The sequence below is a fragment of the Wolffia australiana genome, chromosome 1 (genome assembly GCF_029677425.1).
Source record: "Wolffia australiana isolate 7733 chromosome 1, ASM2967742v1".
In the NCBI taxonomy this organism is placed as follows: domain Eukaryota; kingdom Viridiplantae; phylum Streptophyta; class Magnoliopsida; order Alismatales; family Araceae; genus Wolffia; species Wolffia australiana.
This window is the reverse complement of record NC_135835.1, coordinates 21930962-22001585: the sequence shown is the minus strand read 5'-3', so window position 1 is coordinate 22001585 and position 70624 is coordinate 21930962. Positions and strand designations below refer to the sequence as shown.

The 70624-nt window shown below is 39.3% G+C and overlaps 7 protein-coding genes across 12 annotated transcripts in view; 2 read left to right on the top strand and 5 right to left on the bottom strand.

The window, feature by feature from the left end:
- LOC144710876 (transcription factor SPEECHLESS-like) overlaps positions 1-138 on the top strand; it is a 3617-nt gene extending 3479 nt beyond the window's left edge. Inside the window, exon 3 of the mRNA XM_078584721.1 lies at positions 1-138. This exon is cut by the window's left edge and continues 99 nt beyond it. The gene's annotated coding sequence lies outside the window, so the exon portion shown is untranslated.
- A 23950-nt stretch (positions 139-24088) lies between these two features.
- LOC144710868 (C2 domain-containing protein) lies at positions 24089-25290 on the bottom strand. Its single transcript, XM_078584709.1, has one exon. It carries the CDS (start codon positions 25086-25088, stop codon positions 24267-24269), a length of 822 nt encoding a protein of 273 aa, XP_078440835.1. The 5' UTR covers positions 25089-25290; the 3' UTR covers positions 24089-24266.
- Positions 25291-38704: 13414 nt separating this feature from the next.
- On the bottom strand, positions 38705-41680 carry LOC144710862 (Amino acid dehydrogenase family protein). Its single transcript, XM_078584697.1, has 5 exons — positions 41307-41680; positions 41048-41231; positions 40195-40352; positions 39744-39956; positions 38705-39075 (listed from the first exon to the last, which is right to left on the bottom strand). The coding sequence occupies exons 1-5, from the start codon at positions 41409-41411 to the stop codon at positions 38845-38847; spliced, it is 891 nt and encodes a 296-aa protein (XP_078440823.1). The 5' UTR covers positions 41412-41680; the 3' UTR covers positions 38705-38844.
- Positions 41681-48158: 6478 nt separating this feature from the next.
- On the top strand, positions 48159-50092 carry LOC144710853 (dynein beta chain, ciliary protein). Its single transcript, XM_078584686.1, has 3 exons — positions 48159-48371; positions 49126-49223; positions 49758-50092. The coding sequence occupies exons 1-3, from the start codon at positions 48224-48226 to the stop codon at positions 50034-50036; spliced, it is 525 nt and encodes a 174-aa protein (XP_078440812.1). The 5' UTR covers positions 48159-48223; the 3' UTR covers positions 50037-50092.
- On the bottom strand, positions 50034-51616 carry LOC144710844 (Photosystem II reaction center PsbP family protein). Its single transcript, XM_078584675.1, has 3 exons — positions 51351-51616; positions 51033-51264; positions 50034-50374 (listed from the first exon to the last, which is right to left on the bottom strand). Exons 1-3 carry the CDS (start codon positions 51607-51609, stop codon positions 50068-50070), a joined length of 798 nt encoding a protein of 265 aa, XP_078440801.1. The 5' UTR covers positions 51610-51616; the 3' UTR covers positions 50034-50067.
- A 109-nt stretch (positions 51617-51725) lies between these two features.
- LD (Homeodomain-like superfamily protein) lies at positions 51726-59775 on the bottom strand. Of its 6 annotated transcripts, XM_078584644.1 has the most exons (18): positions 59360-59494; positions 58513-58602; positions 58217-58293; positions 57996-58135; positions 57670-57910; positions 57476-57557; positions 55888-55915; positions 55464-55594; positions 54985-55364; positions 54810-54903; positions 54096-54189; positions 53871-54000; positions 53744-53795; positions 53623-53666; positions 53436-53524; positions 52860-53345; positions 52275-52768; positions 51726-52196 (listed from the first exon to the last, which is right to left on the bottom strand). In XM_078584644.1, the coding sequence occupies exons 8-18, from the start codon at positions 55548-55550 to the stop codon at positions 51726-51728; spliced, it is 2421 nt and encodes an 806-aa protein (XP_078440770.1). In that variant the 5' UTR covers positions 55551-55594; positions 55888-55915; positions 57476-57557; positions 57670-57910; positions 57996-58135; positions 58217-58293; positions 58513-58602; positions 59360-59494. The 6 variants fall into 6 exon arrangements, with proteins under 6 accessions (XP_078440770.1, XP_078440779.1, XP_078440755.1 ...); XM_078584653.1 differs by lacking the exon at positions 57476-57557 and having other exon boundaries at positions 55830-55915; positions 57670-58135; XM_078584629.1 differs by lacking the exon at positions 57476-57557 and having other exon boundaries at positions 57670-58135.
- A 1554-nt stretch (positions 59776-61329) lies between these two features.
- LOC144710801 (JmjC domain protein JMJ24) lies at positions 61330-68696 on the bottom strand. Its single transcript, XM_078584616.1, has 13 exons — positions 68055-68696; positions 67835-67977; positions 67642-67741; positions 67429-67561; positions 67304-67358; positions 66094-66745; positions 65119-65445; positions 63781-64059; positions 63631-63703; positions 63211-63296; positions 62934-63053; positions 62091-62161; positions 61330-61638 (listed from the first exon to the last, which is right to left on the bottom strand). Exons 1-13 carry the CDS (start codon positions 68421-68423, stop codon positions 61539-61541), a joined length of 2508 nt encoding a protein of 835 aa, XP_078440742.1. The 5' UTR covers positions 68424-68696; the 3' UTR covers positions 61330-61538.
- Positions 68697-70624: the final 1928 nt, after the last annotated feature.

Below are 70624 nucleotides of genomic sequence, written 5' to 3'. Positions count from 1 at the left end.
CCTTTACTCTCTCTCTCTAACTCCACGGGTAGGCAGCTATCAATGGGGGTAGAGATAGAGAGAGAGAGACTCAGAGAGAGAGAGAAAGAGAGATGTTAACGGTCTTTTCCTTCAAAGTTTTAATTTTTTTTTATTTAATTTTTCTCTTGTCATCACCACTCATCTACGAGAGAGACGAGGGAGAAAGGCTGTGGGTCAACGCGGAGAAGAAATAAAGAACAATATTAAGAGCAGAAAGAGGGGTGATCGAATGCTAGAATCTACCGATAAGTGCTAGAATCGTATGATCGGGATCTCTGAGCAGGCGACAAAGAGAACATTTGTGAGAGGATAAACGATGGGCAGGAGAACGGTAATGGCCGCTGTACAGGACACCAGACGTGAATTTATGAAAGATAGAAACAGCTATGATACACCTGTGAGAAGAGGGAGAGAAGATGGAGAGTACACGAGCTACTTGCAGTCAATAGTTATTACTAGCATTGATAGGTTGAGACTTGAGACTTGGTAGTGCGAAGATATAAATGAACGCGCTGACCTGCTCTCAGCCTACGTCTAGCTACAGCCGAGCGGTTAGAAATTTTAAGAGTTCGGATGGGAGGGGATATTTCACCTTATCTCCTTGAAGCTCCTGGGAGAATGCAACAGAGGTTGATATTTCACCTACCTCCTGATATCCCATGTCTTTACCGACTCTCGGATTCCAATAATACGGGTAAGTTATTTGTTAAAGGTATTCCGATGTTCATATTATTGTCAGAATGAGATTGAACAGAGAATCCAGTTTTGCTTTCAACGATGGCCCACCGGCTCGCTCATATAAGATCCCCACAGATGGAGTTCAATCGTGGACTTTGAGATCAGTATGAGTACAATTGCTTTGTCGTCTCCTGTTGACTCTGATCATGGAAAGTCCAGCCTTGCCGCAAGGTTATTTTTTTTTTCACCCAAATAAAACCATAAATCAAGGATGACAGTTTCGACTGCGCGAGTTCACGGGCAACTTCAGGAGCGAAGCGACGAGGAAAAGGCGTGACTTTAGGAGGGAAGAAAAAGAATGTAGTAACTTATGACTGATCGCCTGCTTGTTATCTGTTTGATTGCCACTTGCCCTTCATGCCAAATGATGCATCGGTTGCCAGTCTCCCACTTTGTCTCCTTCATCTTTCTCGTGTCATTCATCACACTGGTGGACGGATGACTGCACGCGCTCATGTTTCTCTTGTCATTAGTAATCAGTAAGACGGTGGATTAATTGTGATGGTTAATGACGGACGGGCAACAGAGAGAGAGAGAGAGAGAGAGAGAGAGAGAGAGAGAGAGAGAGAGAGAGAGAGAGAGAGAGAGAGAGAGAGAGAGAGAGAGAGAGAGAGGGGGGGAGAGAGAGAGAGAGAGAGAGAGAGAGAGAGAGAGAGAGAGAGAGAGAGAGAGAGAGAGAGAGAGAGAGAGAGAGAGGTGGCGAGATGGGTAACAGAGGCAGCAAGAGGTGGTGACGTTGACAACATCAATGGCTAATGGAAGCTTGGTTAGAGAGGGAGAGGGAAAGAGATCAAGAGATTTTGGGAGAGAAAGGGAGGCATTTCTCTCTAGCATTCAATTCTGTCTCATAAAATTACTTAACAAGACAGATGATGGAATGGCTAAGACCATAAATTGTGGATGGAGGATAGTCTAGACAGTAAAGAATACTCTAAAAAGATGACTGAACTGCTGACCATTGAGTCCAATCCCTCGGTAATCGTCATTCATCATCTATCCTCCATCCATAGTTAGGACTCAGGAATTAGAAGATGCAGACAAGGACACTGGCACAGTAATCCCCTGCAGTCAGAATCTGGTGGGTCATAAATGCTATAAGTGAGAGCTTGCATTTTTCATAAATGATTTAACTAAGTATGAATGTAAAAAAAATCACCGCTTCTTCAAGAGAGAAACCAATCATTATTGAGGGGAAGCTTTTTAGATGAATAGAGAAATTGACATTTACGTATCCTCTTGTTGAACCTGGAGGAACTTAAAAAAATAGATACTGACATTGAAGAATAGCGACAAGTAATTGTAGGTTGGGACTTGGATTTGAGATGATACCCTCTAACACATTACCACACTATGTACCTACCTCTCTTGCTTCACTAGAGGAATGGAAGAAAATTAGATAGAGAATCCCATGAAAGCTACTCAATCCTGTAAATTCTGTGCTGAGTGAGATACCAAACCTAAAAGTTTATCTAAACTATCATTCAAGAGTACAATGTAGCCCTCATTAGGGATAAGCGGAAAATATTTGTCTTAGAATATTCGTTGTTCATCTGTTTGACATACTTACTGAAACTGCCTTACACATATACCAAGATAAATCAAAGATGAAAGATTTGCTTTGATGGGCCAGATGTAAAGTAAAAGTAAAGTACTGAGGTAGTTCATTTATTGTATTTAATATTTTATGCTCAGAGACCATTGCACCTACAGTTCATTTGCATATTTGAACCAAATAATCCAATTAATTGTAGCCACTCTACCAAGTAGCCTTGCCTTGAATAAACATAGAACTGACCTATTTAAATAAAAATGATCAAAAGAAGATTTCCAAGTATTTGGGACTGAATTGACCCATCTATTTTATGTAATATTATAGGTGTCTGAATTTATTTGTTTGAAAAGCTGAAGTCCAAATTTTTGTGTTTGTCCCATTCACTTTTTTTTCCAAATTTAACTTGATTCATACACATGCAACATACTAGGTACTTTCAGGGATGTTTTTACTATAAAAGGGTGCACTTATTCACATTATGATTTCTCAGGTTTTACGGAATCATAGTTACCTTTATTTGAAATCTCAGACTGTGCTGAATGAGTTTGTTAAGTCTACTTAAAACCTTACATATCGGCAATATGGATAATTTTTTTTATTAATTATTCAGTTAGGTCTAAGGATCATCGTTATGTTCATTTCTGGATATGATCAAAATTTTGAAGTGAATTTAGACTAAGAAGTAAACCCAACAAAGTATCTTTTAAAACAAATGAAATACATTGATGATCATATCATAATGCAAAAAGTCAAAAATGCAATCAAATGTTGCTTTAACGAAGTCTCTCCAAGCCAAAGTTTATTCACCTCAAGATGCATCCACACAATCCCCAATATGTTTAATCTTATCATTGTTTGCTTCAACAATGCCATCAGACATATGTGAAGATCATATCACCACTATAATTATGTAGATATTGAACATGCTTATAGAAGAACAGAAGAAGGAACCCTAGAAAGATTATCGTAGGTGTTTTCTCTCTAGGGGCTTTCCTTTTATTATACTTGTACATTCATTTTTCATAAGGCCCATGTAATGTACATCGTACAGTCCAAAACCTTTTTTAACGCTAAAAACTCACGTTATAGTAAGTCAAAACTTTAAAATATCAAAAAATATTAATTAAAAAATTACTTAATTAAGTATTTATATATTTATAGATTGATAAATTGATCAATTTATCCAAATCAATAGGTTGAGTTTCCAAAAGGTGAGAAGCCACACTACACCATGTGATGATACAAGGATTTTATCAACTCTTTCATGGAACTTTACTGTAACCAGTTATTATTTTTCATATGATCCTTCATCCACATGGGATTCCAAGAATAATTTGGGGTATGGTGAACTTGATGGATATTATGTGGCTATCAATCACACTTCCATGATTTGATTAAGTTCATTGAAATAAATATTTACTCATTATTATTATTGTGTGATGTTTATAATGAAGTCCCTGAATAAATATAATGATTTAATGAATTATGATGATATCATAATACGGAGATAACTAGTGTTCAATCATGTATTTTAAATATTCTTTTTCGGTAGATACTCGAGACATATATTGAGTTATGTGGATAAAATAACACTATATGCTCCTCTTTATTTAATAATTATTGTTGATCTTGTGTAGAATAGTCTGGACACACTAAGGACAGATGGTGGATGCTCTTTTGAGAAAAACATTAACCAAAGTGATCCTTATGAATCCCTTAATGGTATTATACCTAGGTGTCGATGAGGCTTATTCATGTCATGGTGGTAAAAGTGGTTTGTTAACCTAAGACACCAAGGGAATCTTGTTTATGGACATACATGTTTTTACTAATATGCAAAAGTCTCTAACCATGGGATTCAAATATTTCTAAGCTTAAACATGAAGGTGATTGAGTGGTAAAGATAGGATTGTCCACCCTCGCTATTAGAGGAGATTGAATCGAGGAAGAAGATGCAAAAGAATCTCTGGCCAGGGTATTATGGATATTGGAGAAGATGTTCTCCGATGACCGACGTTATGAATCAGTACTAACTGAATGACAGAGCAGGGTTTGACAACTAACCATATTCTAAGTCATTTGAGAGTCTTGTGATAATTCAGATTATAGACATAATTAGTGATGATTTAACTTCACTAATTAGTGTCGTTGGTTTATCCGAATTAAAACAACAAAAAGTTATAATAACCTTACTAGCGTAGGGAGAGTAAGGGTCGATCCACAGGGGACAAGGCTTTTTTCTAATGAATTTGTGCTTTAGTTATAATTTTTTTATGAATTTTAGAAGTGGGTTCACTACCTATGAAGATAAATAACTAATAAAAACATAAACAAAGAAATTTAAAATATAGTTAAAATATGTATAAAAATATTAATAAGTAGAAAATAAATTTTTGGGATTTTTAATGAATATTTTAAAGCCAAAATAAAATAAGAAATGAAACAGGCTGGCGCTCTGGACTTAGTCAAAATTTGGCTAAGTCCGAATGTTAAATGGGGAAAGTGGCTTGGTGGAGGAGAGAGAAAAATGGACTGCACTAACTTCATTCTAGAATGAGTTCTAGAATGATTTTTTGAGCATGGTTGGATGTGTTGGAACCGTCTGGATATTGCTAACTGCTTCAAGAACCAAAAGACAAAAGACGAACAGGTACCTCTTTGTCACACCCTTCGAGGCCCAAGGGACTTCTTCTTCTCCTTTCCACCAGCTTCTTCAGCCCTGGGTGCTTTCTGCTCAGCCTGGCACTCACTAAGGTGAATGGATCTACGACTCAATTGCACTTAGGCTACCAAACATTACTTTGGATTGAATCACAAGATGAATATTACAATAGGGTGAAGGGGTTTATATAGGGAGAGAGAACAAATGAGAGCCATTGGTTTTTTAATACAATGGATTGCCAGATATTATTTTCTGGGTTATGATCCACGTCCATTATGGTCCTCTAATCATCATTGAGACCTTTTAAATACCCCAGGGAAGTTCAAGACTTCTTTCCTTAATTAGCATTAAAAATGCTATATTTAAGTCTCCTCCCTTGGATGATTTATGGATTGAATGGCTGGATCTTCTTCTCTGGCTTGGATCCACGTCCAATGATGTCCTCCAATCAGCATCCAAGCACCTTAAATGCTCATAAATAATCATGACTGGACGTTCCCCTTGCCCTCCTTTCTTTGGCCCAAGATGCCTCTCATAGTGGGCTTAATGGAGCTTCCTTAGTGGGCCTTTAGACTAGAGCCAGCTGTTTTGATTTGGGCCTCCTTTCTTGGCCCAGGGTCATGGCTAGGCCTTCTCCTTTGAGCCAAATAGCTTCTACTTCATTTAATTATCCCCTTTATTCATGAAAGTTTCACCTAATTCCTGCATCTTCCACATAAACTAAGAAGAGAGTGAGATTCATTCCACTTAACTCATTGAGTTAAGTGGGGTTAGTCCCAAAAATGACGATAATTAACTCAAAATTAGAAAAAGATGATTTTATTTCATGATTTTTCACAATTTAACATAAACGTTGATAATATATGCAGATAAAGATAAAGAAGTAGATAAATTAGCTAGAATTGCACATATATAGTACTATCATTTTGGATTTATCATCTTGCATAGAAGAAAGATCATATGTATAAGGTAATAGATGATGATAAAAGTTTCATGAAAGTGTTTGAACAGTACTCTATATCAATGAAAGCACGAGGTTTAGCTTGTCACCCCACGCGCTGTAAACCGACCATGTTGATTGGGTTAAATTGATCCCTGATTAACTAAAAATTTTAATTCATGCATTTAGAACTGAAAATAAATGATTAAATAAAACTCAATCATTCATAGTTATTTTTATCTATTTGATTTTATCAAAAAAATATCCTGCTCAAATTATTTGGTAATCCCTTAGGAGTGTGGTTAGTTTGAATTAAAATTTCTATAACTCATTGAGGCTAAAGAGTAATTTGGGTCAATTATTTCAAAAATATCAATAAAATTAAAAAGGAATACCTGTTATAACAACTCAAATACATGTCGAGCAAGGACCTGTATGTCAGCCCCCTATTACCAAGGTTAGAGTTTAATAAAAATGAGAAAAGAGACCTAAATCTCTCTAGGTTTGATACTTTGAACAAGTGTGATCTTCTATATATCAATGAAAAAGTGGGATTAACAGTACTTGCCAAAAGGTCACTCTTTCATGGTCTGCTCTTAGTGTTAGGAAAATCTAGTATCATACCGTGTAGGTTAGAGTAGGGGATATGGATTCTTCTCCTTATACGTAGGCAGAGAAAAAAATTTCTAAAATGTGGACGATGAGGGTTAAAACTGCTCTAAGAATGAAGAAAAAATAAAAAAATTGATAACGCAAAAATAAGGGCTAAAGGTGGTATGTATGATGATGCTGAGGTATAAATACTACATATATGATGATGTTGAGGAAACAATTAAAAGGCAAGTGGTGGGCAGCTCATCAAGAGATGAAAAAGAAAGACTAATCAGAGAACCTTCCATAATAAATGATTTTCTAGTTTTCAAAGGTTAAATAAATTTATATACAAATAATTAGAATAAATCCTAAGTTGAACTGCCTTCGAGAACTTTGAATTAAAAGGAAGTGCATTAATAGTGAAAGAACTTCCAAATTTCATGATATTCAAAGTGCCATTAGTAATGTACATCTGAAATTTGTAATATACATTAGTAACATCACCATTGAGAAGACGAAGAGTTAAAATGGAAAAAAGGAATCCAAAATAAGAAGATATTATTTTGATACCACTATTGAAATAAGACGTATAGGCATACTTGGGAGTAAATTTTAACCATAAGCTTTAATGAAAAAATGATGAGATGGTTTCACCATATCTCCAAATCGTTTATTATAATCTCATTATGCACAAATGATTATTGATGAAAACAAATGGAGCATGCATTGACTTAGTACAATTATGGTATAATATATTTTTAATGTGTTATTATTTTTTAGGATTTTTAGATATATTTCTTTGAAAAAAGTGAAAACTAATTTAAGATGATTTATATATCACTGGAAATTATTTTATAATGCTAGAGGATTTATAAAAAAATTTCAGATTTTCTAGAATTAAATATGAAAATATTTAAAAATACTCATGGTTTTTTTTTCAGTTTATCCAATTCAGTGACTCAGTCGAGTCAACTTGGTTGAAACTAAGGCAACCCAATGTCATAATCAGTGAATTGTAGTTGCTGGTGTTGTTGCTATTTGTTCTGGGAAAACTTGGTGGCAGAAGACAAGTGGTTTAGAGCATAAAAATGAACCCGTCAAGGAAAACTTTTCAGATTGGATCATGATTAGAGGGAATCCAGGATTTTTGTTCACTGTTTTGAGCATTAAGCTGAACCTAGGAGGGAAATTAGATCAATTTTTATGAAAAAAAAATGTTGGGACCTAAGGAGACAGTACATAGTGATTTATGATTTGTATCAATTCATAAAATACTTTAATGTATTAAGTAGAAGATAAACACTAGAGACAAAGAAATTTTGAAAATTTTTGGAGCTGTAGAACTAAGCCAAGACAAGAGTATATATCCTGAAGAAGAAGCTTTCCTGCCAATAATAGGAGACCCAGCCAAACCCTCTAAAAGGAAGGCCGTATGGTGAAACGGCAAAAAAAGGAAAACTACCAAACAACACTATGGATACAAGGGAAGCATAGATCACTTAAGATATTAATGGGAACTATGTCAACGATGTTTTAATCAACCTCAAACAATACTTAAATCATACCTTTCACGGGATTAAAATGACATTAACAGGGGAAATGAAATCCACTACTCAGATTATGTATTTTTTAGATAAACAGAGAGTGTTTCCAATGGGAAATTTAGAATGTGAGTATTTATGTTTAAGTATTTCATATCCCATATGGATTTATTTCCTCACAGTGGTAAAAACTGATAAAACACCCAACCTTTATGGTAGATCTTTTCTCAAGGCTGTAAGAGCTCTCATTAACTTGGACAAAGAAGTGTGTATCCTTAGAGACAAGGTGAAACATATGTCACTCAAGAATTTTTTCCAAAATCATGATTTAATGGTTTACCGCATCCTTGAAAGACAATGTCAAGGATAATGTTGAAAATATCTGTAAAGTTTCACTGACCATTTTAACATCCAAGATGCAGGTTTCATCATTTGAACGGATCCCTGCTAGGCACATGTTTTGCGTCTCTCCATTCTTACCCTCTTAATTGGCCATACATATAATGAATATGTTAAATTAGAACCTGCAGAATGACATATAGGTACTATTTGAGTAGTATTATACTAGATAGCTAGAGAGATAGAACAAAAGCTTCAAGAATCAAGTTGATGTAGTTCTAACTATCTACGCAAGAAATAAGAACAAACCACATAGAAAATTTATATTCCTCGCATAGAGACAAGGGTCTTAGACAAGAAAGAATAAAAAATTATCAAGAAATGTACAAGCCCAAGAAAATGGAGTCTACATCTTTTGGATCATAAACTTAAAATATACAAATATGGATACACACATCCACTTTGGAATCTCACAATATGATATCATGCAAGTTTATTTGGAATTCTAATTACTTAAGAATTTCACTTCATCTCAGATGAGCACACATACATTTGGCTAAAGAGGTCAAGTCCACAAGTTTTCTGAAATGATATTTTAGTTTTTTATATATGATGGTTCTCACTTGGAAAACCATCCTTTTTATATCTCGAGGTTTTATTCAACATTAGTTTGTTTTGTGTAAGTCCTTGATCATAGGCCTAAAGATGGAGCCACTGGTGATGATACTGCAAACGAGATAACCTCAAATGAACAAATTTGTGGTCACTCACTTTCATATTTCATACAATGCATACATTATGCAGGGGATTTCATAATCTCCACTACCTAAGATATACATCAAGGAAAATGCATTGTTCTAGTAAGGGTTCACTTTTCAAAATTTAACAGAAAATTCCGTTGTATTTAATAAGGCCATCAAGTGTTTGTGATGTAGTGATGTGGAAATGATGGAATGACAGTCTAGAGTTTTGGTTTGGCTTGGGAGGAGTTAAAAACACCTAGTGGGTCTAATCAGGAATCTCCACCTATCCGTTCACCTCGTATCAATGTTAGGTTAAAAATATTTACAACAGGGTGTATTATTTGTGTCACTATTTAAGTTCCTTGAACACATTAAGGAATACCAAATCTCCTCTAAGGAACAATCTTTATGTCTACATAAGTGACACATGTCTGAAAAGTGCCATTAATACTTTTGTACAGTCTACGTTGAATACTATTTTTTGCTGATCTTATTATGATATAATAGAACAGAAATATTAATTTATGAGGCTTACAATTTATTTATTAATGTAATAGATTTTTATAAATGTATAAAGATGAAATAATAAATTTATAAAGATTCATATATATATATATATGTATGTATATGAATCTTTATATATATATATATATATATACGAGTAATAACTAGATTGATATATGTAATCGATAGGATATGCTAGGTATATTATTTTATTTTATATAATAGTCTTTTTAGATTTTGTAAGAATAAGTTAGAGGAGATAAAATATATTTTATACAATTATATATAATTATATAATTATAAGTTACGTGTTCAATATTATTTTATTCCTAAGGATATTTTTCAAATAAAATTCATCAATGTAGGTGAATAATTCTATAAAAAATGACACTATGAAATTTTTGATATGATAGGATAAAGGGATAACCTCTTCCTTAGAATAAAAATTTCAAAAAAATCATTTAAAATATATTGGGAAGTGTTAGAAATTTAAAACTTACTTGGATGTTGTTCCAGAATTGTCTATTTTTTTCAATTGAAAACTTTGGACCTTAGCTTTCCAATGAATGCAAAACTACACGCTGGTGAGGGCTTGAATTTTTCAAGATTTTAAAGAGTCATATGATGAGCACACCACTTGCTCTGGAAGATATGAAAGAGGTTATGGACTCATTCACCTAACATTTCTATCATCGGTTAATGTTAATGTATTGTCCCTCATCTTCTTGACCCTCCTAGAATGACAGAATATATTGTCAACAATCAAACCCTAATCCGTCATCCGAATTATTAGTGATGTATTCAGAAATCATCATGGAACTCTTCTTTGATATTCCACTTCCTTGACCAAGAGCTTCATATAATCATATTCCTTGTGCTAGCTCCTATTATATCAATGACAAACAATCTCATCTTAACTACTCAATCATCTTTGTGAAATTCTTCTTGTACTCAAGCTTAGATTATTTAGAATTTCATGATTAGGAACTCGCAGGTCATAGTAAAAGTACAAGTGCTCATCCACCACATGCCTTTGGATGATAGTTTGGTATAATACTATTCAGAGATTCGCACATATCAATTCAGTAAATTCTTTCTTTTAAAGAGTGGCCACTATTTGTCCTTAGTGTCTTCACGCTAATTGCAATGTGATTGGCCACACTCATCATGTGTCTGTGAATAAATAGTGCTATTATATCCACAAATATTTTGATGCCCATCTCAGTTATTCTACAAATAGGAATATTTAGATAACATGCTTAATAGGAGTGATCTCCATATTATGATCTCAACATAATTCACTAAGTCTGATCACGCATTAAATACACACATTATACGCACCACACATACACTATAATGAATATGTAGCATTAACGAACATTGAACAAGATATTGAATGTGTAATTGGCTTCCCGGCCACATTTTTCCATTAATTAGCCCAATATCACCGCATGCTATTCCTTTTAAGTCCCCTCATAAACCAACGTCCCCATAAACCCCTAAATCCTTAAAAACTAGAAATAAAGCTTAGCATCATATATTTCACCTTTAATTAATAATTTCCTTAAGAAATAGATACCACAAAATTATTTAAAATGGGAAAACCATAAAAGATCAAAATAGTTTTTGGGAAATTTTTTATTATATTTGGACTTCACTTTGATACATAATGTTATATATTTAATTATCTAAAAATGATATACAAATATCAACAAGTTCATGTACGACTTATTTAAGTGTATATAAAATGTGATAACACACATTAATTCAATTATTAAATGCATAAAATGCAGATGAATGACAAGTAAATAAATGCTATTAATAATAAAATTTCTTAGAATAAATCTTGTTAATTTCTCTATCCTTTCTTTTTGGATTGGCATAATAGCACTTGACGAGTGTTTGTGGCTCCAATTATAGATTTTCTCTTTTGATATCTGATTAGATGTTTTAATGGTTACAAATTCATATATTAGAGAAATTTTTAGAACATTATGAATGTTCATTGATCAATAGAACCAAAAAGAGTTGTCTAGAAACTCAAAAATTATAAAAACGCTCTCCTGACTCCCTTGTTCTCATTCATCAAATTATTCACTAGCTACATCATCGTCAAACTATTTCCACTGTGATATTGGCTATCTTGATATCTTAGAGAAGATTAAGACCTACTTTATACTCTCCAATGACTAATAAATTAAAATTCAGCAAAGCCTTTATTTGAACTATAAGATACATGTAAGCTTCTCTAATAAGGCACGAGTTTACAAGCATTTAGGAACAGGAGTGAAGGAACGGAGCAAAGGTTATGAAGTCAATTAAAAAAAAATTATGAAATAAATCAAGATAAAATGTTATGAAGTCACTGAGGTTACGATGAATCAACACTGCATAAAACTTCAGAACCTCCTCACTCCTAAAGTTGTGCCTTTTGTTATGTTGTACCTTCATAACCGAATTATAATTTTAGGAGCAAAATAACACACTTAGTTGGTTGACATGCAAAACTAGGGTGAGGGTCTCAGGTAATAACATACATTTTTAGTAGCTTAATATGACCATATTTTCGTGTTTATTTGCCTTCAATTGATTATATAAACTTTCTATCAAGCTTAAAATGGTTAAATTTATTTTTAGAATGATATTCTGAATTTTATGCATTTTTATGTATTTAGGGATTTTTCTGACATCAAATTATGAAATACAATAATTTTTAAGTCAGAATATTATTTTCCCAGAATTTTATTGCATTAAATTCGTAAAGATATGATGTTTCTATGTCAAAATACATATTTATTTATAATTTTGGGGCTTTTATTTAATTTAGTAGGAATTTCAGAATATTTTTAAATTTTTTATTTTCATGACAACACGTGTCACCATTCAATTCGTCCAACGGCAACCGACCACGGTTAGGTACAATGATTGATGGTAGTCAATTATTAACCAAAACTGTTATGGCATCGCAATTAACAATGCCAAAATGGTAATCAATCTTTAATGGTTTTATCTTACTTTCTCTAGCGCAGGGGGAGATGGCCCAATAAAAAATGACATATTATTTTTGCAATAAATGTGATGCGTCAACTAGGGAAAAGTTGAAATAAAAAATTATTTTTTTTTCCATTCTCTCTCTTTTGATTAGTCAAATATAGTGGTGTCACGTGATGTGTCACGCGACACATGGCACACTTGCGTTCACGTGGCGCCTATGTGGTGCTCTCTCATTGGGCAATCTAAGAGAGGACGCTGACATGACACATGCTGATGTGGTGCCACATCACACATCTTTATCTTTTTAAATAATACATTTAACTAGTATACCGTTATTCTTTCTTTTTGTCTTTTCCCTACAGTGACATGTGGCGCGTCAAGAGCCATGAATCATGGATGATGAGGAAGAATCTGAGTCAATCATTGCATTAAATGCCAGGATGAGACAAAACCCTAACCAAAAAATATGACATCACAGAGAATGATGAGGATAGAGAAATCTTTTGATTAATCAATGGCTAAGAATCATACATCTTCTAGGGTTGATATCTAATGATCCAGAACTCTAATTGAGCTGAAATTTTAAGAGTAGCTTCATCTTTTTGTCTTCTATCCATCCAAATGGTTAGATGTATAAAGTGAGTCCCGATCATTGTAAAAAAAATCTTTAAGCCCATTTTCTCCTAGAGAAACATATTGAGAGAAAGTGAAGTTTTGAAGGTCCATCGAGGGTGTCTTGGTGTCTCTAGTACTTGGAGAGGGTCAACAGAGAAGTGGGGAGCTTGATACGCATCAGGACGATGCCTTGATCCCAGAAGAAAATAGGGATGTAAGGTTATTCTCTTGCTTTACATTGATTCTTCTTCAAACACAGTTAGGTAGCTCAACTATCATCATCATCCATCTCATCCATTATCATCCCTATCTAGCATCCACTACCGTCTACATCACATATCACCGACACGGTCACAATCCCATCTCATCTTCCCTCTCTCTCATATTCTATGAAACACTAAGTTAGTAAATCCTAAAGTAATTACTTCTTATCATTAACTCTAATATCCTCTCACGTGACCATTCACATCTACCTTTATCCTCTCATCCTACTCAATGATCCACTACTAGTACTAACATGATACTCATCCCAACTTCTTAAATTACAACTACCCATTCACTATCTTTACCCATTCACAACCTCCTATCCTATGCTTAATCCTTCTCACCTTCTCGAATTCATTCGATAAACAGTACTCTTTCCCTACTATCCATTCCCTGTGGAGACAAACCTTACTCATCACTGACTCAATTATTTTATGAGTAAAGGTTTATAAGTATTATACATTAAACTCATTTTTGAGTTTATCATCAGGGAATTTATTTTACTATATACTTTGGCTTGTGTGTGTTTGTGTTAGAGAGAGGTTTCGAAGGCACGACTTCAGGTGCAAGTTTACGAGCAGGAGCTGTTAGAAAATAAATAATGTATTATATATAATTCCACATGGTACCAACAATGGGAATATTATACATATAACATATAATAATCAACCATAATGTTGGAATTAAAGATAACTTCCTAAGGAACCTCTTATTCCCGTCTTCTTATCCCTGTCCTCCAAGAATGTGACAATATCAGCACCACCCACTAATCCAAAACAAGATCCCCATTTTGGATGCCGGGGCTGGAGCCCTGGTTTTCCCACATGATGTGGTGTCCTCTTTGCTGGTCACAGCGCTCACAGAGTGGGGACTTCATCATGGACTGTGACACCAACGGCTAACTGGCAACACTCACCCATGATGATCATGTGTCGTATGGCTGAAATTTTGACACACACCTCTAATAAGTCCAAATTTTTCATCGTTTTAATTCAGACTTAACCAATAATATTTATGAAAATTTCAACTTAAATACTCTATAATTAATATAGGGCAAGTATGGGGTCCATCCACAGAGAGGCATAAAATTAATTTCAAAATTTTTCTCAAGTTTAAAATGAAGGAAATGAGTTTAAAACTGAGAAATATAATTTCTAGGATTTTTCTGTATTTTTAGTTAATTTACATAATTTGGTATGATTTAAATTGAAGTAGAAATACAAAGAAGTAGGGTAAATGAGTATTTAGAGTGAGAAAATGATGGATTTTAAGGGTAAATGGATGGATAATGATGGGGAAAATGTAAATCTAGGTTCCTAAAATGCAATGCAAATATATTGAGCCCTCAATGCTTCCTGTCAAGTCTGGATCATTATATTTTTCAAGGATCAGGTATTTTTCAATGCAAAAAAGAGATGGGATTAAGAGAAAACTTCAATGAACTTATATTAAGCAGGTTGAACAACCTGGATTCTGAACAATGCCTTGTCCTGCTGGACAGCCACTTGCTAGAGCATGTCCAGAAGGAGGGGAAATGAGGGAGAAAATTGTATTTATACATTGGGAGAGTTACTAAAATACCCCTTTGGGCATTTTCTATTCTCTTTTCTTGTCATTTTGCCTCTTTTTCTCCACTGGTTGAGAGCTTTCCCTTGTAATATTTAGCTTCTTTCTTTGTAAGGCTCTTTGAGAGCCCAATGGGCATGCCAGGTTGTGGCCCATCTCCCTCAGACCTCTCTTTTGAAGGCCCACAGTACCTTTTGCTCCTTTCAAGCTCCTTTTGAGAATCATTTCACTCTCAAAATTTCTCTAACTCTTTAAGAATTACTATCTTCTCATTCCTGTACATTTTTTCACATGTGAAAGTATAGAATATTCATCAGTACTACAATTTCTTGACTTCAAAGAAGTCAAGGATTTTATTAAAAAATTACCATAATGTGCAAAAATTAGAATTTATAGCTAGTGCATAAATATTTAGTTAATTCAAGTGACATCATGATAAATTCTAAATTAATAATACCAAAAAAATCTAAAATGTAAGTAAATATACATGCATTTCTCATGTTATCACCGCCCCATCAAAATATTACGCAATGTGTGGACCATCGTCACAAATGCCTCTGTCTTCCCACATAACTCTTCAATCCTTCTCACTTTTGTGCCTTCTCTCTAAAGCCTCATTTGTTTGGAGAGTTTTTTTTGGATCTCTTTTTTGCTTCTTGCCCTGCCATGAGTGTCCAAATAGAATTAACTTTGATACAAAGAGTCCCCTATTTTTATCAGAATATTTGACACACACAATGGTTGATTCAATCAATGAGATCCTCGTGAGGTTCTAACGTAAGGTATTTTATCGTAGATAATCTTCAAAACCCTTTTTATTGATTGCTTTCTGATTCAGATTATCTTTTGACTAAACTAATAACTTCTGGTTTTTTTGACATAATATCCCATGTTTGAATAATTTATTTTTTTATGAATAATATTCTCATATGAAAATCGATGGAGTTTCTCTATTTAAAGGATTGAAACAATAACAACTATTTGTGAGATTTGTAGATTTGATTAAACAAATCATCATAATCTCCAAAATGACATATTCTCAAAGAGCCAAAGGAGCAATTTATTAGCAGAAGTGATAGTGGTATGAAGTCAAATAATGTTTTGAAATAAATAAATCATTTTTAACTCTTTCTTTTATTCTATCCTCTATCATCTTTACTTGTTTCAGAACATTAGACAATCACTTTGTCACTTCTGCTCATCAATTCACACCTCGCTTTTGCTCCTTTATGCTCCTTGCACCTTGCTTCGTCAGCCATCGTTTTTTTCTTTATCTGTTTGATAACATTCATCTTAATATTCAGATTCATTTACTGCTTATCAGATTTAGAGAAGTTGACTTCTTTTGCTCGTTGCTTTTTTACTCCTAAAGGTGTGTGTCTGCACTCAACCTTTCTTTCAGAACTAACTTGCCCATTTTTCTTGATTTGGAAGAAGTTCAGAAGACAAGGTTACTGTCGGGCCCCCTACCACTAGTTTGATAGGCTAGTGAGCGGTTCTTTTGGGTGGAAAGCAGGCCGGGCCCTATGGGTGGGCATTTATGTGATGGAAATATATGTAGTCGGCAAGCCAATCACATATTCCACATCTCGTTCCATGTTCATTAAAAGAACATATTCATTATAGTGCACGTGTGATACTTATAATGAAGTCAATGAATACATGATCGGACTTAGTGAATTATGATGAGATCGTAATACAAAGATCACTAGTCTTTAAGCATATGCTCTAAACATTCCTATTCGAAGGATATGCGAGAAGGACATCGAAGTATCCGGACAAAATATCACTATCTAGCCTCACTCATATGATGAGTATGGCCGGTCCCGTAGCCATTAGTGTGGAAACACTAAGGCTAGATAGTGGGTGCTCTTTAGTAGAAAGAGTTCATTGAATTGATCCGTACGAATCATTGAATGATATTATACCGAACTGTCAATCAGGTTGATTCACGTCACAGTTGTGTAAGTAGTCCTTAGACCTGAGTCCAAAGACATCCTGTAGACGGACATTTGTATTTTGACTATGGCCAACGAGTCTCTAATCATTGGATTCTAAACAATCTTAGTTTGGGTACATCAATAAGTTCATGAAGACGATTGAGTGGTCAAGATGGGATCATCCACCCTCGGCATAAGAGGTGATAGCTCAAGGAAGACGATGTGATGAAGTCCTTGGCCAAGGCAGTGAAATATCGTAGAAGAGTTCTCCGATGATTCCAAATGCATTAGTACTAACTCGGATGACCAATTAGGGTTTGACAGTTGACCATACCCTAAGTCGTCCAAGGAGCGTCAAGTGGATGAGGGATTATATGTACACGGTAGCCGAGGATGAACATGTTCTATGAGTGAGTTGATACACACTCTTTTGCATCTTCTAGAACACGAGGTGTAGCTTGGCACCCCCCGTGTTGGAGACTCAACCTATCGATTGGGGTTAAATTGATCCGACATTAATTAATCTATATGTTGATATAATGAATTAATTTGGAAGGCCAATAAAGGTTATTGGGCTGCTGGAGTCATTAACTAGACTGATACATGGCTCTAGAGGGTCACACGCAAATGGTCTTTTGGATGTCGAAAGATATACTTAAGTTTGGGGGGGGGGGTTTATGAAAAATACCCACTAAGTATGAATAGGGGAAGGCCCTGAACAAAATTCACCCAGGTCAGAATTGTTCAGGGGCATTTCCCCTTCTTCTCCCTTCTCCCCACAACCCCTCTCCACTCTCGATGTGATCGGGACGACGTAATGATGATGACAGAGAAAGAATGGGGCTTGTCAATGAGGAGGAGATCCGACGTGATGAGGATCATGTGAATACGTCTAGAGGCTGCACACTTGAGCAGATCGACTCATCTTGCTCTGGGATCCAAGAAATTACGGATGTGATCCGAGCAAAAGTACTTCATTTCATGATTTTATCGATGTCATTTTGATTCTGTTACGTGTCTTTCACTGCGTGGAATCATCGTCTTCATGCATATCAAGGACTCTATAACCCAACACCACGGCAACACAAGCAGCATTGTCACCATCCTTAGAGAAGCAAAAGATTCGAGAGTCAAGCAAGGTATGAGTTTATGAGCGGGCGAGACTTTAGTAGTGATAAATGAAATGAAGGATCAACTTTACTTTAGGATTAATGCATCAATATATAGTGATATAATGATAAGAGTCGACGACTACAACTCCGGACAGAGTCGTATGATGTGGAAGTGTCACGTACTGTTCCCTGAGAAGGGAGTGGCTACCCACTAGAGCTTATAAAAAAAATGCTTTTCCACTTATCTCTTTGTTTGGATGGAGTAGCTTTGCTTCATAACCTGGATGAAGATTATGTTTACATAACAATGTTATTCAGTGGATAAATCATAACCTTGCGAGCAAGATGTCGATTTGGATGAAGGTGATGCAGTTTATGGACTTTGATCAAAATTAAGAACTGTTCTCTTGATAAATCATTTATTAGCATCACCTTTGTTCATCTGCTTGATAGCCTTACTGGTTAGCATCACCTCTATTTCTTTATAAGAGAATTTCTAAGATATCTACACATTAATTGAGCTCCTTGGAATGATTGAAGAACAAGATTTTCTTAATGGAGGTACAAGTTTACGAGCGAGAGCAGGAACAGGTAGGCTGTTCTTGACTCTAGGAAGCTGAACGAAAATGACCTCAACAAACAATGAGACTAGGTGTTCAGCTCACTCTTGCCTTAATTTATTGGATCCTGGGAACCATCACAAGTACGACCGATTGAACGAGAATGTTGTATCATCCAATGGAGCTTAGAAGAAGTGACTCAAGTCAAGCAAGGTGCAAGTTTACGAGTGGGCACAACATTAGGAGCGATAAATGAAATGAAGGTTTGACTTTAATTTATGATAAGTACATGCATAGATAGTGTTCTAATGACAAGGGCTGACAACTAAACCTTGGGCCAGAGCTGTATGATGTGGAAGTGTCACGTACAGTTCTTTGAGAAGGGAGTGACTACCCACTGGAGCTTATAAAAAGTACCACTAGTCAGGTCAATTCTGCTTTGGGGACACCCCTTTACCATTATTATTTTGGTTATGGGGTTCAAGACATAGAAAGGAAAACTTCTTCTTTGAAACAATGGCACAACAAAGAATTTTTTGGAAACACATATATCTTGATAACCCAAATCTCTGATTCACATTACCTCAAATGGTATCTTTGTGTACCTAGGGTTGCCCCGAGGTTCAGCATGAACTACAGATCTGCTTGAAAGTTTCAATGATGATTGAGCAGCGCTTGAAACGAGGTGGTACTTTTGGGGTTTTTCTAGGCTGATGAGGTAAAGTAATATAGAGCGTTAAAAGCTATGTAGATGAAGAAATACTATTCCAAGTCCTATTGTAGTAACTATGATCTTTCTGGTGCTTCTCTTGGATGATAATGAACAGTTAAGACGTGTCGAATAAACAGGATATGAATGATGGCAAAAGAAATAATAAAATAAACTTAATAATCAAGGTATAGCTAAAGATGAATAACTTGTGCTATCGATTGGGTGACTCAATCAATTGGGGGACCAGAAACCAAATTTATATTTTATGAAATTTTGTGTTTCGTAAAAATATTTTAATAAAAGGAAACTGGGGAGTTGGCTGATCAAGATGGACAGTAACAATTGCAAAATATCAATTTTTACACTCTAAAATCACTCCTTTCTTGGAATTTCTCAATGGTGACATGGATGGTGAAAAAAAAAGATCAAGAAATTGGTAAACTTTTGCATGAATGACAGTAAAAGAATAAAAGTTTGTGCTATTTTATAGAAAAAATTCATCACCTTGCTTGAACTGAACTCGATGTCATCAAACTGATGGTTGACGCCGTAGATAATATAAAGCCAATACGCAAAGTGGAAAATTTAAGAATAGCATGTAATCTTTATGATGTTCCCTTCAGTGATGCAGATCTGTGAATAGGAGATGTTGTGGCAGTAAATTTTGGGCCACCCAACCCTGCAACTGATGAGATGGGACGAGTTTACGAGAGGGAGACCTTACAGCCCTTGCTTTCCAAAGGTGCCTAGAGGACAAGTCAGACACTGCAGAACAATGAACCCGGAGTGGGAGCAGATTCTCCACAGGGGGATAGGAGACAACCATCTCGAGGATCTGAAAGAATGACCTACAGGTAACACCGGCGAGACCCAAGAAAGCAACCCGATTGGAAGTCAGAGGATCCATAGTACCTAAAGCCACCCAGATTTAGTATTTGTAATTTTTGAAAGGGGGGATTAAAGGGTTTTAAAATCTTCAAAATGAGAGTTTTCTGCATAAATCATTTGATACAATATACATTTTGTTTAATTACTGCATAACATTTCTGATTAAAATAACTCGATAATTTCATAAAGTAGCTTTTGGCTCATTGCTTGCATGATGTTTCTTTTATCTTCTTATGATTAAAATAAGAACCTCTTGACTATTTAACTAGTGCTAAATGACTTATGAAAAAACAGTCTACTCAATAATTTATGATGGCGCACGCCATCAAGAGTCGTCATCGACGTCATCCACGCCGCGCGCGTCCTCGACGTTGAAGACCGGGTGAAGCTGCTCGAGTTACCCTTTTGTTTCTCCTCTATCTCTCTTGTGTTTTTGTCTTTTCCGTTCTCGTCTGTCTCATTTTTGTCATGTTTTGTCGCGCACGCAACGTCTTCGTTCGTCCACGTTGTGTCCTCAAAGGGGAGCGGACCGTCTGTTGACCCTTCCCCCCATGTCTCCCTCTCCTTTTCTTTCCCCCATCTCCTTGTTTTCCCCTCTATTTCCTTATATTTTTCTTTGATTGTAATAGGGGGAGCCCATTTACAAGGGCTCCCCTAATGGACTCCTTTGTAGGCCCACATTGGGGGCCCATTCCCCTTCCCCTTTATAAGGGAAGAAGAGGGGGGGAGGGGGGGGGGGGGCGCCCTAATGCTCAGACCAGAAATTAACAAGGAAGAACGCACTGTTTTGTTGTTTTGGGTCTCTACTTCCTCCGACGAGAGAGGGAAGAAAAAACACAAGAAGGATCGAGAAGTAGAGAGACAAGGAAGGGGCAGAACGAGAGGACCACCGCCAGGGTCGCCGCTCCGTCCACCTGATGATTCAAGCCGCAATTCCAACTCATCAGGGTGTGGAGATTAGCAATCGGACCGACCCATATTCGACCGGCCCCTTTTGGGATTCCATCGTCGTTGAGTGGTGCTAGGCGTTGCGTTTGGTGCACCAAGATTGATCAAGGCAGAGCAAGAAGTGACGGCATTCAAACCGGCAGTCTTATGGGGTCCCTCCCACGGATTTTCTCTGCCCGGGCGCCGGTGCAATGCCTAGCTTGACACCTTTCGCTGCTGCTCGCCACTATTACCGGGCCTGGCTGCGTTGCATTTCCTGGACGCGTGTGCTAAGCCTTGACATGCGCTCGAGCCATCCAGCCCTCGCGCCTCCGACCTTTTTACATCGAGCTCCGACATCCTACTGTTCGTCGAGCTGCCATGAACTCTCCGGCACCCGTCATCAAACCCGCTCTGACCGCCGATGACCCGCTGCACTACGAGCTACGCCGTCGAGGTACGCCGTACTCCCCGTCGCTCGTTTATTTACTTCTTAAAGTGTATTTTCGTCCCGACTCCATCGCACTCGGGCTAGGTAGGTGAGAGAGGTCAAACGAGAGATAACTACGTCTTTGAGTGTCTTACCGGTATGAACGAGTATGTCTGTTACGTGCGAGCCCAACGGGTTGATTCCGTTCGGCCGTAGACGTCCTCGTCGCTCCGACGAGGTTTGAGAGGCCCCGTCGCCGTCCCGGCGACTGCCGTCCAAACTCGGAGTTCGTTGCCTCCCTCGAGTCGGAGCCTGTACGTACGACACGTAGGGCACTCCGCATCACGTAGTTACATACCCGTTAGGGTAACCGTCGGACGACGGCACTGCCATTATCCGATACTTCATCATTTATCGTCGCCGAGCCATCATACTCGGTGGCGACCGGACGACATCCTCGACGACGTCCTGCATCAATTTATCTCCTGTTAGTTCCCGCCGTAAGAAGCACAATTCAAACTGATTTGAGCCCAGAGCTAGTCATAGAAGAACTGATTTTCCAAAAGCCATGTTTGTAACAACTCTTTAACTATGTTAATTTTCCTTTCATCACAGGATATGCTCTGGAAAATCTAGACCATAGGAAAACAAATCATGTCCTAGAGTGCCTTTTAGTCATTTTAAAGCTTATTCAAGGGCATCAAATTGATTAGAGGATCAAATGAATTGATTTAATGTCAGGTTAAAATTTATAGCTCTGATCTGGAGCATTTAAATTATCGGAATTCAGGATAAAGCTTTGATCTGAAAGGCAATCGGTCATTTATGGTAGTTTAGATTTCTTGGTTAGTTCAGCTAAAATCATTTGTGATGATCAAAATCATTTGGTTGAATAATCCGAATTAGTAATTTATTGAGATCTTCCCATTTCCCTTTTTCTAGGAATTCACTTCATTTTTTAATTTCCTTTATCCACAAACGAAAATGAACCTCTTTTTACTCCTACTATGATTGAAAAGAAATGAATTACTTGATCCCAATATATCAACCCCATGGTTGTCTCTTATATAAAAGTCTGTCTTCCACTCGAGAATTAGGTTTATTTATTGTTTTGATTCCCTATTTGGACTATATAAATCCACTGGTGATAAATAAAATTGAGGAATGAAGTTGAATAGATATAGTACCTGAAGTATATTTCAAAGCAACGAAATAAATTCAGTTGATAATTTCATTAAACCAAAAGTTCCATGAGGTCTAAGTGATTGACGTTTATGGAATAGTGGGTATTGCATAATAAGACTTATAAGATAGAATGCATAATCTTACCATTCTATGCTCTTAAAATTTAAAATGCTTTCTTTTAGGTAAAATGTTATTTGAATTTTTTGATAATTCTCTCACAATCGTCAATATTCTGAATTGATTTTACATCTTTCATTGAGTCATTTCATATTTCCAGTATCATGTAAAGTTTTCAAAATACATTACAGCCTTTAAGGTGGCAACTTTATTTTAGAAAACAATTTAGAATTATCTCTTCATTTTTCAAAGCCAAATATTGAAGAAAAGTTAAATATTTAGAATGGTACCAATGTTAGATCATGACACAAGTCAAACATTTTTACTTTGATAATATTAGGGAAAGAAACCACCCAGAAAATATTAAGAATAAATATTAATCAGAATGAAAACCTTCTTAGAATTACATAGATACTTGGATGTTGATTGCGAATTAATAGAGTTTATATTTAGGATGAACTTTTACAGCTAGGGAATGAAAATCTTCTTCAATTTACAGTGGATGTAGATTGAGATTATAGTGCAGCATCGGCCAGGACGTGGACGAAGGATGGAACAGGAAGATCGTCCCATTTTTTAGAGGTTCGTCCGATTGTCCATCACATCCCAGACATTCTCGTCCCGTCTGACATCCAGGACGAAGCAGGCGCATCAGCATTAGACCATTCAGAATTTAACACGTGGCACAACACCGGCCAGATGTACCCCTAAGAGTCCTACTGTACTCCCACATAGTTCCGGATTGTCCGGACGTGGACGATGGACGGGACGTGACGAAATGAAGATCGTCCCGTCCGACGTCCAGAATCAGTGCAGGGTCACTGATGGGACAGTTTTTTCTTCCGAGACCTCTGGACAGGAAGATTTTTTCATCCGAGTGGACGAATTTCCGTCCCGGTTTTCGTCCAACCTCGCGGGATGATTATTTCATCCCCGTAGGAAAAAACTGTCCCGTCCGCGTCCCTGAACTATAAGTCTCATGGGACCCAGAAACGACTCGTCTGCCATCCAAGGCCCTAGACGGGACGAAATAACCGTCCCGTTCGCGTCTATTCACTATAATTGAGGCGGAGTGACTTTTCGTTTTACATCATAGAAAAAAAACCTTCTTAAAATACTTGCATAATCGGATGTGGACAGAGAATTCATGAAGTTTCCGTTTACAGGAGCAACTTCTACATTTAGAAAATGAAAACCTTATTCAATTTACACAATTCGCGATCATGTTCGATTCCTTCGAAACAACAGAAAAGATGGATCTTCCGAGAGAAATTTAAGCTATAATTCACGTACAGACCTGGTTAGCTTGAAGGGGAAGAAATCTAGAAGTCGAAGCCGCCCCCATCATCGAAATCAGCAGCATCCGAGATCATGTCGCCGATCAAGAGGCCGCCGAGAGCGCCGCCAACCAAGCCAGCGCCCAGACCCATACCCAAATTGTTCTTCTTCTTCTGCTGATGTTGTGGCTGCATGACCGGAGGCGGCGGGTAGCCATAGCCCGGCGGCGGGTAACCGTAACCCGGCGGCGGAGGCCCGTATCCTTGCGGAGGGTACATCGGATACCCCTGCGGAGCAGGATACGCGCCCGGCGGGGGGTACCCTGAGCTTGGGCCGGGAGGGTAGGCCGTCACGGGTTGATTGTCCTTTGAATCGACCGCTGGAGGAGGATAAGGAGCGGCGTAAGCCGGCGCTGGTGCAGGATAAGCCATTTGATTCGGGGGAGGAGGCGCTGGTACTGGCTCGCCGATCTTGATAGTGAAATTGAGGGCGCCCTTGGCTCTGCCGGAGGGGCGGCGAACTTCGTACGTGACGACTCGGTCCGATTTCTCTGCACCGGCCTCCAATTCCTTGACGGGGACGTGAACCTCGCCGATGTGGCGGTCGCCGAGAGCGCCTTCGCAGCGGAGGACGATGCTGAGGATGAGGCTGCCGGTGTCGACGCCGTCGGGGATGAAGAATCGGAGAGTGACGCCCTTCCATGAAGGATTCTTGCCGCCTTGCCGATCGACGGGCGTGCGCTCGGGGTTGTTTGGATTGCTGGACAGCGTCGCGATCGCGTACACGTCCATCTTCCCGAAGAAGTTCACGTTCTTCAGATCCTTGGCGGATAGGATGGTCAGATCCAGCGGCCGGTGCATCGCCATAGCCGATTCTCCTTAGAAATTGTAAACCTAGAACAAGAAATTGAATTGAAGAAGAAGACGAGATTGAATTGAAGATGAAGAAGAGGAGATTAAATTGAAGATGAAGAAGAAGAAGAGATTGAATTGAAGATGAAGAAGAAGAGATTGAATTGAAGAGGAAAATCAAGAAAGCGAAGAAGAAGAAGCCGAAATTGAATTGAAAATGAAATTGTGGGGGGACTGAGCCCGTATTTATTGGAGAACATATGGCGGTTAGCTCTATCGAAATGACTATTTTGCCCCTATGAATGGGGAGAGGACGCGCTCTGCACGCGGACACGGAGAGAACACTCGGTACGTAGAGATCACACGCAATCGGTACGTGTCAGTTTAAATTGCCATATCTTTCTAGAAGATTCTTGATCAGACCATTCTGTCAATATTTATTTTTCTTGGTCATATCCAAGATCAATCAGTATTTTATGTGTATCATGTAATCTATGGGTGTTATTACACGGATCCAAGAACAGTCACTGTTATTAAATGTATAACATTTCTACGGGTCTATTCGGCTGATTCTAGATAGATTAGTATTTTACATCTACCATGATTAACTAGTGATTATGCCTCTGTGGCTATTTTGATACTGTTGAAGTATATGTTATTTCTTTCAAGAGTTGTCAAGTTTGGCAGGTAGAGTTTGTGGACATAACAGGATGATAGTTTCCTCCCATCTATTTGGTCTCTCCTTGGTGAAGTGAAATGGGATGGTGGATGACTCATTCAGTCCACTATAAAAATATTGAAATTTTATTAATCTTGTGTACAAAGTATGCAATTCAAAGACTCAATTTTAATCAACTGATAATGATAAATTTAAATATATTTGGGCATGTGCTATTTTACCAGAAAGCATTGAACTATCGAAGGTTGTTACAAAAAAACTTATGTCTACCATTGTAGAATGATGGTAGTCTTGTTGCCTCTTATCATCTAGTCCATGGACTTAATTAATTTTATTGCCACATGATAGTGTCCTGTAGAGTTTGCCCTTTGATACCCTTCCCAATATCTGGTATCAAATTATCTGATAGTAGATATCAGGGACAAAATGGATAGTATCAGTTGCCAACATTGGATATCGGTTAAGATATCGAGCTTGTTGAGGATATCAAATATTGGGTTCCATCCATCACACATGTGTAGGATGAGGACGCCTATACTAGGTCTTGCATATCCAATGACAGATATTCAACATATGGATAGCATAAAAGTCAAATGATTATGGATGTTTGCCCAATATCGACAACAATGAAAATGAAACCATGAATATATGACAATAGAGAACGTAAATAGATATCACTGGAATCCTGCACTCCACTTTAGTCCACAGGCCTACCACCTGGTGGCTATGTCAAAGGGAGGAAGGACCAGTTGACCCAAACATTGACTATGTCATTTCAACAAACTGGTCCTATCTGGGCAGCCCGTTGACTCGTTTGTCAATAAAGGCTGATCTCATTCCTTGATGGCCATAAAACCCATCAACATTTTTTGTTGAAAGATTATTCGGTCAACACATCATTTGAATAAAGAAAAAGCGTGCAGTAGTATTGTAAACTATTTGAAAATATAAAGAAAACTAAAGAAATGTGGTCACTATTTATGACCAAAGAAAAAATATGAATAGTGACGTAAAGAGTCCAAACACTAACAATTAAATCTTTAGATAACATGATCATCACGTACATTGACCAAAGAAATAACGCGTTTGTGATGTATAAACTCTAAAAGTATCCAGTAAATTAGCAGAATAATTTATGAAGGTTTTCCAAAATAACCCCCACTAATATTTTTCCATCAAAGATAACATGGTGATAAGCTGAATTTTACTGTAATTAACTGGGTTAATTACTATTATTTTTTATAATCAACTTCTACAATAATAATTATAATGAAACCTCTATATTAATATGTAAATGATGAGTAGAGAGGTTGTCCACAGGGAAGCAGAGTTAAAGGATTTAATTAAACATAATTAGAATATAATTTTGATATATGTAATCTGGATTAGATTTGATATTCAGAGAAGATCAGGAATCCAAGATTAAATAGGGATGATCTCTAATGATTTCGTTTCTAAATAATAGAGTAGATCTTTAGAGATCATAAGGGAAATAATTGAGAAGAGGGAGGTAGGAGAGATGAGAGAATATAGGTCGTCACTTCAATCAACCTGGTCCTCAAAATAAGATCTAGAATCAGAAGTGTAATGAGATAATCAGAGTACTTAATATATGTTTTTAAACAATAATGGTCGGTGAAGAATGGAGAGATTGAGAGGGAGATCAGGGACAGTTAACAAATCTAATTTTTAGGGTATTTGAATTTCTGATAATAGAATCTGATCTTTAGCTAAACTCCTTCGATCAAGACATGGGATAGTACATTTCACCCTTGACAAGGAGATTTAGGACAACACAAATCAAGATCAATGAAGACAGAAACTAAAAATCAAATAAAATACCAGGATAAAAGTTGATCCAAGGAGAGCTCCTATCCAACTGCAGACTGTGGTCGAGCATCCAAGAATGAAAAAGAGAGAAATTTTGGAGTTTATATCTAGGGTAGAGGGTAGAGGGGTGAGTCAATTCCATTTTTGCCCCTAAGTTTTCCCTAATTTTCTTTAGTTTTGGGGTTCTTCTCATATATAGAAAGAGGATACACCGAAGAATGAGCGCTCAAAATTTGAGCTCAATCTGATGGCTGGATCTTCACATATCATGGTTTGAATATGGAGCAATCTAACGCATTTGATCCTTTTGGCCTTCTCCCTCTCCTAGAAATTTGCAGAAAAACCATCTGCATCTGCAAAATTTTATTTGGACATCGCTCTATATATATTTGGATATATGTGGACATGTGCCCCTCCGCTCCTATTTCACTTGGAAAATTGCAAAAAAACCCTATGTTCTTGCTAAACAATTTAAAATACCAAAAAAATCAATAAAATAGGAGATTTATGCCTGGTAAAACTACCGAGAGCAGTTTTAGAGCCGTTTTCTTTATGTTCTCCACCAAATAATTTCTATAAAAATCCAGAAAATTCATTAAATATCAGGAAAATTCAGGAGAATATAATAAAGAAATTTATTTCCTTTTTACTATGAAAACATGCAATTATAGTCATTTTAGTGCAAATATAAATGCAATATGAATGAAATTAATACTATAAATTGCATGTTATCACATGGTCAACCCACACATTGACAGCGGAAAATATGCATTAGTGTTGCAAAATTTTTTAAAGTGCTATAAAAACTCCAAAAATAAGAATAAAACTTAAATAACGTGGTCAGTGCACACAGTGATTGTAAAAAAAGTAAGGCTTATAGCTGAAATAAGTAAATCATTGTATGCCGAAACTAATTGAATAGAACATTAAAGGTGATCAAAAAATGGCCAGACTGTAATTCTGATCATAAATTAACTCCAATCAGTATGATTCTAATCATAATTCAACTTTAATAATACTCATGGTCTAATAATATTGTGACTCTGATAAGAAGTGGACTATGATCGACATCACATTCGGATCAGAGTCCACTTTTGAACATAATTCGATTGCAATTAGGATCACACATTGATCAGAAAAAAACTATTATTAAAGTCATTTTCTGATCAGATTAAGATCCTGAATAGAGTCAATTTCTAATGAGAAGTCAATACTAATTAGGATCATAGTATGAGTAGGCTATGACTTTGACAAAAAGTAGAATCTCATCAGACTTTGACTCACATTCTAACCAGACTACTCTTATCATAGTCGAATTATGATTGGAAGTGGATAGTGATCAGGAATACAAGATGATTAGATTCAATTTCTAATCATATTTTGATAAAATGGTGACTATGATCACATAAAACCTGTTATTAAAATTCAATTTCATATCAGAATCTTAACCTTCTGAGGACATGATTATAATCATAATCCACTTCTGATAAAGTAAATAATTTGATCATAATTTGTCTATGTTTTGATCAGATGTAGACTCTAACCAGAGTAAAATTCTGATCAGCTTGTGACTCTAATTTTAGTCAGACTTTGGTCAAAAGCTATCTCAGGCCAAAGTTTCCTCAGGACCAACCATATAGTAAACACAGTCTGATATTAACCTCAAGATGATGACATGAATCCATCTTCACTATCTGAGTCCTTGATGGTGACATTTTACCATCACTTATTATCCGCTTATAACTAGAATTTCATTGTGATGACTGATTTAATGCAGATAGCCAATGTGCCTGATTTCCTATATCTGACCACAACTTTCCAAGCCAATAATTTTTTTTTTATATAGAGCACTCATGCACGCTGATGTTATTTTTTTTAATAGCAACAATTGAAAAAAAAACCTTTTAATTCCATGGTGGACCACCAAGATGGGGGATAGAAACTCCCTGATTTTTTATGGTGTCGGCCAGATATGCATTGGATAGGTGATTTGGAAAGCAGTCAAAGGAGGAGGGAAATATTAGTATGCATCCAAGCCTGTAAATTTTTTGCTTATGTCTCTTTTCTCTAAGCATGTTGCCATGTAACAGATGGAAATGATGCATCCTTAGGCAAAAGTCCTCATGCAGGCAATCATTTATCCATTTACATTGACTGTGGCATTTCCCCCTTATGGAAGGGGTCCATCAGGTTCACTGTCATATCCTCTGTGGCCTAAAATTGACAATGATATTGCTCCAACTTTTCTTGCATCCTATGCATGTAAGTCCTATTGACAACTGGTGGCCTTCTTGGAAGAACCTAATGCCTGAGAAAAATATATGTTTGTGTATTTGTGTCACCACCTCGTTGAGGTACCATTAGAGACTAGCGATTAAAACTAGTACCACAAAAATGGTTGGGTGATGTAGCTTGCCAACATGATACGTAGAAATGTAAAATCATTTGATAATGCATCAAATCTCTTTTAGTAGCTCCCACTTATCATTTGAGATCATGTTTAGTTTACCTTTGTCTTCGAATTCTTAGGGACCTTGAGAATGACTTCATGTCTCTTCGCCAATGTTGCTAACATGTCATACATGTTGTGTAAATGTTTTGGATATTCCAACATAATCATGTTTCTGTCCTTCACATACTCTTGTCATTCTTGTTTGAAGATTTGAATGGTATGGACCAATGTTTGAACTTTCATGTGGGCATCTCTCCGGATCATGAAGCAATATGTTGAATTATTATCATGGTCTATTATTGGTACCTTGACAGCGATGTTCTCTCCATCATTATCATGATGATCAATAGTCTTAGTCATGTTCTCTCCTTCGTTGACCTCCAATCCCTTAGGGGAAGGAACTGATAACCCTTTTATTGATGCATGGATAATGAGATTTAAGATGTGAACAAAAAATCTTCCCTGCAACTGGATCAGTCCAGTGCTTCGGGTACTACGGACCCTCTGCCATCCATTGCAGCAGAGCCGTTTCATGAGCGGGGGGGGGGGGGGGGGAGTCCTTTGAATCAAACGTTGAATTAAATCGATTCTTTTTTTCCGGATAGATGGATGGATCTATCTCTCTATTCATAAATATATATAAGCCCCAAATCCTTTATTTGGCCAGGAAACACTGCATTGCTTTTGGCCCAGAAAGCGAAGGTTCTGAGGTTCTGAGGTTACAATGAAGGTGATGCCAATCAAAGTAAATAATGCTGAACCTCCACACTTTTTTTCCGTGCCCTACATGCGCTTCGCGCGCCATTGGCGCTTTGCTCTCCTTTGTATTCTTTATTGGACGGTTCGGATGGACTTCGCCGTTCTTTCCCAACAAAAAAAAGGAAAGGGCTGTATCACATCGAGATGTCGATTCGTTTTCCGCCCCAAATGAGATGGGGAATTTTTTTCATGCTGAACCTTGCAGAACTTATTTTTCAGATAACTTCTTCGCTCCGCGCCTGATTCATCTTCATCTTTATTGACTTCTTATCAGATTCAGATTCATCTTGACTCCGCTCCTTCGCGTCTGAATCTTAATCTGAACGCTCCGGCCCATTTTTCTTTGTGGTAATAAGTTTGTTTGAGCTCTTTATTTTTTCATTGAGTACTAACAGCCGTCGAATCATAAACCTGAAAAAAGACAACTGTTATAACAAATCCCCAGCTCCGAGTGAACCATCCCTGTATGGCGCTAGATGGACCTTTGGGCAGACAAAATGTGCAATTATATCTTTCATATCCTTTGGGTTATGACCTTTCAAAAAAGTAAAGTGTGTCATTCCTCCATGTAGTGCTCCAACCGGGGTGCGACTAATTAAATGATGCAGTATGCTAATAATGCCATTCATTTCATCTTGTTGTCTTTAATTGAAAACCATCAAAATTTTCCAAAAAAAAACAAATAACAGTAGTCAAATGTATCAAAATGACATTCATGCTCCTGTCTACTTACTGATAACATTCTAATTAATATATTAATGAAATTTCTATGTTTGTTTGAACTAAAGTGATTATATATGTGTGTTATCAAGCTTAAATGAGTAAACATATTTGTAGAACGATATTCCATTTTTTGGGTATTTTTATGGATTTTTCAGATATCATATTCATGAAGTAAACATTTTGAGTTAAAATTGGTTTTTACAATTTTCTGAAATTAAAATTAATACATATTTTAAGTCAAAAATATGTGTTTTAATATTTTAAAATTAAAAATATTTTATGGAATGATTTGATGCATTTATGACTTTTTATGGGTTTCCAAAATTATCGTGCCACATTGGTAATCCGGAGAGAGAAAATCAGATTGATGAGAATGTTTCAACTTCAAATATTGGTATCTGATGATTTGCAAAGAGTTTTGGAATTTTTATTTCTCACATATTGTGGGTGTATCTCACTAGTAAATTTAAAACATCTTAAGAATTAAGTTGGGTAACGAGTGTAGTTTAGAGTCTACTGTATTTTTTGGTGTAACTGGTTATCCGGCATTCAATATTATGAGGGGTGTACTAGAGATGATTTATCCTCATCTGATCACTGTACAAGTCCCCTAAATTCGTGCATATAGGCTGGCTTTCTTTATGATAATCTGTTTCATGATCATACGCAAACCGCTATCATGCATATCCCATAAAATAGGTGATGGGACCTAATGTATTTTTCGTTAGTCTATGCTACTTATTTATAGTTTTTAGGATGTCAATGCATCCATTTCCTTTGCATCCATCAAGATATGTGATGCTATTGAAATGATATAAGGGTTTTAAGAAAAAGTAGAGGCTAGACTTTATTAGTAACGAGTTAATTATTTTCATATAAGAAGACTCATAATCTCAATATTGTGAGAAATACTAACGATGAAAAGATATGAGATAAGTTTGTAAGCCCATATGGATATTGTCCATTTACTTTTATGTAATACTCCCTTCTTACAATAGAGTCACTATATATAGGTGGATATGGAAAAACTTTAGATCGTATATGTACATATTTCTAATGATAACCTGCATTTTTAGTACCTTATATGTCATATTTATATGTTAATATGCATTAAATTACTTATATTTGCATGTTATCAAGCTTAAAATGATTAAATCTATTTTTAGAATGAATTTCTGAATTTTCTGCTTTTTTTGGGATTTTTCTAACAATAGATTCTAAAAGAATATAATTTTGAGACAGAATATGATTTTTCTGGAATTGTTTGACATTAACTTTGGAAATTTATGATTTTTCTGACTCAAAAAATATATTTATATGTATTTTTTGGGATTTTATTTTATTTAATATAAAATTTTAAGTATTTTTGGTTCTTTTGTTGGCGCAAGGTGACGTGACACACTCACGTCCACTCATTTCAAACAAAGAAAAAAGAGGTGATGTGGTGCGCCGACGCGCTGCCATGTCAGCCCTCGAGAAAGAGATTTTTTAATATTTTTCTTTATCCTTTTTCAGGTAGACATGGCACGGAATACGAAGGGCGCCCACACGGAATACGAAGCACGCGTAATACCAAGTGCTTCGATTTCTTAACGGGCACAGAAACTGAGGAAATTGATGAGGAGAGAGAAGGAAATCAAGGTGTAGGAGCCTATAGGCCTCAAGGTGTAGGAGCACCACTTCCTAATGACGCATGTTGTGCTCTGACTCATTACTTCTGTATCATCGCTGGTCTTTCCTTTTTGTAATGGTTGTGGCCTCCATAAAATGCTATTCATTATAATGTAATGTCCTGATTTGATGCCAAAGGCAGCCCTATCGTCTCTGCCTAAGTGTTGAGGCTTTCACCCATTTGATCTAAGAATTTTCTTAGCTCCAGATTTGACCACGTGACACATAGGCTTAGCAGTCCTAGAACCCAAACTGATTGGTGACCAACATCTGCAAAGTCTTTGGAAATATTAACTGAATGTCACTTCATTCATGTTTTTCAAATACTTTCCACCATACCTAATTCATGGATATTCTTTTATTGGTTTAAATCCCATCAAGATGATTAACCATACTTTTTTGGAAATTTTGAGCACATTCTAACATTCATTTCATCAACCAATAGCCACAGAAATCTTATTTAATGGTACTGTAGTAGCTCTTTGGTTAGGTATTGGAACATTACCTATTGACAAATCTCTTACTTTAGGTCTTTTAAAAATAGATTTAATGAACTCAATTAAATCGATCCAACTTTTAAATATAGAGGTTTCTAGGGAATAAAGTTGACTTATGATTGAAAACTTCGTAGATACAATAAAAGTAATGCATATTAATATGAATTATCCTTAAGATTCCTAGTTATCTTATTTTTATAATTTTTTGTATGATAAAAAAAACCTTTTTCATAGAAAACATATGCAAGGAAAATGATGAAATATATGTGATCCATTTAAAATCCTAATTTATTATTGGCTAGTTCATTGTGAAATGTTTCTGTAGAATGTCAACTATCTGCCGTACTGATGGAAACATATGTGGCCGGCAAATCAATCACACATTCACATCTCGTTCCATGTTCAGTAATAGAACATATTCATTTTAGTGCACATGTGATGCGTATAATGAAGTCCATGAATACATGATCGGACTTAGTGACTTATGATGAGATCATAATACGGAGATCACTAGTCTTTAAGCATGTATTCTAAACATTCATATTCAAAGGATACGCGAGAACGGCATCGAAGTACTCGGATAGAATAACACTATCTAGCCTCACTCATATGATGAGTATGGACGGTCCCGTAGCCATTAGTGTGGAGACACTAAGGATAGATAGTAGGTGCTCTTTAGTGGAAAGAGTTCATTGAATTGATCCGTACAAACCCATGAATGGTATTATACTGAACTGTCAATCAGGTTGATTCACGTCACAGTTGTGTAAGTGGTCCTTAGACATGAGACACCAAAGACGTCTTGTGGACGGACGGTTGTACTTTGGCGATGGCCAACGAGTCTCTAATCATGGGATTCTAAATGGTCTTAGTTCGGGTACATCAAGAAGTTCACGAAGATGATTGAGTGGTCAAGATGGGATCATCCACCCTCGGTATAAGAGGTGACAGCTCAAGGAAGACGATGCGATGAAGTCCTTGGCCAAGGCAGTGAAATATCGGAGAAGTGTTCTTCGATGATTTCCGAATGCATCAGTACTAACTCGGATGATCGATTAGGGTTTGACAGTTGACCATACCCTAAGTCGTCCAAGGAGCGTCAAGTGGATGAGGGATTATGCATACACGGTAACCGATGACGAACATGTTCCATGAGTGAGTCCATACACACTCCTTTGTATCTTCGAGGACACGAGGTGTAGCTTGGCACCCCACGTGTCGGAGACTCGACCAATCGATTGGGTTAAATCGATCCAACATTAATTAATCTATATGACGATATAGTTAATTAATTTGGAAGGCCAATAAAGGTTATTGGGCTGCTGGAGTCGTTAACTAGACTGATACATGGGCCTAGAGGGTCACACGCAAATAGTCTTTTGGACGTCGGAAGATATATTTAAGTTTCAGGGGTTTGTATAAAAAATACCCACTTAGTATAAATAGGGGAAGGCCCTGAAAAAAATTCACCCTGTCCAGAATTTTTCAGGGGGCCGTCCCCTTCTTCTCCACTCTCCCCACACCCATCTCCATGCCCGATGCGATCGAGACGACGTAATGACGACGATAGAGGTTGAACGGGGCTCGTCAACGAGAAGGAGGAGATTCGACGTGCCAAAGATCACGTGGATATGTCTAGAGGCTGCACACTTGAGCAGCTCGACTCGTCTTGCTCCAGGATCGAAGAAATCATGGATGCGATCCGTGCAAAGGTACTTCGTTTCAATATTTTTGTTGATGTCGTTCGATTCGTTCAAGTCTTTCGCTGCGAATCCTTTTTATTTATTCATCCATGTCAAGGCCTCTAGAACCCAACATGTACATGATTCTTTAGAACAAGATTTGTGGCTTTGCACCCACAGGGCATCAACTTAACCTATCGATTTAGCTTAATTAATCCTTGATTGGGCCAAAGGGTCCCACATATGAGACTTTTGTTCATACGTTGGTGGTTATTCTCTACATTTAGAGGTGAAATGTTCCAAGGGACTGGGAATTTTGATGAATTTTTCCCAGGAATAAGGATTCAATGAAATTTCTTATGTGCATCTATAAATTATTCCCAAAGAGTAAAAATAGAGGAGGGCACCCTCTTTTGATGCCCACATGAGCTATTTTTGAATGCCCTCCTCTCTCTTATATTTCTCTTCTCAAATGCCACTTAAGGTGAAACTAGATAGTGAGGAAATTAAATTTCTGCCTGGACAGTTCAAGGGAATGATGAGGAGATCCAACACTCGGAAGATCCCATGGATACATCTAAAAGTTGAACATCTGACTGGCTTGAAGAGACTCATTGAAGGAATAAAAAAATAGGCATTCAATGTGTAACACCTAATGTTAAAGACTCAGAACCTTTATTATTCTTACACTTCTTGTAGAACATTGCTTAGGGTTTTTAAGCGATTTTCTAATCCAGGATTTTCCCTATAACACAAAACTTTGTGATACATAAATTTTAGGATACTTATATATCATCTATCGTTATACTCTTTTTCTATTGTAGAGTTTTTTAATCCCCGAATGTAAGCTATATTCTTCTCAAATCAACTCTGATCAAAGAAGTATTCCCTTGAGAGGAAGTGTTGAAGGCATATGTTTGGAGATCAATGACTATTCAAGAATTTGGGGGAGTCAAATGTAGATAGTGAGATTTATGTAAAAGAGATGTGCAATAAATCTAACATTTCAGTCTGGTTAGCGTAATTCAACTTTCTGATATATATAAAAAGAATTGAACTAAGGATAACAGATGTTATTTCTAAAATGTAACTATTAAGAAACTATTCAATAGATCAAAAAATTAATCAAAATAACTAGGATGTGTCTTACTATCTAGAGTCAATAAAAGCTCCATACACTTATGGTGTAGAAGGGTTATCATTGTAGTTCTATCGGCACAGAAAGGTGATAATAAAATTTCTATTATAGAGGTTTTTGAAGTAATTTTCTAGATCAAGAGATGACTTACATGGCTCAAAAGTGAAAAAAGCGAATGAAATTTGTCAATCAAATCTTTATTAAAATATTTATGGACTAAAAGAGTAAATTTATATGTTATTATTTCTTGAATAAAATTAAAAATTGAGGAAAAATAGTATGAGTTCTTCTTATAATATGACTACCTAAGATCCACAGAAGCCAAAACATTAAAATTGTGAAATATTAAAAAATTATTAAGGAAAACTGAAAATTAAAGTTTTTATGTATAGTAAATTAAAATTATCTTTTAGTATAAATTGAAAAGGGATATTTTGCTGAATTATTTGAATAATATAGGGTTATTGAAAAACCCCAGCACTGAGAACTAGTCATTAGAATTGTCTTAGTGAGGAGAAGAATGAGACATTGAGTAATATGTCTAAAGATGACTGAGAAGTGTATATCAGAAACAAAATTACACGACGGAGCCATGAAACTAAAACGTTAGATTAAAAATAGCTTTTGAACTAATCCATACATCAATAGACCCCATATTTGTTATTGAAAGGGAAGAAATCCATCTTTAAGTATTTTAACATAAGTTCCACATCTTGAATGAAGGAATTATTTTAATAAACTATTTGTACAGCTCATAATGAAATAATTGTGTATTGATATTCATAAACCTAGAAAGCCTATAGGATATACATGGGTCTTTAAAGGAAGTAAATAAATATATCATGTGATGTCCGAGTAATCCAATGAAAAAAAGGTGAACATCAAGATCACCCTTGGAACATAAATGGAAACAAAGATATTTATTATAATATTCTTAGGACTTGAACGAATTGTGAAACATCTAGTATAGATCCTTAAAGGAAACTGAAAATTCACAAAATGAGTAGCTTTATGAAAAGATCAGAGACTTGTGTTTTTTATACATCATCCAAGGAAGAACGTCAAAGGAGATTCAAGAGATAGGGTTCAGATGTTGTTCACATTAATGGCATTAATATATGCAGCAATCATACCTCTATAGGGTCATATAAAGTGTATCATTATAATTTAACCAGTCTGGGTAAATATCATTCAGTAACACAACTCCCATACATGAAATCATTATAAATAAAATGAAATTATGATAATAATATAAATACAGAAAACAAAAAAAAATAGTTTTTGTTGTAAACTCTTTGGCCTGGAGGACCAGAAACCCAACTTGGGTCTACTGCTCTGGTTCCTTGATATCATGGAAGTTCTAGTGGTGTAGACGTTGGGGCACTGCCCAAATAAAAGAGATAGGTTACTTATACGAGGTTTACATAATATTGTCTACTACCTTCAGAGGACTTCTATGTGAAAACTAAACTTAGTAATGAGGAAGACTTCAATAAGTATGTTTAACTTAAACATAGTCTTTTCTGAATTAAGATTGTACATTCTTTGAGTTTTTTATTTTATTTCAATAGGCAATACATCCTTTGATATGAATTTTAATCATAATCTTTCCTAGAAAAAGTTGTAGCATCAAATCCAATAAATACAAAACTTTGAAAAATGGAATGGGATTCAGGCACAGTGATTCAATATATATTAATGATGGAAACACAAATGAGGTTGTGGAGGCAAAATTAGCATCCGATTAAAGTCATAAAAATGTAAATTGATCATTTACAAAACAATCGTCTCCTTATTAAACATAATATAAATGATGTTATAGAGGTAAGAACTTGATAACTAAAATTCATTACCATGTCCAGTCTTCTGCCATCATTTTCTCTTTATAGCACTCTGTCCATACTCTTAAGCAGGAGTCCTAAAGAGCCCTTCCTTACTTTTAGATTCATTTAGACTTCCCAAAATCTGCTTAGGATACCGAAAGTCAATTTTATTTCAAGATAAATTCTAAAACCACAAAGCCTATTTCATTCATAAGTCAGTACACCGAGCATCTCCCATACTGGATTGACCCCATTCCACTGCATTTATTGCTTCTCCCTCCTAGCCACTTAGTCTAATTTTCTAAACTTTGTTTCCTGCTCTCCTTTGGAGAGGGTCACATCAATACAGGGAAATTATCCTACTTGCAAATGACAAAGATACCCCTAACTTGGGTTGGGGGTCATAACAAAGCCTCTTTTATTCAGAAATTAGTACATCAAGGATAACTGAAAAGCCAAGGAAATCACATGAGACATGCAAAGAAATTTTGAATAACAGTCCAGAGATTACGCTGACTCATTGCGTTAGCTGACGCTTGGCACCTTCAACAGTGTTTTTTAAAAGCATGGCAACGGTCATCGGCCCGACACCACCTGGCACTGGAGTCAACCAGCCAGCCACCTTTACTGCTTCATCGAAGTCAACATCGCCAACAAGTCTATAGCCAGACTTCCTACTTGGATCATTGACAGCATTCGTCCCGACATCAATAACTGCGGCCCCCGGTTTAATCCAGTCTCCTTTGATCTTCATCACAAAAAGGATCAAGAGAATCAAGTATAAGATGTATATGACAAATGCTGGCAGCACATCAATTGACGATCTAACTCGAGATTAAAAAAGGATAAATAAAATCAAATGATCAGCATTTTCCAAAAACATCCTTTGGTCTTCCCAAGAGCACTCAGCTCTTCATCGTCAGGTACATCCTTCTCCATTCGCAAGATTCAGCTTCATCTTCTTTTACTTTGTAACATTCAGATGAATCTGAATCTTTATGCTGTATCTTGGATAACCTAAATCTGATCAACATTTTTTTCCAAAAACACCCAGCTCTTCATCATCATGTATTTCCTTCTCCATTCCGAGATACAGTTTCATCTTCATTTACTTTGTAAAATTCAGGTGAATCTGAATCTTTACTCTGTATCTTGCATAACCTTAATCTTCATTTTTTTCTCGGATACATTCCAATAAATCTTTATTGGATTATCTGAATCTGAAGTTGAATCTCCATTCAATAGATAACCTGAAGATTCAAATGAAATGACTTTGTAACTCTAATCAGAATCTTTATTTACTCTGTACCCTTGACAAAATTTTTATTTCAGACGTCTTTCTTGTGCCAGAGTTATTTGCATAAAAAACGAACGTATTCGATGGTACTAGGAAAACCAGTTCATAGGAGTTCATACCATCATCGCTTGTCCAGCTGCGGCAATTACAATATCTGCTTCACGAATAATTCTCTCAGGATCAGCAGTACGAGAATGAACAACAGTGACAGTTGCGTCTTCTTTCAAAAGCAACAACGCCATGGGCAATCCAACTATATTGCTGCGGCCCACTACAACAGCCCTCTTTCCCTTGATGCTAATTCCACTTCTCAAAAGAAGTTCAAGACAACCCTAAATGAGACAATGCAATATTAAAACTCAAAATATGAATTAGAAATTAACTTCATTGGAATTAAGAAACTCAAGGCAGTGCAACCAAATAACCATTCAAATTTCCGAGTAAAAGCACATGGATAGATTTAGATGCAAGATCATATGAGTAGATTTGATATGTCGATAAGAATCTATCAAATAACGCATGAATTGAATCATTAAATTTATATTAACGGTTGGTAAATAAGATATTTACCTTGGGAGTGCAAGGAAGGAATAGTGGGTCTCTGCCTTTCATTGCAAGTTTGCCGATATTCAGAGGGTGGAAGCCATCGACATCTTTCTGAATGATGATTTCACTCAACACATTCTCTTCGTTGATATGCTTTGGCAATGGGAGTTGGACCAGAATTCCTGAAATTATTTAAGCATTCAATCATAAAAAAACTAACAGATTCAGGTTGATCACTGATTTCAGATGATCTTCTCTCTTTTTCTTCAAAAAAAAACTAACAGAAATCCCAAATAGAAGCTAATTTTAATTGATTAAGGCCGGAACTATGATCCCAGTTCTCTGGGGAGGAGAGCAGATCAAAATTTAAAATTCAACATTCGAGAACGACAGTCTCTGCGATGAGCTAAATCACAGTAGAGTTACTGATGGAGGAATCAGGGTCCACCTCAGTTCACTATCCTCTTGAGGATTAGAGTTCGATTAACCGCAGAAATTTTCCCAAATTGTGTGATTAGATAATCCATCCAAATCAGTTCAGGATCTTCTTGAGGATTAGAGTTCGATCAACCGCAGATAATTTCTCAAATGCTACAATTGGATAATCAATCCAAATCAGCTCAGGATCTTCTTGAGGATTAGAGTTCCATCAACCGCAGAAAATTTCTCAAATTGTGTAATTGGATAATCTATCCAAATCAGTTCAGGATCTTCTTGAGGATTAGAGTTCGATCAACCGCAGATAATTTCTCAAATGCTGTAATTGGATAATCAATCCAAATCATTTCAGAGTCTTCTTGAGGATCAGAGTTCAATTAACCACAGAAATTTTCTCAAATTGTGTAACTGGATAATCGATTCAATGTTTTGGACGAACCGTGGACTTCAGGATTGGAATTGAGTTCTTGGACCTTCTGGATGACGCCTGCTTCGGAAACATCTTCAGGAAGATCGACATTGAAGGAGCGAATTCCCACCTCTGCGCATGCCTTCCTCTTCATCGCCACGTAAGTCTGCGAATCCTTCCTGTTCCCCACGATTACCACCGCCAGACCAGGCGCCTGCCATCTCCAAATCCGCCGATCAAGATCAAAAACAAAGTCATGATCATAATCCAGCAAATCTATCAATCATACCTTCCCGCAGGACTCGGCTAGAGATCGGACTTCCGCTGCGAGCTCATCCCTTATTGTCTGGGCGATTGCCTTCCCGTCGATGATCCTCGCCGTCGCCGACGCCATCACGAGGAGAGAATGGTTATCCAACAACGAAGATCAATTATCAACGAGCAAATGTGAATTACTGAAGAGTAAATTGCTGGATTTCTTCGTAAAAAGTAGGATGAAAACTCGAAGAACGGAGAAGATTGGCTTGATTCGGATTTGGATCAGGCCGAGGAGTTACAATGATCGATCAAAGGTAGAAACTTGGGAGAAAATACCGCCTGGAAATTACTCTTCTCGAAGAAGAAATAATCGGAGGATGAAGATCTTAAATGTAGAAAGAAAAATCATGTGTTCTTAGCAGTGATGTTTTGGATGATCTAAATCTTAGAAAAAATCATGGTATTTATATAGTTTGATATAGACAGTTTTATGAGTTTTAATAAGATTATATTCACCAACAATAAACAGATAATAAATGGGTAGTTTTATCTTTTGTCATCAGCAAAAAAAAATTCAATGAATCTGCACCTGTTCATGATGTTCAAAAGAACTTGTTAGATCAAAAGATATGAATGATACTCAACGTTATGCAAACATAATTTGTTATGTTGATTATGTTCAATGTACAATCAATAAACATATAATAAAGTAGTGGTTTTAGTTTTTTTTATCAACAAAAATGTTGGTGAATTAAATGTGATAGTTTAGTTGTTTCCAACGAATCTGCACCTGTTTATTATAAAAATCTTAACAAGCTTAAAGTATTCATGATGTTCAAAAGAACTAGTTAGATCAAAATATATGAATGATCAATAAACAGATAATAAATTCATGGTTTTTGCCTTTTTTATTAACAAAATTGTTGGGGAATTTAATAGGATATTTTAAATATTTGCTATCAATCCTCATCAATTTTGTAATATATATCTCAATAAATTAAAACCGTTTATCATGACTTTCAGACTTTCTAGTTATTTCAACATATGAATTTTAATACTATTCAATGAACAATCAACATAAATTGGATGTAAATAATGAGATGTGATGAATTCGTCTTTAATTGTGAAATTTTAGTTCATCTAACAAAGGAATCTTAAGTCAACATCACCAATATTTATTTGAGTTTTCATGTATGGGTTCATCCATCAAGAGGCATAAATAATGCGGTATTATCTAATAAGGCACTGACATTAAAAAAATTCATTTAATAATTCATAAAATTATTGCCATGTATTGAACCCATATGATATTTGCATTATAAATATTGCTATTTTAATGAATTTTAAAAGAAGATTTTATACTCTATTAGCATCCCCAAATTATCATAAGAAGTAATAAGAGCTTGGCCTTACGATGTGAATACTCTTTATTCATGCTCTCCCTAAGTCATTTGTCTTTACCTGTGTATGTGAGGGTATGAAAACATGACTAACAGAAAGATAGTTAAATGAGAGGAAGTATTAGAATACGCTTAAATTTTATATTTTGTAAGAACATGTTCCAAATGATCAACTCAAGTAAAATTATGCCGTTGGAATATTATGGTAGCAACACTATTAAAGTTCAGAAAGTTAAAAGATAATTGATGCAAGGCAAACCATATCATAAGCAGATGTACATTTTATTTCCTGCTCTACAAGATATATAAATATCTCATATTTGTAAATTTTTTGAATTGGGTTTTTTTAAACTATAGTTACACACGTATGATTTTTTATAATAATAAAACATTCCATTAAATGAAAAATATGTCTAGACTTTGTAAAAAATTATTTAATTCAAATAACGTGTATGCTTCATATGAAATAGTATGTCGGTTGTTAGGATAACTTACACTTAATGTGATTGGAATTATAAGAAATGCTCTTCAGGCTTTTGTGCACCCCTAGTAGATAGAAAAAGGAATGTTAGATAATAATTGAAGCATCATCACATTATGATGAACCTCCTCTAGTTTTGTTAACCATTGTTAATTCTATTTTGATCTTGGCTAAACTATCCTTATGAGCTTGAGGAATATATCTAATGATTCAATTTCTCCATATAAATTGTTATGATATTTGATATAGTGATATCTAACCTCACTTTGTTTGATTTTGTGGTTTGTAATTATTATTCAATAAATCTATAGCTATAGTCATGTGTCACATGGTCAAATCCTGAGCTAGATCTCTTGCTCGAATCTGGTGTGTGCCGACCTCAGTGCTTGGAGCAAAACACTGAGCACCCTTGATCTCTTGCTGTGGAAGTCTTTGCAATTGCTTAAGGTCGCATAGAAGGAGTTAGAGGAGATGGTGGAGACGCAGCCCCGTCAGGGAATAGGGTTATTGCATTCATATCATGCAAGGTTACATCGTAGTTGGGACAATTACATGGGGGAAGACGAGGGGTGATACAAACGAACAAGACACGGCGCCTTGCGCCAAAGTAGTGTCGCCGCTCCAAAGTAGTGTCGCCGCTCCACCTCGAGGCCACCACTCCGCGCACACGCACTCGCGCTACCGCAACACATGTGCCCCCGGCCGGGCGCCACGCGCCCGCGGGTGTGGTGATCACACACGCCACCCCTGCCTTGACGATCACATACACCACCAGCACCCTCGACGACACCTTCGCACGCAGCCTGCGCGACGTCGCCGCATTCGACACTTCAATCTGGGCGTTGCGCGCCCAGCACTACCCGCTGGAGCGCTACATGCCCTCTATGCCGCCTCAGCTCTCTTAGGGCGCCACATGCCTTAGTCTCATGTCGGGATGTCTCCCTACCCCGCACCCCGCACACGGGATGTGTGCGCTGCCCGCGCGGCCACTGCGCGGCATCCTGTACAACTCTGCGCACTGCACCCACGACACACCGCTCGTGTTGCGCGTCTCTCGCCCGCGCGTGGCACTTCCTGCTCCTGCAAGGTGCTTGGCGCTCGCGCATAGCGTTGACGCCCGCGTGTGGCACTTGGCGCGCGCACGCTCATGCCTGTCGGCCCGCGCGCCCAGCACGCGCGGACTTCACCTGATCCGTCCCGCCTTGGGCGTGGACAGGCACGCGCACTGTCTGTAGTGTATCACTACATACAGGTGCAATGGCCTGAAAGATCAGGTTTGGGCATCCCTACCCATAATGACTCAGTCCTTTAATGTTGTGAGTTTACAACGTGAACACGCCCTCCCAATAAGCACGCAGGCCCCTGGGCAGGGAATGCCGCCTAGTTAGGGGCCTAACATCATGTCATACAAGATGCTCTTGGCTTAGATCGATACATAATCTTCTTATTACTTTTTGATCCACAATGTTTGGGTATGTTCGTGTCTCTGTCATTATTTTCAGCAATGGCTATCAGTGTAAGTTGACTTCAACTATTTAATTGATTGAGAAATGAATAATCATCCTCTTAAAATGCACAAAATTCACTTGTAGTTTTCCTTTCAACCATGTCACAAAAGCTAGAGATATAAATAATTTACCATGGTTAACTATTTACTTTTGCAAAGAGAAAATATTTACATCAAGAATACTCTTAAAATATATTAAAAGCTCTTAAGTCATAGAAAAGAGAGACCAGTGATCAGGTCGCCATGATTGGATCATGCCACAGTGATTAATGCAAGCATTCTAATCAGCAATCCAAGAGCCTACTTGATGATCAGATCAATAACCATCGAGTTTTGTTTGATCTATAATTTAACATGATATTAGAGAGCAGCGGTGTGCAACTGTGGCCAATGACTTGTAGGATTCAGCCTAGCTGCCTACTTTGGCCATCATGAATAAATATGAAACACATGAACATTACTGCACATCATCAACTGTCATCCCAGCAATACAAAATTGTTGATGGGTTTCTGAAATAGAATCAGATTGATTGTCGACCCGATCTATGATATATCATCAATTATTGATTGGATTCATAATATTAAAGTATGATCTAATTATCTATTCAGTACAAGTAGGTCATCTTGATCAACATAGCTGTGACCACTAAAAATTCACCTTTATCTGATCACAAAATATGTGGTCGATTTGTTGTTGATATTTGAGTTAATCAATACTAATTTATAAACCTAAATTATTATAAACCTGATAAGCTGAAAGTTTATAAATTATTATAAACCTTGTGAGCTCGTATAGATGGAGGAGTATGTAAACACATCAATGGATGGCGATAAAGGTTCCATGAGAGATTGGAAATACTCATTTGTATCTTTTAGAGAAATAGATGTATCTTAGTACCCTACGGGTGGGCTATCTAACCTATTGATTGAGTTAAATAAACAAGTGAGTAATTAATCTATACATTGATAGACTTAATTGATAAGGTTGCCTAATAAAGGCTCTTCGGGCATTAGAATTATTAACTAGACTAATACATGGGTCAAAGGGTCGCACACATGATATTTTTAAACTTTGGTGAATATATTAGAAGTTTGTGGACATGTACTAATTTTTCCCAAGGGACTTAAATTAAAATTTCCCAAAGACAGGTATTTTCATGAAATTTTATGGACAGTATGAATAGAGGATGGCACCCTCTTTTGAGACCAAGGTGAGTCATTGAGCTCCCTCCCCTGTAGTCTTTTAGTCTTCCCAAGTGCTACTTATGATGGGACTAGGAGGCTATGGAAATCAGATTTCGTAGCAGCACCATCTGAGGAAATGATGAGGTCTAAATGTCCTACGGTTTGTATGGATACATCTAGATGGGAGGTATCTGAACAACTTGAAGAACTTTCCTGGAGGAACTAAGAAATCACTTATTTGACCCGTACAAAGGTGATGCGATCAATTTATGCTTTTGATTTCAAGATATGTGTTAGATTCAGTATTCTGTTACACAATAGATCTCAGGTCGAGTCAATCTAAGACATGGATCCCATCAGTTGATCGAAGCCACGAAAAATTTTAAGTCAACATGGATCACCACTTCTAGCATGGAAAGCCAATGTCTGTTGGTAATCCCTTGTGGTGTACATGGGCCAGACATCTATCTTCCATGACAGGTGGGTGCGACAACAAATGAGGAGCACGACTCACCTAGCACATAGATCCACTCTATATTCTCAAACTGATTTTTTTTTCCAATATGGCACATACTTTCCACCAACCAAAGGAAGGAAATCCCATTATAGTCCAAAGATTCAGCCCAAAATTCATAGTCCGCATGTCTCTTCTTAATGCTTTCAGATTAGCTCCAAATAATGCTTCTTCACTGACTATCGTCAAAAAAGTTATAAAATGATATCTTTTAATCAGATTCGTGGATCCTGATTACTATCATGATTAAGCCCTTACTGTCATGGTCAGCACTAGAGTTCGGCTTTAAATATCAGTCTAATATCCGTTATCCTTATCCGGATAAATTTGGGACGGTTTCAAATACCAAATATCGGATATCGAACACATATCAAATATCCATCCAATGCCCGTGATTAGCATAGATATTGTAGGCCTCCGGATTTGGCAGATGGCGGTACTTGATATCAAATCCGATATCCAGATATCAGATATGATAATTCGTACTAAAAATTGGCATCCACCTAATAATAACTGATAACCAGATACTGATTTATGAAACGAGCACCCATTGTCCCATTAGGAAAAAAAAGTTTAAAATTGTATGAAAAAACATATTTGAAAAAAACCACTCTGCTCTATCCACCTCCACTTACAAATGTTTGCCACTTATAGTTGGCCCATTTTGAACAGGACCAGACTAAGTATGGAATATAACAAGTGCTCAAACATACTATCAGCTCATTATGTCTTAGTTACGCATTTATAAATTATTTTAATATATTTCTGTTGATCTGTAGGATATCCAAAAACCAATGTCGAACCCGATATCTGACATTATCATCCAGCCCTTTAGACGAAGACTGATGCCGATATCATGACGGATAACGGTATCGGATATTGGTACTATAGCAACTGAAATCCATCATTGGGTATCCAGATTTTGATAATGAGGGATATCGGGCTAGCCCATCCGATATCAGATATCGGTTCAACATTCGTTCCGCTACCGGCATCCGATGTTGGGCTTGTGATGGGTGAACACCAGTCAAAACTAGTGTTTGTCCAACCGATATCCGTCCAATATCCGGTATCGGACAACTCATATCTGATATCTGGGAAAAAACGGGACGGTGTCTGATATCGGATGGGTGAGGATGATCCGGATATCAGATACCAGATATCGGATTTTGATATCCACAGAAAAAATTGATATCGATCAACATGCTAGATGATCTACGTTTAGGAGACATGTTTTTAATCTATATTTTAAGTTGTTTAATATATACCATTCAACCTTTTTGTTTCCTTCCATATGGGATAACAGGATTTGGAGTTTATTGAACTCCGAATATAGTAATTATTTATCAAATATTATTAAATTATTTAGTATGTTACTACTTCGTTCAATAAATACAGCTCAAGGTTTCTGTTTCTCCCTTATGGAAGGAAATAAAAAAATTGAGAGGTATATATTAAACGGGCTACTTTCGAAATCAAAAAGTCTGTTATTAAACAGCTGGCCCACATATATCCTCTACATACTATTGCACCATGGTAATAAACTTATATTTTTAATTTGAAAATCGAAATCCTGTACAACATCGAGATAGATACAGATATCGGATATCATACTATAGCAACCGATATATATCCCGATATCAAAAACGGATACCGAAAATTTGAATCTCGGTATCCAGTACAACATCCGTTGCGACATCGTAATCCGTAATCCAATATCGGTATCGGGACGGGCGATCACTAGACTCAGAACATATCACACTCTGAACCCTTTTAATAGGAGTAGCTTTTGACATACAAGAGTCTTGTGATGTAAACGTGTTAGTTTCCAGCGTCGCAGAGGAAGAGGGCGAGGGAGAGAATGGGGCAGGCGCTTCGACGAGCGGCGGGAAGAGTACGATCCAAGGCTGAATTAGGGCAGCCCATTCAGAACGCTGAGCACCGGGCCAAGCCGCCGCTGCCACCGGGCCAGGAAGTTCTTGGCATCGCAGATTTTGCGGGACAGGAAAGTGGGTATCTCTCTATTCATTCCGTCTAGATCTTTCCCCGGAAAAAAACCATTAGATTCTATTCAAGATCGGTTCAAATTTTAGATCTTGTTATTTGATTCATAGGTGTAAAACCTCTCTAAGATTCATTCCCTTTCGATAGTTATCTTTATAGGGCCTATTAAAGATGGATTCAAATTGGGGAACCGGGGAATTTTCTTTTGAAATTCTGCCCTTGTTCTCTGAGTAACTTGTAGAAAGGCGTGTTTGGATTTTTCCCAATAGAGAATGTCTTCGTCATCAGTGGAAGCCATCGATTCTATGCATGTTCATGCTTATTCCATTGATCGTCGGACTATCTTAATTTTGTGTAATCATAGATGAGGTCGATTCTTTATTATATCCCAAGTTTGTTAGGATTATCTCATTTATTCATTGTCATAGTAGCTTTACCATCTTCTTATCCTGATTCTTCTCGGGAACCATTCTCAGTGATGAGTCCAGATCATCTAATTATCTCGATTTCTTTCATAAAATAGAATTAAGTATAATCAGATAATCTAATTTGAAAGAAATACCTGGTGGAGCTTATTCGTGACGAATTAAACTTCTTATCAGATCTCCGAGATATTATGCGTTCTCGTATGATTTGGAGAGAACGATTTTTTATTTTTTCTTTAAAAAAGAGAGGAAGATCACCCGAGCTCGGTGATCCTCCCGTGAAGTCGCAGATGGTTTTCATAAATGTCGAAGTGCGATTTTAATTTTGTTCCAGCGGTCGTGGAGGAGAGAGATCCGGCGTATGATGCAATGTTAAACAAGATGGTTGGGAGAATCTCGTCAAAACCTGGAGGCAAACTCGAGATGGGCGAGGTACGCGCAAAATCTGCAATATTTTTTCAAATTTTCTCTGTTAATTTCTCTCGTTTATAATATAAATCGTCCAACATACTTGCAAATCTTGTCAGAGAAAAAGCTCAACGGCGTACAGTTTCCGGGTCATAATTTTGCTTTCAAAAAATGTACTTGCAAAAAACAACATTTTGGTTGCAAACTTGGAATCAGTAATTCTCCTTTGCTTTTTTGCTGAAATTTGGCCAGTAAACATAATGTTTCTTTAATTTTGTGAGTGTTCCTTGCTGGTCTAAGATGGGATGATTCTTTAAATCAATTTTTTCAAAAAAAATGATTCTTTGAACTATAGAATGATCAACAGCATTGAGGTGCGTTGTCTGCTTCTAAGACTGATAAATCCTAAGGAAATTGCTATATCCATAATTCAAAGAGGAGAGATGCGTCTTGGCGTTAAGTCGATCCAAACTGATTTCTCTTACAGAACTGATGAAAAAAAGGAATATTTTCCCATAAAAATGGAATAAAGAATTTCTTTATCTGTTTCTGGGCCAGGCGCACTTGGTGGACAGATACAGCAGGCCGATGCCCAAGCTGCGGAGCACGACGGCGGCGCCGACTGGTGGCGGAGAGAAGAGCCCGCCACGTGGCACGCTGGAAGCCGTCCATCTCCGCCAGATCCTCCTCTTGTACGAGGGCAAATCTGATGACCACCGCGGTCCCATGCCCGTCGACGCCATCGCCGAAAAGTTCAATCTCGACCCGGCCCAGCTGCGTACCATCCTCCAATTCATCTCCCTCCCCCCAGACCCCAAAGTCAACGACAAGTCATAGACAAAGTCAACCCTTTGACCATCAGGAAAAGTCAACGTATGAGGAGGTGGAATGAATCGGCGACGGCGGAAAACCGGTCTCTGGTGGCGTCCCAGGCCGATTCCGGCGCCTGCGCGTTCAGCGTGAACAGCTTCCCGCCGTAGGAGCAGCAGACGGCGAGGTTGTGGCGGCAGAACGACGGCGACTCCACTGTAAACTCGATCCTGTAGAGGTTCACCTTCCCGGCGTCGTCCCGGCGCGCCATGGCGTTGACCAGCGTTGCCGTCACGCCTCTACCGGCGGTGATCGTCTTCAGCACTGCCTGCCCCACTTCCTCCGGCCCCCCAAACGCCTCTATCCTGAATTTTAAAAATAATTATCACGGAAATCATGGTTGGTCAAGAAGTGGACCTGATCGGGTGGTCCGATCGATCCAACTGACAGTAGATAATTATAGTGCAGGATCGTCCAGGATGGGGATGATGGACGGGACGGAAATCGTCCCATCCAGGGTTCGTCCCATCCCATCTGAAAGCGTCCCGTCCCGTCCGATGTCCCGGGACGAAACTGGGCATGCTAAGACTATACATGGTCGTTCTGTTCTTTTGGTGCGAATTTGTGCGGATTGTTCATTCTGTTCAGTTTTCCGAACAGAACAAAAACGAATTCGAACAGAACATCGAACAGACCCGTGTTCTGTTCTTTTGTTCGCTTTGTGAGAATTTTAGTCTAATTTTGTGCGAATTTGTACGAATGTGTGAATTTTGTTCGCTTTTGAAAAAGAAAAAGAACCGAACAAAGGCCTATGCGGTTCTTTTGGGCGAATTTTGTGTTCGTTTCAAACGAACAGTACAGAACGACCATGTCTAGCAAAGACCCCAGAGGGAGGACAGGTTATTTTGTCTGTGGACAGGTTATTTTGTCTGTGGACGATTTTTCCGTCCACGGACGAAATTACCGTCCCGTCCGAGCCTCTGCACTATATAAATAATGGAGAATTGGCGGGGTGGAACGAACGAGAAATCGGTGGGGACGGAGGAGACGATGACGGAGACGTTGAGCTCGCCGGAGGAGCCGGGCGGGCCGAACGCGACGGCGGGTTCGCGAGCGCCGCCGGGGCGGAGGCGGCGCCGCGGCGGCGCCGCCATAAGCGGCGCCGACGGGTCCTGCCGGCGGAGCAGCTCCGCCCGCTCGGCCGCCCTGTAGAGCAGCGTCTGATCCCCGACCCAGTCGGCGGGATAGATGAACTCTGCACCGAAATTCCCCGTCTCCGAGTCAAAATCCGCCATTAACGAAGAAGAAAGAAGACGAAGAACACGACGAGAGAGATCAGACCGAATCCCTCGTCGGTGTCCAGGCAGCGGGAGTAGCCGGCGATAGGGTAGATCGCATCGAGCTTGAGCCTTCTCCCGAGATCGGGATAAAACCCTAGAACTGAGCTGGTAACGCCGGCGAAGTTCGCGCCGAGCGCGAGCGCCGCCGCCGCCGTCGTCCCGGCGAGGAACCGCCGCCGGAATCCGCCGGCTAATGAAGGAAATTCCTCGTCCGCCGCCGCCCGCGGCGCCGAGATCGCCGCCGCTACTCTCATCACCATATCCGATTATTGGGAGCTCCTTCCACTCTTTCTTAATAAATCCTTCAAAAAATTTGGGGCCTACATCAATCGATATATAGAGAGGATTTTTTTTTTTTTTTTTTTTACATGGTGGGTTAGAGTCTGCGGTTTCTATCTCGCCACCGCCCACCTGGCTGCCAAGATCTGTCTGGCGCCACGTGGCCGTCCCAGAGTGGCCTGATGCTCCGGTCTGGGCTCCACGCCTCCCCTGTTAGCGCCCTCTCGGGGTAGGCGGCGCCGCCTGCCGCAGCGCTGAGGGGCTGTCGGATCAGCCCAGAGGGGTACACCGCGGCGTCTCGCTCGTTTGGGAATTCGCGGAGCCCGTTCGGCCACCGGCCCATTAAAGGAGGCTGCGCCCGCGGCGGCGTAGGAAGCAGCGCCGCCGCCGCCACCTCCGCCTTCGCCAGCCCGGCGACGGGTTCAATTGACGGAACAATTTGACGATGACGATGAGGATGATGTTGAAGGTGGTGGGAGCGAGTGATGTTCTCGCGTGATTGAGGGGCCTGACGAAGAAGCGGCGGCGGCGGCGGCAGCAAGGCCGGCGTCTCCTTCTCCCACAGCGTCTGGAAAAAAAGATAATTATGGTCAGAAAAAGAATAGTTTTTTGATTTTAACAAGTTGCTGTAAGAGACGGAAATTACCGCCGAGGAGCTGTTCGATGCCGGGGTGGGGGAAGGGAGGGACTCTGCCGTTGACGGCAACGTCAGGTCAGCGGCGATGCCACCGCTGGCATGCTTGAGAACATCGAGTAGTGCGACGGTCTCCGAATTGGACAAGCCGCAGGACTGGCCGGACGTGAGGGCGAAGACGAGCTGTGGGTTCTTGAGCAGCACTGCGAGCAGCTCGAGATCGGGCACGGCGGCGGCAGCTGGAGGCAAAGGGTCAGCGACGGGGGACGCATCCATGGCGGTGTCGGCGTCCGCATCGGCATCAGGCGGCGGCTCAGTGGGGATTTCTGGGGTCAACGAGTCGTCAAAGTCCATCTCCATGTCCCACGGCTCCTTAGGATTGGGCGGGATGGCGACGACACCGCCATAAAACGCCTCCTGCTCTCTCCGAATCCTGGCCGTCTGTACGTCCATCTCTTTGCTGCTCTCCCCACCACCAACACTCCATAACTCGCTCATCCGAACCGCTGCACAAAGCGGAGGAAACATACATACATGCAAACATACATACATACATAATCATGATAAGAAAACATAATTTAACCAAATTAAATCTACCTGGTGGCGTCTGCCAGTAGATCATATCTTTCCTGCCCTTCTCTGCGGCACGCCCGGCGTTGGCCAGGCTTTGTCCAGCATTGTTGGTAGATGGTAATGAATTGGGTAGTGCAGGCTTTGCAGCCACTGAACTCGTTGACCCTACAGAAGTCAACAGGTTTGACTCGTCGCCGTTTATGGCAGATGTTGGCTTCGAATCGACCACACGGGTTAAGCTAGCTGAAGTCAACTCTTCAAAACTGGATTTCTCGTCAACTTCTTTCTCAGAAACGTTAGAAGATGATTTAGGGTTAATGGTGGTTTGTGCATCTGTGTTCCTGTACTTCCTCTGCATGAAGATAGCATGCATCTTTGCCTTCTGGATATCATCAGATGACATCGGACGGCTGCCCTTCACCGGCACCGCTCTGGCAACCGGTATGCTTCGGCCTGGATTTCTACTGTCAGGTTGCTCTACTAACAATACCTTCCTTTTTTCTTTGGTTTCTGCAGTAGACCAAAGATAAACACTTAAAGGGCAAAATTGATTAAAAAAATAGTTAAAGTTAATATAAAAAAGGAAACTGGGCGACATACTAGGGCAAGCAACAGTCAATGCGCTCTTTCTAGTGGACTCGTTGCAGGTCGCAGGAAGCATCTTAATCGCCTTCTTATAATCCAATGTCCTGGTAAGAAATGTATAAGTCCACAATTTAGCGTCAGCGTGATTATTGGAAATTTCTTTTTTGAAAAGAATTATTGGAATTAAAAAAGAAATTAGTACCCGCTGTGGTCTGAACCTTCATTGCTGAGAGCAAGTATATCTTCCTAAAATCCAAAAGAAAAATACAGTTTGAGAAAGGAAATTTCGGATACTAAATATTCAGGCTAATCTAGATAGTTACGGGCAGATCAATCTTGGACTCCCATGAACCGTCGCTGAGAATTTCACAAATCCTACAAGAATGGAAAGATTAAGCCACGACGAATGAGAAAAATCACTCTTAATGAATGAAAAAGGGCCGCACATACCTTTGCCTTCGGATCATTTCCTTCTGATCTTCCGAGGCATACTTCACAATGGGTGGTCTCTTCAAGCCTTGGCTTCTAACGAATAGTTTGCTCCATCTAGACAGCAGGACCCTTGCCTTGTTTGATATATCTAATATTAATATCAAGCAAGCAAGTAAATAAGCAATACATTTTAACTGATTTAATTAAGAAAGTATCCTTAATGCATGGACAAAAAAGGTAAACCTGATGTCCTATAGAATCGTAACTTGTTTACGGTTTGAAGAATGGCTGACATTTGCACTGGCCGAGCTTTATGCAGAGGTAGATGACAAAGTACCTGAGAATAATCAAATTCCGATGAATGATAGGGAATAGGGGTTGGGGATCAGATTGGATCGGTTCCATAAAAAACTAGAACGATCAAACGGTCTAGAGCATGATCTGATTGGTCAGATCAGATCAACAGATTGAGATCGGCCCAGTAATCAGGTCTGATCAATTATGAAAATCGCTCAGACCATAAGTGGAAGAGCAGCTCCGTCCAATCAGCCACTACTAAGTGGCAAACTCGACTGTTATCTCTCTCCCACCACTTTGCCCTTTTATATAGAGGGAACAGGCACCAAAGCAGAGGGAACCGCTGGCTGGCCCATCCATCAAAACACAGCCGTCATTCAAAGCGAGAGAGAAAAAAAACACGAGGGATGAGTGAGAGGGCTCGTTTATTTTTTTAATCATTTGATCATGACGGATCTAATCAATCGATCTCGCAATCAAAAATTTCAGACGATTAAGATCACTGGATCATGATCTGATTGATATCTTTGATTACTCGTGCATCCCCAGATCACGCACTGAACTTTACGCGATGAGAGAGATTAGTTCAGGATATTTGATCGACCCTTGACCCCTAAAAGAAAGACACGACATGATTACAAGGGATCGAAATTAATATACCTTAAAGATGGCCAAAATTACAGTTGTTTGCTCTTCAACAGCTGCCTCAGCTAACCACTTTGCCAAAATCGATAGGCCTCCTTTGGTTAGAAACCTGATAATGTAACCAAATCACATGGCATCAACATCACCTTCACTGAAGCAAATCAAAAGGGGAAACGAGGGAGAAAAGTACCACAGTAAAACGGCAGAGTTATGAATCTGCAAAATCCATTCCATAAGTTTCATCTGACCCGAGAATGTACTTTCCTTTTTCATTAGACCAAAAATTTGTTTCAGAAACTTGTCATCATCAGCTTCAATGCCAGGCAAGGTTTCCTCTTTTGCAGCACAAGCATCAGCAGACTCCACAGAAACGCAATTGACTTGATCACCATGCACAGTGTCTTTGTCTTCATGATTAATCTGTTCTTCGAGAGAAGTTGTTGGACCAGAGGCCAACAAGGGACAGTCGATGCCTGTTTCATCAGACCCATTTGAATTTATTACCTTCTCCCGTGACAGACGAACCAGGGTTCTAACTCTTGACCGCTGGCTGGCGAAATATTCTCTAACCTGTAGATTATAAGAAAAAACTTTGTAAGAATTCCCAACAATAAGCACTAGAAACTTTTATCAGACCATGACAATCAAAACAACAATAGATATTTCGACCTGTGTGACTGTAACCCCGCATAACGCAGCAATCTCACGCGTCTCCTTTTTACTGACCACGTCCTTGATTGCAAAGATTGATTGCATGTATTTTATTGCTTTTAGATTAAGCAAATCTCGGGGCTTCTTTCCTGAAGAAAGGGAATTCCATAAGCTGCGACAAAAAATTACGAAGAAAATGTGCAAGAGATGGAGACATATCTTCGTTTGAAACAAGAAACTGGTATTCAATAAAAGACTCTTGAGCAAAGATGAAACAATGATTGAATAATTGAATAAAGATGAGTAATTTAACTATTTAGACCGCTGATTACAGTTCAATGGCAGAAAAGCCAGAAATCATATTTACTTTCCCTGAACAATTACCTAATTCATGATGCCGAAAAATACACGACCATATACGAGCATAAAACAAAAAGCGTACCAATGTTTATTGATAGTGCTCCAGCAGCCTGAACAGGGAAAACGAACTTTACATTAATCAATTATTGAAAATTCAAAAAAATAATACTCATGAAAAAGAAGGTTATGCATAGTGAAAGTCCTCGTCTATCATTAAATATTTCCAAACCACACCTGATTTCTCTCTGAATGCAGAAAATCATCAATAATTGGAGAAAATGAAAGAGGTTAATATCTTTGAGAAGCAATTCTACATGGAAATAATCCCAGAAATGATAACACAAAGAGAGTAAATGCAAAAAAGGAAAGACAACTTTGGGACCTGAATCACTAAACAGAGGATGACACAAACAATAGACTACGGGACATTATTGCGTCCCTAAGTTGCATCCCGTTAGAGGGGAATTTAAGCAACCCTTAGCTTCATTTGAAGTATTTGTTTGGATTAGGAAATCTGGAGACTTTTTATTTGTGATCCACTGACTGGCGGCTAAAGTAAGAATTTGCCGAGAAGGGTGAATGAGCAGCCTTTGCGAGCTCAGATGTAAAAGATCAAGAGAGAAATAGCAGCCTTCGTCTATTCTAATAATTACTTGAGACAGTCATCCAAGTCACACACCCATAGATAAAATGCACTATTAAGTTTTACTAATTCCTTGCATGTAATCTCAAGCTTCAGCAACTCACAACGCTTGGATAGTTTGAAAAAACGCACTTGCATTCTGTAGGTGAATCGTGCATTAGATTCAGAATTAAGATCTTCAAATATCCAGACTCAAGATGCCAAAGTAAAATGTCTCAAACCACAAGTAATACCCCTGATACCATTGATAGAGACCCCCACAGTTCAAAGATCAATTTTCAAAGATATTTGAAAATTAATTTTCGAGCCGATATGTGATTTCTTCTAACTGTCTAAATCAGTCTTTACTCGATAATTAAAAGATAGGTCTTGTGACAGAACTACGAACCGAATTTGAAAAGTTAATTGCATAGCAATACGATCCCCAACCCAACTAATGGCCAAACCCATCTTTTCCCTACTCGTTTGCCTTTAAATAGTGTGGCTCTCCCGTAACGAGTGCAGCCAGAAAGTATTATGCTATTGGAAGTTCTAGCCTCTTCTTCCCGCAATGTCCAATCCCTATGATCCTCATCCTCATGATCGTCTCCTCTTCACTGCATCTTCAGAAGGTTTGTCCCTAATCAATTCCTCCTTCCTTTGTCTGGCCTCTCCTCTGACCCTTCCTATTCTCTTCCCCATCCTCGAAACTCTCTCACTTGTCTCTCTCGTGATTATCCTTTTATCTCTGTCAAATTATGATTTTCATTATCAGAATTACATCGAAGATATTGTTAAAAAAAAAAGGAATTACATCGAAGACGATACAACCAGTGTAGTATGTATCAAAGAGATATTGAATCTTGCGTGAGAAGTCAAGGAGAACACTTATCTAAGGGAACTGAAATCAGATATTTGGTGAGGAGCATTAAACGCCAAACTTTATGGGATTATGCACCAGTCATTACATTCAAAAATTGATCTAGAGGTATTATGGACAGCGTGACAAAACATTCCATCATAGCCGAACATTACACAAGGAAGTTACCCAAATTATAGACAGTTAGCAGCAGCTGCACCTTCCCTTAATGTAGCTTCGACCAGCCAACAACAGATCTTACCAAGAATCACTACACCATCGAGGCTCCACACTTTCAGGAAAACAGAAACTATGTTCCTAACCGACCAAACAAGCAGTGTATTATCAAGTTATTCGGAGCTGCATGAATGAAGAGGACATACCCAAAATGGCTTCCAAGGCCCACCAGGGACACTTCAAATTCACTGTTATGCCTTTCCAGATAATGAATGCACCAGCTACTTTTCAAGCCTCAATGAATTATATTTTCTGCCCATATTTTAACCAGTATAAGGCATCAACTCTTACTCCAGCTGGCTTACAGCCTCTACCTATACCTGATCAAGTCTGTCAACATGTATCATTGCATAGCTCTCAAACATCCACTCAACCGTCAAATGATCGCTGATGTTTTTATGAAAAAGATAGTAAGGTTATATGGAATTCCAAGAGTGATTATTTCTGATTGAGGCAGCGTCTTCACCTGTACCTTTTGGAAGTAACTTCGTAAGTTGCAAGGCACTAGCTTGAGGGTGAGTTCATACCATCCAGAAACCAATGGCCAGACTTAAGTAACTAACCGAAGTTTAGAATGCTACCTCAGATGCTTCACCTCTGAATGTCAGTGTTCTGAAAAACTTACACCAAAACTCTTCAGTTCATATGCCACACTTGAAAAATTGGGCACTGTTGCATATAAATTGGACTTACCAGCATCCACTCATATCCATCTGATTTTTCAGGAAGGAATTTTTTTGTATCGCTTCAACAAAGACTGTATGCAGGTCCTGGTTCAATGGAAAATTTTTCCCAGGTTCAAAGCAACATGCGAATATGCAACGGTCATGGAGAAGCAGTTCCAAATTGCAGAAAATTTGGTTGCCCAAAGATAGAGCAATTATATGAACCTTCCCAGGAAATATTCAAGGAGGTTACATATCAAGGATAAAGCTCGTGTGATGCCTTATTAAGAGCAGCCCACAACCCTATAAATAAGAAAGAATTACCTCTCAAGAGATATATTCTTTACCGGAACTGGAGGAGCAGCTGGAGTGGCAGGCCAGAAGGAGCCGACCCGGCAACTGTCCGAGAGAATTCTGCGGATCCAGCAGCATCTATTCATTTCTCATAACAAATTTCAATCAAATTCCCCTGCCCCTCATTGTGACTTAATGGAATTCTTCTCTGCATTGATTCAAGACTTCAAAAGTTTGTTTTGTTAGGAAGGATTGTTATCTATTTCTCTATCTCATATTTCTGCAGTGTTCTCGACTGGACCTTGAAGAGACCTTTATAGAACGCCTAGTTTGTCGAGCAACAATCATTTACCACTCGATTCCACGAAAATTTAACTAAAAAACAGAGCATCGGCACATTGTGAGTAGGCTTTTTTTTGAACAATCACATTTTGATTAGGATAAATGGTAAAATGAAAGCTTATGAAGCAGAGATCCATGGGCCATAAGGAAAGGAAAGCCGTATTCCGCCAGCCATAGAGTACAAGAACAGCCGGTGGACTTAATTCAAATTCCCCCTCGTTCCAAACAAAGGGGAAATTGAAAGAAATACGGGTCTTCTGTTTGAGGTAGAGAGAGATGAAAGAGTTAGGTTCGGCTTCTAATTTGAGGTTGAAAGAAATGAAAATGTTAAGTTTTACGAATAGCCATTTGATCAATAAGCGTTTTAAAAGTAGAAACCAAAATTTTCTAGTCTCTCCAACTTCAAATGTCAAAAAGAAACCGAGAAACCACGATAAAGACGCAAACGCAATGCTCACCTTCCATGCACACACACAAAAAGGAATATAAGAGAGCATATCATCAGAACACTTTGGGCTGAATCAAAAAGACATACCATTTCCTGGGAAAGGGGGTTTACGCCGGTGACCTTGCATTGGAAAACGACGATCTTTTCCAGCTGCTCGACTTGGCTGCGGAAAAGATCCCGCTGCGAATCCAAGAACTTGTTCAGGCATTCCACCGTCCTAACCTTCTGAAGCTCCTCAAGCACATCATCCTCCGAATCGCTCGGCACAAGTTCCATCGCCAATCCGGTGGTCGCCGAAATCAAAAGCCAAGAATTGACGACAGAGGATCGATGCGCCGGGCATCACCGAAACCCTAGAAGAAAGAACAAACGATCATCTTCCTCGATCGCGGATCCGGAGCTAGGGTTTAATCGGCGCTTCGCCTGGAGAGGAAGACTACAAATCCACAATGGAAGAAATGCTTCGCTTCGCTTCGCCAGGAGAGATTGAACAGAGCGAAAGAAATCGTACCTTGCGATTTGTTCTTGGTGCACACGTGTGGCCTATTTCACACGTGCGAGAAAGTCCTCCCGGTGGCGCCCACTTTTCAACGTGGGGCTTCTATCACACGTGTGGCCTACTTGGCACTGCATGGACGCGGATAGGACGGTTTTTCCCTCCCATGACGAAAAAAATCGTCACGTCCACGAAGATCGGGACGGAAATTCGTCCCGAGACGAATGGACGAGACGGTTTTCGTCCACTCGGACGAAAAAATCGTCCCATCCTGTGGTCTTGGACGAAAACCCCGTCCCGTCCGCGTCCCTGCACTGATTCCAGACATCAGACGGGACTATCTTCGTCCCGCCCCGTCCACCGTCTACGTCTCGGATGATCCAGAACCATACTAATGCAGGGACGCGGACTGGACGGTCTTTTCGTCCCAGGACGAAACAATTGTGGGCCCACAAGGTTGGGCGAAAATCAAGACGGAAATTTGTCCTGAGACCTCCGAACGGGACAACTTTCGTCCACTCGGATGAAAAAAACGTCCCGTCCGGAGGTCTCGACAAAAAACGGTCCCGTCCGCATCCCTGCACTGATTCTGGACGTCGGACGGGACGATCTTCGTCCAATCCCGTCCATCGTCCACGTCCCAGACGACCCTGAACTATACTAGTGCAGGGACGCAGACGGGACGGTTTTTTCGTCACATTACGAAAAAATTGTCCCGTCTGCGAGGTTGAACAAAAACCGGGACGGAAATTCGTCCCATGACAGACGGACGGGATGGTTTTCGTCCACTCGGGCAAAATAATTATCCCATCCGGAGGTCTCGGACGAAAAAACTGTCCCGTCCGCATCCGTGCACAGATTCCGGACGTCGGACGGGACGATCTTCGTCCCGTCCGTTCCATCATCCACGTCCCGGACAATCCGGAACTATATTTGGCAGAGTCCTCTTAGTGGGCCCCACTTTTCAGGATGAGGCTTTTTCACTCGCGCGAGGAAGAGCTGTTCCGAGAACATCCACAGGCGCGAGTTTAGGACCAGAGAAACAACGATGTGACGAGCGAAGAAGTCAATTTCTGAGCCGAGCTCGTGGCAAGCCACGGCATTTGACTTGAACCTGCTTTGCTAAGATTATAGAGAAGATTTCAAAGAGAATATTTTTTGGTGGGCCCTACTCTTCAGGGTGGGCTTCTTGGTTCTTGGTGGTACCCACTTATAAGAACATTTTTTTGCATAACCAAGAAAAAGTCATGCTGAAAGGAATTCTTTTTATAGTAAATTTACTTTTTTAAGCAAATAATTGAGGAGTATGTCCCAATCTCACACATTGTATGGCGACAATGCATCCTTAGCTCAGCCAAGCTTGGATGGTGTGATCACGTGAGATGTGCGGTGTGGTTCGAATTTTCGTTTCTCTCTTGCTCAGCATTTGCTTGTTTCTCTTCTTTCATTCTCCCGTCTCTCTAGAGCAGTTTTGAGTGGTGGTTGGTCACGAATGGACACACCTGCGGATTCTTTCACACGTGAGAGTAAATCTTGGATGTCACTCCCTCTTGTTAGAAGTTTTTTAGCAAAAGTTAGCAAACTTATTTAGATTTAAGTTTTTTAATAAAAAATTTCTTACTAAGCAAATAATTGAGCAGGACGGCATGCCAAGCTCATTCATCTGGCTTGGGAGAACATTTTTATCACAAAAAAATGAGAATTTACAGATCAAGGAGAAATCAAGAGAGTGTGGCTGGACACGTGTACGCAGATCCTGGATCCGCGTGTTCAAAGGCAAGCAATCTGCCTGCCTTTAGTCACCCTCTCCAGGTTCTCGGCTACGGCCGTAGTCAGATTTCTGTCGTCGAAAATGATATCTGAGTAGAGACTGCGCAGAAAATGGAAAAAAAATTAAACATGCAAAATCAAGGAAACCAGAAAAATTCTATGTTGCTAAGGGTGGGAGTTAAAATTATGTTGATTCCATCCCCATTAGCTAGAATGGTTTGGATTGGGATAAACAGTAGCAAGCGCAAACTGAGATAGAGATAGAGATAGAGATAGAGATAGAGATAGAGATAGAGATAGAGATAGAGATAGAGATAGAGATAGAGATAGAGATAGAGATAGAGATAGAGATAGAGATAGAGATAGAGATAGAGATAGAGATAGAGATAGAGATAGAGATAGAGATAGAGATAGAGATAGAGATAGAGATAGAGATAGAGATAGAGATAGAGATAGCGATAGAGATAGAGATAGAGATAGAGATAGAGATTGAGATAAAGATAGACACAGATATGGAGAGAGAAGATGAAAGAAAAATAACAGAATGCTCACTTGGGGTCAAGTACGATCTTTTGGATATATCTGATAGATGAGCTGGCCGCATAGAGACACATCTTTCCCACCTGCCACCAACAAAGTATTTAGCAAGACAGATAGATAGAGAGAGAGAGGTGAGCAGGGGAAGAAAATAAAATAGGGAGAGACAGAAGAGAAAAGCGAGATAGATGAAGAGAGAGAGGCGAGCAAGAGAGAAGACAATGAGAGGGAGAGACAACAGGGGACAGACAGAAAGAGACAGATGGAGAGAGAGATATGAGCAAGAGAGAAGAAATTAAAGAGATAGAGACAACAGGCGACAGACAGAGGGAGAGGTGAGCAAGAGTAAAGAAATTAGAGAGAGCGACAACGGGGGACATATAGAGAGAGATAAAGAGAGAGAGGTGACCCAGAGGAGAAATTAAAGAGAGAGAAAGATGGGAACAGGTAGAGAGAGAGGCGAGCAAAAGAGAAGAACTTAAAGAGAAGGAAGATGGGAACAGGCAGAGAGAGAGAGAGGGCGAGCAAAAGAGAAGAAATTAAAGAGAGAGAGAGTGTGTGTGAGAGAGAGAGAGAGAGCAGGGGAGAGAGAGAGAAGAGATAGGTGAGCAAGAGAGAAGAAATGAAAGAGGGAGAGACAGAAGGGAACAAGAGAGATAAATACAAAGAGAGGTGAGCAAGAGAGGAGACTCAGATAGGGAGAGACAAAAGGGAACGGACAGAGATAAATGAAGAGAGAGAGAAAGAAGCAAGAGAGAAGGCATGAGAGGGAGGGAAAGACAAGGAAAGATAGAGAGAGAGAGATGGACGGATATACATATATATATAGAGAGAGAAAAAGATGCAGAGTAAACTGACCTCAAGCATTTGAAGCTTAGCTTCATGTAATGCCGGAAGGGATCGAATCTCCTTGGCAATGCCGGCAGACACCGCCAGGCTTTCAGGCGACAGGAAGTCGAGGTGCAGGTGAACCGCTGACTGAATTATTTCATACCGATGGCATAAATAAGCAAATACTAAAACTTGACATTCGAGACTTTTATTTGCAATTTTTATTCCCCCATGATAAAGTTATGAAATATAACTTTCTGAAGCAAAGAAGGATGTATATCTCTTTGAGGAAGAAACGACGCACCTGGCGATTCCAAACCTGGAAAGGGCACCCTGCCGGGACAAAAACTGCTTCACCAATGTGTTGTTCAAAAGTCCATGGCTCTATTCCTGTTACGAAAAACATAATTTTAAAGAAAAATATTTCACTTAAATAATAATGTGTTTTGTGGCATAATCACGGTGCATATACGATAGTCGGCCCAGTGTGCCCTTGACCGCTGAGCAGCGGGGCTCCATAAGATGCGATATGGATGGGCCAGCCAGAAAGAATAATGATTCCTTTTTAAAAGTAAGGAAGATCACCAAAGAACGGTGATCAAGCTGATGCTAGTAAAATAGGTAAACATTCAATACACACGATGACCAAAATGGTCATCCCTTCATCCCCTTCTAAACCAGTGCACGCAAAGACGAATAATGAGTTTTGTCAAATTTTGCTCACCATGTTCCTCTTTTAATCTTTTTTTGTGCTCTCCATCGAGGATAATTCCTTGCTCAAACAGCGGCAATGTAATCTGAAAAATATTTTCCAGAAGAAAAATATATCATTTCTCAGTTAAAATTCATAACCACCTCAAAATGATCATAATACCACGTCACTTGAAGACAGCACGGGATTCCGGAGATCTTCCCAATGAGCCTTCAAATACTTGTTTAGCTGGGGAACATCCTGCCGACGGAAAACATCCCAAACAGCTCCCCGATTGACATTGAGATCAAGCCCGTTCTGCTCATGAAGAACATCCCTTTTTCTCTCTTCATCCTCTTCATTCTCCAATCCGTTGAAGATTTCATTGTTCAAGCATTGTTCAAACTTGTCTATGTCCTGTCCAGTGACCTTGCCCTCAGACGTATGCATCAAAAGATAAACCTGGAAAAATCCCATAAGTAACGCACCAGAAAATGATGCACTGTTATTTATTCTTCACTATAAAAAAGTTTAATACAACAATGTTAAGATGAGGCAATAAAGAGTCTGACACAAGCTGGTTCTTCTCCAAAAAATATCAAAGGAAGAAGAGGAAGCATCAGGCGTGAAGGGTTGCGCGTGAGGACCCAAACCCCACATGTGCGAAACAGCTTATAAGTTGAAGCGGGGGACACGGAGACCGGAGCGTTTTTGGCGAAAAAGGCAGTTGCAGCTGCAACTGAAGGCTGGGAGCGGAGCAGGCTGCGACCAGAGGGGAACTCTTGCACGAGGGTTCTTCCATCGTCTACCCTTCTATCTTCTATCTTCTATCTCCTTCTTGCGAGAACCCTACTCTTCTTTCAATCTACGACTAACTTGGTTGTGTCCACGAACTGCACTGTGGTTTCGGGGAAGATCAGTACTATTTTCTAGCTGGATATTTGATAAGTACCATTCAAGAAAATATCAAAGAAAGAAGAAGAGAGTGCCTGGTCAAGGCACCGTTGACCAGGCATTGTGACCTCAAGCCTACGTGAAGCCATCCTATAAATAAAGGGGTCGACAGACAGGTAGGGAGAGAACATTTTCTTGACACAACTGCCGATCACCACATCGGGAGGGCCAGAGCGGAGGATCAAGCCGACGCCGCCTGGAGGGAGGAGCGCTTCCAGATCTGGAGGAGACGCCTGAGTATCGAGAAGGAGCTCCGCCTGGAGGGAGGAGACGTCTCGGTCACCTACATTACCATATCGTGTATACCTTGCAATTTATCATTCTTGGAACACAAGTACTCTTTTGGCATATATCGTTGATTGGAATTTCGAGTTCAGATAGGTTCGGAGTTGAGCCTATCAATATTCTCATGGAGTGAAGAGAGGATATCAGAGTCTCAGCTAACCACAATAAATGTTATCTCCCAAAAAAGGCATTTCATCTTCTTTGAAAAATCTAACAGCATAAACATGGATAGTCACCTTAATCAACATTAAAAAATAATAGGCAGGGAAAAAAGGTGCTAACCACATCACTCATGCTTATCCGTAGATTCAATATGTAAATATTATCTTGTTCTTCACTAGCTCCACAGGCAACAAGAAATTTTGGTCCAGCATCACGTGGTACAGAATCATGCCCTAACTTGGCCGATAGGTTTAAAAAGCCCCATTTAGGATGAAAGAATTCAAGCAGTGGTAATTGACTAAGAAATTCGGGTCTCTGGCACAATAAAAACTCTTCCACATCATTTTCTGATGGCCAGTCTTTCAGCTTGAACACGTTCAGGGAGCCATGCATATCGATGCCTCCTTCCTTATAATATTGGATAAATTTTCTCAATCCAATGTCCACCTGAGACAAATAAAACATAGCCATTAAAAGGTGTGTACAAGACGTTCCAATTCAACCTCCAATACCATCATCAGCGGATCACCTTCATTAGAATTTGATTTCATCAAGAAAAACTATACTCAAACTAAGGTTTTTGAATTAAAAATATGATTTAAATACGAACCAAACATATGATCTCCCTGATACGTGTGGAAGTCCCAGGATTCTAGTAGGACTGCTTTGAAACCATTCAAAACCCTAGGGCAGACAGAGAAGATCTTGAAACCAAGTTCTATAGACTAGTCTCTTAAAGACGAACCAAACATATGGCATTATATTTTCATTAATACCCTTGCATGATTTTACATGATATACAAGTAATCTCAACTTTTAATCAGAGGTTAAGCCTTAAAAGCAAAGCATTAAGTTACAGCCCGTACAGCTAAGCTTGAGGTAGGCATCATAACATGTTTGACAACAAGGACGTTATTGCAAGGAAAAAAGAAAGAACGATGGGGATAAAGGCAGAACCACTGTTCAATCCTATATTTTTGAAACTCATTTTGTAAACAAAGAAGGATTAACAGATTTAGAACTTTCTTCCAATATACAAGGGTGTATAGAGCATTGACTGAGGAAAAACTTAAACCTTCAACATGGAAGATGTACCTCAGACTGAGTTGAGCAATTTATTGCCTTTACGGAGATATCGTCCTCTAATACTATATCATCTGCCAATTCTTGAATCCCTCTCCATATGCTCAATGGGTCCCAGCAAGCACTCAGAGAAGGCTCAAACGAGCGTTTAAGAATCACAGGTTCTCCCTTTTCCCAGTGCAGATGAAACTGTAAGATATTTTTATAATCCATATCTTGTGATGGAGGGCAATAAAGGAAATTATCAAAGCCGCCCTCTCTCCTGGAGCACTTGCACAGAGTTTTAGGGTTCGATGGTTTAGAACCGGAAACTTTATGGGAAATTTTACACCCATTGACCATCTCCTCAGCATGCTTCACGAGTCTTGCCACCCAATTTATCTTGAAAATGCGCCTGAGAGCTAATAGAGTGTTGCAACCAGAAACAGATGCAGAGTGAGGACAAGGGATACTCCCATCACTGTTCGCCCTCCAATCAGGAAACTGTGAAAACTCAATAGCACAGTTGCTTGTCATCCCTTCAATGTTTTCAGTTCTGCCGACGGCTTCACATTCATAGATGAGTGATGCCCGTCGAAGATCTTGACAACACATGAGGCACAAATCGAATTGACAGTTTGCGCAGTGGCGATGATAATCTAATATAGGCATCTTGCAGAAATCACTGCCCAAATTTATAAATATTTATGAGAAAAGCCCACCAAGAAGTAGGGCGGATAGATTTAATTGGATCCGATTGAATCGGATCGAATTGGAACCGACGGCCCTGACGATAAATAATACAAAGATTCGATCAATTACATGCAGCAGACCTTGATTGGGATCATCTGGCGATTGATCCGCAATCAGATCAAACTGCTCAGTCAATTGAATCAATGGACCACTAAGAATCTCATTCCAATCGAAGCCTACCACACCGCACTCCCAGGAATCAGATCTTAGTGGGAGTGTCCAACCACGACGGTCCAGAGCCTTGATCATGTCCAACCAATATCAGATGAACCTGATCAGGGATGACAGAAAGTTTCAAACAACCGCATAGACCAGATCTTGATCAAACCAAAAGGGTGGATCCGATCGCTATTCCGGCCCAATGATCGCCATTCCCTCTTTTTTTTGAAGAAAAAAAGGGAAGATCAGAAATCAACCATCAATTAATCTGATATAGTGCCCTAGCCGTACCAAGAAGTGATAGTGAATGAAGAAAGCATTAGGAAAGTACCAGCACATCTGCTCGTCTCGTTGCAAAATTGCCCTTGGGGTGTCATTCTTGGTGCCTGCTTAAACGCTAGAGTCAGCTGAGCATTAAAAATGAAGGCTATTAAGAGTATTTATCTTCTTTCATACCGCAAACCCTAATCTCCAAGTCAAGTTCATAGCACTGCTCCAAGTGTATTTGCTTCAACATAGGAACTACAAAAGAGAGAATTCTGTGCAGATGCCGCAGTTTGTCCATGCTGGACATTTCTTTTATCCTAGCCTGAAAAATGCATCCGTGAGAGGAATCCATTCACAGATTAGTACCCATCAAACTAAATAACTGAAATCAAGAAAAAATACCTTAATAACATTATCACCACGCAAGCATGTTCTGCAATTACAAATCCCACGGCATGCTGGGCAGACCTTTTGAATGTCATCCAACGACATATTTGGGTACCTAACGTTGAGGAATAAGATAAAGATACCAAAAAACACGAATCGAAAATTTTCATAGGAAGAATTCTTTTCGTCAAGAGATATTGAATCTCACCGTCTTGAAGCACAAACATCGCAATAACCCCTTTTATCACAGCTCGAGCACCACACCACTCTACCCAGATCATTCCTCCGGCACTGATGGCACATCAAGCCCTCGATCTCGTCCGAAGAATCGGTACTCCTCCCAGAAAATTCCTTCAAAAAAACAAAACCAAATTGGTTTTCATCGACTCAGATTACGCAGATTCGATCAAAAATCGAGTTTTCCTCACCTCTACATCACCGTCCCCGAAATCCTTCACAGATTTACGGCCCTCTCGGGCAAGAACATCTGGCAACGGATCCCTCTTCCCAATCTTCCCCACACCCAGTTCACGATTCCGCACTTCCCTTCCCTTGGGCGCCCTCTCTTTATACCTCTTCTCCTTGGCAGGCAAAACGGACGGCTCAAGCAACTTCCTCCTGGCCTTCTTCTCGCTCGCCCGCAAGGCCGAGTTCGCGGCCCTCCTCTTCGCCTGCACGTAGTGCTTCTCGCAGACCGTCTTGTCGGGCATCGACCGGGCGCTGCACCTCCACTGCTTGCCGTCGGATCTCTTGCACCGAAACTCCTCCGCAATCGCAGACCCATCTTCCATCTCCATGAAATTCAAGCAAGAATCGATCTTTCTGAGCCCTAGCTAGGCCTTCAGCGGGCGCCGCGCTTCGATTCCTGCAAAGGGTCGCGAGAATTGGTCGAGATACGCGTGCCCATTTGGCCAATTTCTCGCCTTTGGCTTGCGAGGTGTGTGCAGGGGAGGAAGAAGGGATGGAGGAAAATGAAGATGGCAGGGCATGTTGGGCAGGCAGTGGAAGAAGAAGGGGGTGGGGGGGGTCTCTGTAAGAGACTGTTACAGAGGAAGCTGCCCTTGCAACGGTGGGATTACAGAGAGAGAGATAGAGAGAGATAGAGAGAGAGAGAGAGATGGGAGTCTTTACTGTTTTACCCAAGAGCTTGGTGAGTTGCAACTTGCAAGTTACAAACCAGGGAAGAGATGTTGGTGGGTTGAATGGAGGGGGGGGGGGGGAGTTTGTGGGGTGGAAGATGGAGTTTTGCTATGATAAGTGAGAAGTTAATTTTCAGTGTCTGTGTCTCCTCTCTCTCTATCTCTCTGTCTACTTCCCCATCTCTCCTCTCACTCTCTTCTTCTTATCTCTCTCTCCCCCCTTTTTCTCTCTCCCTGTCCCTCTCTCATTCTCTCATTCAATCTCATTCTCTCTTTCTCTCTCTCATTCGATCTCATTCTCTCACTCTCTCCCTCCCTCTCTCTCATTCTCTCTCTCTCCTCCCTCTCTCTCTCTCCCCTCCCTCTCTCTCCCCCCCTCTCTCTCCTTCTCACTCTCTCTCTCTCATTCTCTCTCTCCTTCTCACTCTCTCATTCTCTCATTCTCTGTCTCACTCTCTCTCTCTCACTCTCTCATTCTCTCTCTCCCTCTCACTCTCTCTCTCCTTCTCACTCTCTCATTCTCTCTCTCTCTCTCTCTCTCTCTCTCTCTCTCTCTCTCTCTCTCTCTCTCTCTCTCTCTCTCTCGCTCTCTCTCACTCTCTCTCTCTCCTTCTCACTCTCTCATTCTCTCTCTCCTTCTAACTCTCTTTCTCTCTCACTCTCTCTCCTTCTCACTCTCTCTCTCATTCTCTCTCTCCTTCTCTCGCTCTCTCTCTCTCTCTCTCTCTCTCCCTCTCTCTCTCTCTGTCATTCTCTCTCTCTCCTTCTCACTCTCTCTCTCTCTCTCTCTCTCTCTCTCTCTCTCCTTCTCACTTTCTCTCTCCTTCTGACTCTCTCTCTCACTCTCTCTCTCATTCTCTCGCTCTCTATCCTTCTCACTCTCTCTCATTCTCTCGCTCTCTATCCTTCTCATTCTCTCTCTCCTTCTCACTCTCTCTCTTTTCTCCTCTCTCTCATTCTCTCTCTATCCTTCTCACTCTCTCTCTCACTCTCTCTCATTCTCTCTCTATCCTTCTCACTCTCTCTCATTCTCTCTCTCTCTATCCTTCTCATTCTCTCTCTCCTTCTCTCTCTCATTCTCTCTCTATCCTTCTCACTCTCTCTCTCATTCTCTCTCTATCCTTCTCACTCTCTCCTCACTCTCTCTCTCCCCTTCTCACTCTCTCTCATTCTCTCTCTATCCTTCTCACTCACTCTCCTTCTCACTCTCTCTCATTCTCTCTCTATCCTTCTCATTCGCTCTCCTTCTCACCCTCTCTCACTCTCTCTGTCTCATTCTCTCTCTATCTCTCCTTCTCACTCTCTCTCCGTCTCACTCTCTCTCTCACTCTCTCATTCTCTCTCTATCCTTTTCACTCTCCTCCTTCTCACTATCTCTCTCATTCTCTCTCTCTCTCTCTTTCTCACTCTCTCTCTCGCTCTCTCATTCTTTCTCTCACTCTCTCTCCTCACTCTCTCTCCTTCTCACTCCCTCTCTCTCATTTTCTCTCTCCTCACTCTCTCTCATTCTCTCTTTCTTCTCACACACACACTCTCTCTCTTTCTCTTCCCACTCTCTCACTTTCTCTCTCTCCTTCCCACTCTCTCTCATTCTTTCTCTTCCCTCTCTCTCATTCTCTCTCTCCCCCTCTCTCTTATTGTCACATTCTCTCTCTTCCGTGTCTCTATCTCATTCTCTAATTCTCTCTTTCTCATCTCACTCTCTCACACACACTCTCTCTCTCTCTCTCTCTCTCTCTCTTCCCACTCTCTCATTCTCTCTCTCTCTCCTTCTCACTCTCTCTCATTCTCTCTCTTCCTTCTCTCTCATTCTCTCTCTTCCTTCTCTCTCATTCTCTCTCTTCCTTCTCTCTCTTCTC

What these genes read in the sequence shown, in the direction of transcription:
- LOC144710868 (XM_078584709.1), bottom strand. Translation starts at nt 25,088, where the DNA reads ATGGCGATGCACCGGCCGCTGGATCTGACCATCCTATCCGCCAAGGAT.
- LOC144710862 (XM_078584697.1), bottom strand. Translation starts at nt 41,411, where the DNA reads ATGGCGTCGGCGACGGCGAGGATCATCGACGGGAAGGCAATCGCCCAG. An exon ending in TTCCAATCCTGAAGTCCACG is followed by an intron (nt 40,353 to 41,047) that starts GTTCGTCCAAAA and finishes AAATAATTTCAG; the next exon opens with GAATTCTGGTCCAACTCCCA. An exon ending in TCCTTCCTTGCACTCCCAAG is followed by an intron (nt 39,957 to 40,194) that starts GTAAATATCTTA and finishes TGTCTCATTTAG; the next exon opens with GGTTGTCTTGAACTTCTTTT.
- LOC144710853 (XM_078584686.1), top strand. Translation starts at nt 48,224, where the DNA reads ATGGGGCAGGCGCTTCGACGAGCGGCGGGAAGAGTACGATCCAAGGCT. An exon ending in AGATTTTGCGGGACAGGAAA is followed by an intron (nt 48,372 to 49,125) that starts GTGGGTATCTCT and finishes ATTTTGTTCCAG; the next exon opens with CGGTCGTGGAGGAGAGAGAT. An exon ending in GCAAACTCGAGATGGGCGAG is followed by an intron (nt 49,224 to 49,757) that starts GTACGCGCAAAA and finishes TTTCTGGGCCAG; the next exon opens with GCGCACTTGGTGGACAGATA.
- LOC144710844 (XM_078584675.1), bottom strand. Translation starts at nt 51,609, where the DNA reads ATGGTGATGAGAGTAGCGGCGGCGATCTCGGCGCCGCGGGCGGCGGCG. An exon ending in GGACACCGACGAGGGATTCG is followed by an intron (nt 51,265 to 51,350) that starts GTCTGATCTCTC and finishes ATTTCGGTGCAG; the next exon opens with AGTTCATCTATCCCGCCGAC. An exon ending in TCCGTCCCCACCGATTTCTC is followed by an intron (nt 50,375 to 51,032) that starts GTTCGTTCCACC and finishes TTTAAAATTCAG; the next exon opens with GATAGAGGCGTTTGGGGGGC.
- LD (XM_078584619.1), bottom strand. Translation starts at nt 59,548, where the DNA reads ATGGAACTTGTGCCGAGCGATTCGGAGGATGATGTGCTTGAGGAGCTT. An exon ending in TAATTTTGGCCATCTTTAAG is followed by an intron (nt 54,190 to 54,809) that starts GTATATTAATTT and finishes GATTATTCTCAG; the next exon opens with GTACTTTGTCATCTACCTCT. An exon ending in CATCGAACAGCTCCTCGGCG is followed by an intron (nt 52,197 to 52,274) that starts GTAATTTCCGTC and finishes CTTTTTTTCCAG; the next exon opens with ACGCTGTGGGAGAAGGAGAC.
- LOC144710801 (XM_078584616.1), bottom strand. Translation starts at nt 68,423, where the DNA reads ATGGAGATGGAAGATGGGTCTGCGATTGCGGAGGAGTTTCGGTGCAAG. An exon ending in GATGTTTGTGCTTCAAGACG is followed by an intron (nt 67,742 to 67,834) that starts GTGAGATTCAAT and finishes CCTCAACGTTAG; the next exon opens with GTACCCAAATATGTCGTTGG. An exon ending in ATTGCTCAACTCAGTCTGAG is followed by an intron (nt 65,446 to 66,093) that starts GTACATCTTCCA and finishes TATTTGTCTCAG; the next exon opens with GTGGACATTGGATTGAGAAA.